This window comes from Brassica napus, chromosome C2, assembly GCF_020379485.1.
Source record: "Brassica napus cultivar Da-Ae chromosome C2, Da-Ae, whole genome shotgun sequence".
Taxonomy (NCBI): Eukaryota; Viridiplantae; Streptophyta; class Magnoliopsida; order Brassicales; family Brassicaceae; genus Brassica; species Brassica napus.
The window spans coordinates 45,486,484-45,558,572 of NC_063445.1; the positions used below are offsets into that span (position 1 = coordinate 45,486,484).

General features: G+C 35.6%; 4 protein-coding genes and 2 long non-coding RNA genes across 8 annotated transcripts; 4 read left to right on the forward strand and 2 right to left on the reverse strand.

Moving 5' to 3' along the window:
- Window positions 1-5,030: 5,030 nt before the first annotated feature.
- Window positions 5,031-7,659, forward strand: LOC125582076. The gene is made up of 2 exons (XR_007319929.1): window positions 5,031-6,860; window positions 7,098-7,659. It is a non-coding gene; the product is annotated as an uncharacterized LOC125582076 (long non-coding RNA).
- Window positions 7,660-9,296: 1,637 nt separating this feature from the next.
- LOC106381891 (lysine-specific demethylase JMJ706) lies at window positions 9,297-14,172 on the forward strand. 3 transcript variants are annotated; one of them, XM_048747222.1, is made up of 12 exons: window positions 9,297-9,948; window positions 10,492-10,861; window positions 11,104-11,260; window positions 11,337-11,556; window positions 11,671-11,724; window positions 11,810-11,889; window positions 11,959-12,236; window positions 12,335-12,730; window positions 12,811-13,118; window positions 13,198-13,434; window positions 13,527-13,695; window positions 13,807-14,172. In XM_048747222.1, the coding sequence occupies exons 1-12, from the start codon at window positions 9,946-9,948 to the stop codon at window positions 13,845-13,847; spliced, it is 2,313 nt and encodes a 770-aa protein (XP_048603179.1). In that variant the 5' UTR covers window positions 9,297-9,945; the 3' UTR covers window positions 13,848-14,172. The 3 variants fall into 3 exon arrangements, with proteins under 3 accessions (XP_048603179.1, XP_013677287.2, XP_013677288.2); XM_013821833.3 differs by having other exon boundaries at window positions 9,299-9,948; window positions 13,527-14,172; XM_013821834.3 differs by having other exon boundaries at window positions 9,305-9,948; window positions 13,201-13,434; window positions 13,527-14,172.
- Window positions 14,173-31,753: 17,581 nt separating this feature from the next.
- Window positions 31,754-32,347, reverse strand: LOC106381890 (pectinesterase inhibitor 12). Its single transcript, XM_013821831.3, has one exon. The coding sequence runs from the start codon at window positions 32,345-32,347 to the stop codon at window positions 31,811-31,813; it is 537 nt and encodes a 178-aa protein (XP_013677285.1). The 3' UTR covers window positions 31,754-31,810.
- An 11,517-nt stretch (window positions 32,348-43,864) lies between these two features.
- Window positions 43,865-45,213, forward strand: LOC106380377 (14.7 kDa heat shock protein-like). The gene is made up of 2 exons (XM_022695530.2): window positions 43,865-44,585; window positions 44,682-45,213. The coding sequence occupies exons 1-2, from the start codon at window positions 44,510-44,512 to the stop codon at window positions 45,050-45,052; spliced, it is 447 nt and encodes a 148-aa protein (XP_022551251.1). The 5' UTR covers window positions 43,865-44,509; the 3' UTR covers window positions 45,053-45,213.
- A 2,728-nt stretch (window positions 45,214-47,941) lies between these two features.
- Window positions 47,942-49,509, reverse strand: LOC106379707. The gene is made up of 2 exons (XR_001276151.3): window positions 48,453-49,509; window positions 47,942-48,337 (listed from the first exon to the last, which is right to left on the reverse strand). It is a non-coding gene; the product is annotated as an uncharacterized LOC106379707 (long non-coding RNA).
- Window positions 49,510-59,647: 10,138 nt separating this feature from the next.
- On the forward strand, window positions 59,648-69,393 carry LOC106378498 (putative 57 kDa heat shock protein). The gene is made up of 2 exons (XM_048749148.1): window positions 59,648-59,765; window positions 68,963-69,393. The coding sequence occupies exons 1-2, from the start codon at window positions 59,648-59,650 to the stop codon at window positions 69,391-69,393; spliced, it is 549 nt and encodes a 182-aa protein (XP_048605105.1).
- Window positions 69,394-72,089: the final 2,696 nt, after the last annotated feature.

Genomic DNA, 72,089 nt, shown 5'->3' on the forward strand with positions numbered 1-72,089 from the left:
TTTTTTGAAACAAGAAAAGAAAATGGAATCAATCTTTGCACAAAACATAGATTCAAATCAGGGATAACTTATTTTAATCACTTTTATCATTTTTAGTGTTAAGCTTTTGATCTGTTGGAAAATTGGCGAATGAAATATTTGCTAGTTATATCCACTTTAAAGAGTTAATCAAGTATTAAAACCTAGACTATCTTCTAGTTAATAAGAAAAAGTTAGTCAAACAAATGGTTCTAAGGAGAAAAGTCGGTCAACTAAAATTGTGAAAAGATATGCTGGTGTCTTGTAAAATTTTGAAAGCAACAGACAAAAATGCGGAAAGACACAAACACTTGTAATTACCATGTTTTCCCTTTTTAGTAAGAGATTTGACCCATAATTTTTCTAATTCAAAGTTTCAAACACATTAAAGAACATCAAACTTCTTCATGTCGTTCATAAGTTTTTTCGTCCGATTTATGATTGGATTGGAAGCAGGTTGAACCTGAGTTCAAAGCATGTTAAATTGCGTTCAATAATAAGCCATCTTCTTCTAACCATTGAACAATATTTTTTGATTTTATAAAAAATATTGTGCATGTTCAGTTAATATTTTTGATATTTATTTTGTAGAGTAATAACTGATATGCTATTTTCCATACTATATATTTTATTTTACCACCATAACGTGTCATTTTAATATACTACTATTTTTCTATCCCCACTTTTTTTTTTGAACATTTTCTATCACCACTTGAAGACAATCATATGACCATTTCAAATCATTCAGAAATTATGATTTTTTAATATACTATATTATATCATCACTGGGATTATTATATATTTTAAGCTGCAAGAACTTAAAATTGTTAAGAGCATCAATTCATATAGCATCCTAGTTTTTGCAAAAGTGATATTGGAATAGGATATATCATTCATATATCATGTTGTACACCCAGAACAATAGCACGATGCTAATTTATTAATCGTATTACATTTATGGAAATTATAATACTTAGCATATTATAATACTTAGCATACACATTATACCATACCAGATTATTATAATGTTGATGATGATGATAAGACTATCAATAATAAAAGTAATATAAGAGTAAAAGTACCAAAGATATGAAATATACTTTTGTACTTATAGATGTATCATATCTTCTTTTTTTGTTTGATCATCTGAAATTTCATTTAGCTTAAAAGATTACAAGATTACATATATATATATATCCATCAAAAAATTGGTCGTCACTATCACTATGTGTGTGTTGGTCCAGTCGTACGTCTTAGGAATACGATATACCCCCATTTAAAATTAACGTAAATGTCAAGTACTTGCATGTAATTGTTAGACATGACATGAGTAACTGTTTAAACGCATATACATAGTGGTAGCAACTACCGACGAGGCGACAACCAGTGTTTTAAAATGAGTTGATAACAGTTTGGGACACTTTTTTATCTTTTTTAACACATTCAGACACAACTTGCTGGAGGGACACTTTCTCTCATGACTCATCACATTATGGACTATGCTGCCCTTCGCTGGCTGAACCGAAACATGACCATCGTTAGAGTTTTATTAATTTTTAATTCTAACTAGTTTGTGGGGACCAAACATAATATAAATTAGTTTCCTGGTGTGTGTAGAAAAGAGGAACCGTTGAGAGCCGTTGGATGTCAATAGATCTAAGGATGATGAGCTTTTGTGTGTAAAAGAAGTAGGTTTTGATAATAAATTCATGGTTTAGCTGCTTTTTTCAAACTGGAACGAGCTACAGCTAGGAGGAGAAATGTAAAATTTTGTGGACGGGTTTTCGAAAGAACATATTCATTTTCTTCTAAAATTTTAAAATAATGTTTCATATTCTTTTTTTTTGGACGAGTTCATATCAAACATTTTAAGAGTTTTATCAATCCATTTATTTTTTTAGCCTTTTCCAAACCTACAATTTATATGTATGAAGTTTTTTTTGTGTACAAGGAGTTTGATCCAAAAAAAAGTTTTGTGGACGAGGTTCCATGGACAAGTACATTTACTTGTGGACAGAAAAATACATGTTTGATTTGTGGATACAATAGAAAATACAACTACAAACACAATGGAGTCGCTAGAACTTGAAGATTATCCAAAAGTTGTACCTTTCGAAGCATTTAAATGGTTTTTGGGAGTTCACTTTTCAATATCTTTATTCCTAGAGAGTGCTTTCAAAGCATTTGAAGATAAAGAGCAGGGAGTTCACGTCTTCGAACGAGCAAAGCCTTCCAAGTTCACTCGGGTTTGGATGAAAGGAGCCATGTCCGTCTAGACACCAAGACAACTCCAGCCACCAGTAACCAACCGCCCATGTTCTCTTCATAACAGAAAAAGTCGTTCCACCACTCTAACCTCCAAACAAAAACCCAGAAGAGATGAAAAGATGTTTAGACCAAAGTTTTAATCTTTTAGTTCTAAACCTAAAATTCTCCGACGAAGACTCAAACTTTAACACATTAAACATCAAGCGTACTTTGCACCTGAACAACCTTTATCTACCTAGGTTGTTGAATTTTAGAATGATCCAGGAAAAAAAAAAAATTAATCGATTAAGTGTTTATTGACAGAGTAAAAATGTGGACATGGATGTATATAAAACGTGGACATGGACACAATTGATCAAACCAAAATTTTACAGATAAAAGCTCCAAATCAAGAGCTAGAGGGCCAATATGGGTTTTTTATGAAATCTTAACTTTACTAAGTGTATCCCTGCAACATAAGTAAAGAATACCAACATACAAAAATATACCAGTGAACACAAAAGGAATAGATTACCAATAACAATCTCACAGAACTAGTTTTGACACTATAGAAGAGGTCACAAAGACCATGCCTTTTGGAGCATATTCAAAGAGATGAAGCAAATAAAACATCTTGAATTTTCTTACAGTTTTTGGACATCGGTGGCGAAACCAGAAACGCCTACGAAGACACGATCGTGGATCTTGGAGATTCTCTGGAAATCAGTGGCGATTGTCTATAGCTGCAAACTAAGCCTATGGATCACTGGCGATGACATGGATTGATCAAACCGATATACAAAACCATGCTTTCGGAAAAAAAAAGAAACTGAGGAAGAACAAAACCTCCTGCTGCGGTTTGCGATGGGTTGGTTCCTCAGAAGTCTTGGATTTATTCTCTTTCTTATTTGGCTTCGATTTCGTCATGGTTTGTTGAAGATATTAAAAGGGTTTTCTAATAATTATTAGGAAGCGGAGGAAGATGGCCTGGGTAGAAAGCTGGAGAGGGAATCATGGAAACAAAACAAGCATCGAAAAATCTGGGTTCATGGTGTGCTTCGACGAACGATGAAGGAAGAATGGGAGAGATTCGAAATTAGGGTTGGGAATTTGGGAAAGAGAAAGTGGATCTGAGTTTTGAAATCGAGAATGGAGAGAGAATATGTGACTCGTGATTTTTCATTAATAAGAAATAGTCTTTTAATTAATTAGATGAGATAGTTGGTCTAGTTTGAGGACATGAAGGATAATACACATCCATAAAGTGTCTTACCAGCGGAATGTGTCTATATGTGTAATTCATAAGTCATAATGTGTCTTATAAGTAAAAATTTCTTTTAAAATCATCTGAAACATTGGCAAGGGTGCGATTAGTCAGAGCCTAAGAGGGTTGACTTGAGGCCAGAATATGCATGTATGATGTATCGCGCATCGTCTTCCTTATTAGTTATTAACCAACTGTTATCTGAATATCTCTTTCTTAAAAATCATTATTAGTTTCACCATCACATCCGTTAATTATCATATAAACATTAGTACATGACACATAGGTACATCTGTAAATCTATCGAAAACTATATGATATATAGTTGACGGTCCACCTAATGGTCGATTGACTAAGTCACAACTTATTTACATATTATATATACGAAATGCATATACATGTCACAACCCATATCACAAAGATCTAAAAACAAAAATACTTTATTCTTATTAATAATATTATCTAAAATACCACATCCTAACTGGATAATGCATATAATATATTTATGATTTGCTTCTTAACTGGATAATAGCCTATATAGTATAATATGCATATGTATTTCATAAAATAATTATATAAAGCAATTGCGAGGAAACACACAGACACATAAAATATGTATAAGCTTAGCAATACAAAATAGTAGGTAACTTATTTAGTTTTTTTTTTTTTTGAAGAAAAATTTATTCAGTTATTCCTCGGTGGATTTGAAAAAACAAATATTGACATAGGCTTAGTCCAATTTTAACTACAAATACACATGTACACTATGACACTTGATAATTGATACATTAGTGTTGAATTTTTGTTCACCATTTCTACTTTATTAATTTAGATGTCAGATTTATATATAATTATGACTATGGATGTTCAATCCAGATATCGGTTCGGTTTCAGTTTGATTTTTTTTTGGGTTTTTAATATTTTGATATATAAAAAATAGCTACCATATTAAAATCATATTTACTTTGGTTTAGTTCGGTTTATATACCGTCAGTTTTTGGTTTATTCGGTTTAAAAAAAAAATCATAAACTTACTTATCTTACTTTATGAATTTTACTAGATGTCGGTTTTTATATAACATGAAGATATTTCGGTTTTAAATAAATTTTTTCTTTACTATTTAAAATAATTAGTAAACATATTAAGTTAATAATATAATAGTTTTTATAGAACAAAAATAATAAAACTTAGTAATCCATAATATTATAAATAACTAAATATTAACATACATATTTGTTAACAAAAAGGTAAAAGTTTTGTTTTATTTAATTTGATAAAAACGAAACATAACTTCTAACTTGAAATAAAATATTAAATTACGAAAATAAACATTTTAGATATGAAGATCATATCAATAAAATAAATTATTGTATATATATTCTTAATTATCTTATACAATTTACATATAATTATACTACTATATTTTAATTTAGTTTATTCGGTTTATTCGATTTGATCGATTTATATACCAAATCATATCTATATACAACGGTTTCTTAAAAATGACATTTATTCGGTATATTCGTTACTACTAAATTCAAAACAGTTTTTTTTTTCGGTTCGGTTTTACCGGATTGAACACCCCTAATTATGACATACATATTAATTTATGTTGAACATTATCAAATGCACACCTGTAATTTGTAAATCTATAAATTACATACATTTTTTCAACTCTCAATCTATAAATTTTATTTTTGCTTGTTTAAAGCATGTGCGCTTTAAGAAAATGTAGAAAGAAAATCATAAGGGAAAATTAGGAAAAATAAACCATAGCAAAATAGGAATATTTGAAATAATTAATTTAAAATAACATGAAACATAATTAGGATAAGAGATTAAACTAAATGATTAACCGTACATAATTAATTTGGTATACAAAAAAAAAAGAGGAAATTTCATGTTTACCACTTTCATGGTACCATTATTCATTTTTACCACCACTAAAGAGACATTTTCAAAAATACATTCTTCATTTAGTGGAAAAGAGTCTTATACTCTTGTTCACTATATATATATAATAAATAATTATTTTTTTAAAAAAAATTAATTTTTTATGTTTTTGAATTATACTTTTTAAAATTTGAATTTTTTTATAATTTTTCTTTTGAATTTTTCTTTTTCAAAATTTCTTTTTGAAAATCGAAAATTATGTTTGAAACTATTTTTAATTTTTTTTATATATTTTTAAATATTTATTTATATATTTATTAGAATAATAAATTTCACATTTCAAAAACCCTATCTTACCATTAGACTCTAAGCCCTAAGTTTATATTAGTTAACCTTAGAGATATAAAATATTTTTTACCTTTCATTAAAAGTGAAAATAAAAGTGATTAGTTTAAACATGCAAAATAGTATTACGAACGTGGTATTTGTGACAATTTTTCAATAAATAGGGAAAAGTTTACAACTCAAATGGGTTTCTCTAAGTTAATTATACAATTTTCTTAAAAACCTCACAACAAGTGTTTTGTTTATTATAATTATTTTTGGAGTGGTCCACTCGAATTTCGAATATACTACTACAGAGATTTTGAAAACTAAAAAGTAAAAACCAAGCAGAACCGGTCAAAGTCGGTTATCCTCTATATAACAAAGCACAAATCACCTATCCAATCAAAATTTGACATGTAATAATCTATTTTTTCCAAAGAAAAGTACAAAAAAACAGTTGAAAAAGATTTCACGTCAATCCCATTTTTTTCGGCAATTCCAAATACCTAACTACTTAATTGATCAAATTATCTTATTCTTACGTTCGTAATTAACTGTCTGGATTTCAAATTCTTTTTTTTCTCTATAATTTTTGATCTATATATTTATTTATCGGAGTAATCAACATGGAAAATATATCATTTGCTTTAAAGTACCAATCAGATAATTAATAAAACAATTGTTAGCAAGATTTGGCCCTAACAAAAAAACTCATTCGATCTTTTAGTTTTTAAATCCCTCGAATTTCTCTGATTACCACTATCACGTTCATGTCATCATCTATAACTTCCAAATCATGGCATGGTTTCAAACAGTTTCATTTTATATATATAATTTTCAATCAACTAATTTTTTTCTTTATTTGCTTTTCATCTTTCTTCATCTCCATCGTTTCAATCTCCTTCACCAACATTTTTTTTACAGTACGTCTGTGGACAAAAATACATACATATTTGTGAGTCTTCTACTCATATTCTATTTTATATTTTCTTTATATTAATATCCTTTAATTTTTTAGTGTGATTTAGACTGTTGATGTCACTTGAGTATACTGATGTCTAAGAACATCATTCTTCAAAAATGGAAAATAAGAGCATGTCTGCAAATGAGGTAATAATAAGTACATTCCACTCTATTATATAAAGAATTTGCTATTTACAACTCAGTTTTTAACGGCTTATCCTTAGATAGATAAATAAGTTAATAAAAAATTTCTAATTACTGGAAGCTAAAAGACTCTTTGCATGTTTTGGTGATGATTCCAAAGAAAAATGAGTAAAATGGAGCAGCAATACAAATTTTATGGAAAAGGTATTTGATTTTAGAACGACGTTTAACCTTATGCAGAATGAGAATGTGACTAGACTTCCCAAGAATATGAAGTTCGATGACGTTACCAAATTATTATTTTGTTGGAGACATAACAAAAGAAATGATGTCTAGACTCTCGATGGGAAAGGTAACTGATTTTGTAAAACCAGCAGTTCCATTCTTACTTGCTTTTCACTACCACGATTCAAATTTGTATTATAAACTAGCTTTAAGTTGGATTACCTACAAGCATTGATCTTCATTGTAAGAAATTATGGTATTATTTATAGTTTTTAACGATGAATTTGTGATCTATGATTACCAAGTTTCTTTTTTCAGTGTTCATAATTTTCTTGACCAAAGGTTTTCAAAAATTAAATTGGTGACTTTTTGAGTTTTTTTTACATGACATCAATAATTTTACCATAATAGTCTGTGAACAAAGTTTTTTGTTTTTATCAAACTATAACAAATAATTAGAGTGAACTGGATCCCAAGGCACACGGGTTCGACTCCTCCGGGGTTCCAGAGAGCGCCCAGTGACAAAAAAAAAAAAAAAAAAAAAAAAAAAACAAATAATTAATTTTTGGGCCTAATTGGTTTATGTGGCCGACGTTTCTTGATTCAATGGATTATTTTTTTCTTCCAATATTAGTTTCGATTTCCCTATTTTTACACACTGTAGATTCAAAGATGAATATTGTGTTTAACATTATTACCCTTAAACATGTAGAACTGATTGTTTGCAAAAAAAACATGTAGAGCTGATACATGTTAAAATTAGATTTTAGTTTTTATGTAGATAAAAAGGAATTCTTTGCCCGTACGCATTAGGGGACTGAATACTAGTAGAGTAGATAAACCGGAACTAAACTTTAACAGGTTTTAAGAATTATTGAAACCGAGCCACATTGGTACAACTTTCGTTTTCGCTGACTTCACAAAACTAATCATTGTACCCAACCTAACTCTTCCCACTTATTTAAAACAAAAAGTGAAATTAACAATGGACCAATGGGTTTCTGTTGGGATAATAGCTTTAACCGGGAACCGAAAAACCCGGTGACTTCACCATCCCACAGTAACCAATAAAAACAATTGTCTTCCCGATGCACCTGCCACGTGTATTGACAGAACAGAAGTGTCACCACGTTTCAACTTTCAGCTGTATAAATGACTTTACTTCCTTTTCCCGTAATTACACACTAGTTACTGTTCAAGATAACACACACGTTATGAATGAAACGCCGTTTCAAGGGGGTTGGCAGCGTTTGGTTGAACCACCTAACAACCACCACTTTCCTTCACACTTATTATAGTTATCTTTTTTTTTGTTGGGAATCTTATATCTTTAGTTTATTAGTGATTTTGTTTTTAAATAATATAAACATAAAGCTGATGGTACTGTTTACATGTCGACGAGATTTCTACTGTGATTACTTACAGTGAAAGTAAAATAAAAGCAACATAATTAATTTAAAATAACTACAATGAACTCTGAAAAATGAAAACAAATAAATAAAGAGAACTATTTTCTTGTCAACTTTTTTTTGTCAACAAATAAATAGAGCTATTTAATATAATATCTGAAAAGATTTAAAGTGATTTTGTTTTCAACGAGTTATAAATTATTTTAGATTGATTAATAAAAAGGTTATGATATTAATTAAACTAATCTAAAATTCCATTTAAAAATGATATCTACAACTATGTGATTTTGATTTTTTTATATTTGTAAGCAAAAATCTTCTAAAATAAATTTTAATATTAAAAGTTTGATAAAACTGAATTTGAAAGAACATTTTTGAATAAATGTTTGAATAGAATGTAATTTGTTATTTTAATAAAAAAATCACTTCAAATTATAAATTGTATATATTTCACTTAAAGAGAAAATAAAATTTAAATTATAGCTCTAAATAACTAACATTGGAAGAAAGAAATCCTATCAAAATATAATAAAAATAAAAACAAAATATATAAACAAAATATTTCACTCATTAGTTTGCCTTATATAGTAAAAATGGAGATTTTTGTTCTAATTGTTATCTGTTTTGATGGATTGAGTAAAATCTAATTATATTCAATGTAAATATTAATGCATTACTAATAAATGCTCCTAGTCCACCATACTTGAGCTTCTTAAACTAAAGAACAAGTTGCACTCTATAAATTAATCACATATCTCTCTCTCTCTTGAATAATAATACTCTCCAGTATATTTTGTGAGCTGGCCACCAAAGAAAAAGAATTCCAACCGCAACAATTACGTAAAACGTTACGAGCGTTTATCAAAATACCTAATGGGTTGATAAGTATATCGGAACCTTCCGGATCCACCTATCTTTATTGAATTTTATTTTAATTACGAACAGCTTTTATTTAAAATTACGGTGGCCACTAAAGTATACACGTTTCGACTTTAGAGTATAAAACTATACATTATTCTTTCCTAACAATTTTTTTCCGGTTTTCCAAGTTTCATCCCCTCTCTCTCTCTCTCTCTCTCTCGGTCCTCTTTTAGCATCTACAGTTTCTCTTTCCTCGACGCCGGAGAAAAACGATAACCTCCGGCCGTTAAACGGTGAACAGATCCCGTTTCACGTCGAGAACACCTCGATATACATTTATCTTCATCTCGTGGATAGTGAATGTGGTGATTTTTGATGTTTGTTTGACGGCGATTCGGATCTCCGCGTTTGACTCGGCCCTGACTCGTTGCGCGGCGTTTTCGTAGAATGTGGCTCGCCGTGTTTGCATGCCAGGCTTCGTATTGAATTCGCTGCTCGAGATCGTGATCTAGGGTTTTCGTGTCTGTTCCTTGTTCGTTGCGGTTGGTTTGTGTAATCCGTTGAGAGGAAACGGAGGCAGATTACGGAATGCTATGGTGAGATGATTTCCCCTCTCTTGTTTGGTAGCTTTATATCAATTTTTCTCCGGTCGCATATCTGTTCTATCCAGCTTGTTTAGCTTGAGCCTCTCGTGAATTTCGTTAGATCAGATCTGTTACATTGCTCGAATTTCATCGTCAAGGGAGGATAGTCTCCCACACGTTTCTTTATATCTTAGTCACACGTGTGAAACTCAGATTTGATGAGCTCTGTTGAAATTGCGACGAATCTATATCTCTTTTTTGGTCAAACAATTGGGTGTTCTCTTAGACGGTGTTGAAAGTTGACTTTGTAGGGTATTTGGTCAAATAGATGAGGCGTTATGTGGTAGTGAAAATGTTTATGCCTTTTTCAAACTTCTAGGTGTTGACTGTTTCTAACTTCTGTGTTCACTTTTATGTGTCTTAGCTTTTGTGGAGTTTAATATTTTTTTGTTTCTATTAGTGTGAATGGTGGACCTGTTGTACATCCATGACTCGCTGTTTATGTCTATGTGTATCTTGGGTAGTACTAGGCTGACACTTGTTTTTTTTTGGCAGGCGGAAAGGAGGAGTTGCTTGTCCAAAGAGGCTAAAGATGGGTTAGAATATCTGAAACGTAAAAGGCTTCAGAAAATGAGATCAGACTCTGTCAATGAAACAGTAGACTTCAGCACAATGGCTAGAAGTGGTGGTGATGCTTTGAGACCCTCTTTAGCGTCACGTGGAATCAGATTACGTGTAACTTCTAGTGGCGCAGTACCTACTGCTAAGGGTGCCTTTTTGAAGGAAAAAGTGGACAAGTTTGAGACGGATGATCTAAAATGGACCGAGAGGGTTCCGGAATGTCCTGTCTACAGACCAACAAAGGATGAGTTTGAGGATCCTTTGACTTATCTGCAGAAGATCTTCCCAGAAGCTTCAAAATATGGTAAAATTGACATCAAACTATGAAAGGATTAGTGCTGTAGGAGTAGCTCGTTGCTATATTGGCAGCATCTGTTAGCTGAAGTGATTGATTAGTTTTCTGTTTAGTAAAAGCTAACAAATGTTAAAATGGAATAAATATGTGCAGTAGGCAATATATTAGTCTCAGCCCTTCATGGGGGTTCAACTGTAAACAATCTCATTATGTTTTTTTTGTCCAGTTTCTGATTCTGCCTGTTTTTGCAGGTATTTGCAAGATCGTATCTCCTTTGACAGCAACAGTTCCTGCAGGCGCTGTGTTGATGAAAGAGAAATCAAATTTTAAGTTCACTACCAGAGTGCAACCCCTTCGACTTGCTGAGTGGGATTCTGATGATAAAGTTACATTCTTCATGAGTGGGAGGTTTGTAATTAGCCCGGAATCATTTTGCTCTACACCATTTTATAGTTTTGTATTTGACTATTTGTTAACTTCTCAGGAATTATACATTTCGCGATTATGAGAAAATGGCCAACAAGGTATTTGCACGTAGATATTGCAGTGGTGGCTCTCTGCCCGACTCATTCCTGGAGAAAGAATTCTGGAACGAAATCTTGTGTGGCAAGACTGAATCAGTTGAGTATGCGTGTGATGTAGATGGTAGCGCATTTTCATCTGCACCAGGTGACCCGTTAGGAAGCAGCAACTGGAACTTGAATGTATTGATTTACCTCAACTTTACCTTTTGTGTTTTTTTTGTTATGCATCAAAGAAAACATTTGCCTGGTTATTTGAGTTTGGTAGTTATATTTCTTTTCTGTCTCTACTTTCAGAAAGTTTCAACGCTGCCGAAGTCTATCCTGCGTCTTCTTGAAACATCCATTCCGGTATGTGCGAAGTAGTGCAGTTACTTTAAGGTAACCTAAGAAGTTTCTGCTTATCCTCTTTTAACTTTGGATTTACTTGTTTCAGGGAGTCACTGAGCCGATGCTTTACATCGGAATGCTATTTAGTATGTTTGCCTGGCATGTTGAGGACCATTATTTGTACAGGTAAGTTAAACAAAATCTTGGCTCAAGTATACGGTTAATCTACTCCCTTAACCCTTTTTCTTTAAACAGCATCAATTATCAGCATTGTGGAGCATCGAAAACCTGGTATGGAGTTCCAGGATCTGCAGCTCTAAAATTTGAAAAGGTGGTCAGAGAGTGTGTGTACAATGATGATATTCTATCAACATGTGGAGAGGATGGAGCTTTTGATGTTCTTCTAGGAAAGACTACTATATTCCCACCTAAGATTCTCTTGGATCATGGTGTGCCAGTGTACAAGGCTGTACAGAAACCTGGAGAGTTCGTTGTTACATTCCCTAGGGCTTATCATGCTGGTTTCAGCCACGGTACACCATATATTTTCTGAGTTTACTTTTTGTATTGGTCAGAGAGTTGATATCATATTCATCTGATTTCACGGTTGTGTTTGAAAATATATTTGTAGGTTTTAATTGTGGTGAGGCAGTGAACTTTGCAATGGGTGATTGGTTTCCTTTTGGAGCTATTGCTAGTTGCCGGTATGCTCACCTTAACAGATTGCCATTGCTTCCTCATGAAGAATTGATTTGTAAGGAAGCCATGCTGTTAAACTCAAGTTCCAAACTCGAGAGTTTGGACTTTACACCTACGGAGTTGTCAGGGCAAAGAAACATCAAGACTGCGTTTGTGCACCTGATTCGTTTTCTTCATCTGGCTCGATGGTCTCTAATGAAGTCAGGATTATGCACAGGCCTTATCTCAAATACATATGGAACCATCGTATGTAGTATGTGTAAACGGGATTGCTACTTGGCGTTTCTAAACTGCCACTGCTACTCCCATCCCGTCTGTCTCCGTCATGGTAAAGCTTTTTCTCTTTGTCTTCATCAGTATCTGTCACTACTGTTGTTTTATTGACGTTCTTATTGTATGATTGTCTAGATGTTAAAAAGCTTGACCTTCCATGCGGGACAACACGAACTCTTTTCTTGAGGGATAACATTGAAGCCCTGGAAGCTGCTGCAAAGAAGTTTGAGAAAGAAGAGGGAGTTTCAGATATGTTTACTACTGATGAAGAGTTATACACATATCCATCGTCAATCACACTTGCAGCTGCAAAAGAAGATGGATATTCACCGTATTCCACTATATACTTTGACTTCAATACCGAGTTAGAGATGACATCTGGAAACCCTGTCATGAGCTACGAAGCAAGTGCTCCTTGTATCTCCTCAGTTACTGATGATTACGTATGTTTCTGACCAACAAAACAAACACTCTTTAACTGTCCCTTTTCTAAACATTCGTTTTCTGTTTTGGTTACAAAAGCAGGTAAATAGACGAGCTCCTAACTGTAGTAGCAGTAGTGATTCTAAGATCTTGGAAGAAGTAGCAAGCAGCAGTAACAAGAAAACTCGGTTCTTCACTGCGGTTAAAGATGAACCCACAGTTACGGATAATGAAAGTGACGGTTCTGATTCTGAGAGCTTCAGAGTTAAACGCCGTTCATTTAAATTGGAAAACCGAACAGTAGTTCTGGAGACGAGAGACTCTGAAAAGCATCAGGTACTGAAAATCACATAATATTTACTGTTTTCTTTTACAGTCATGATGAATTAAACTAACCCTGAAGTTTATATTTGTGTAAATGAGAATAGGATCTTAAAAGATTGAAGAGAACGCAGAACTACCATGAAGGAAGATGTAGTGCTAGTATCAATAGTATTATTAAGCAAGAAGAAGAAGTGGCGTTAGTAATATCAAACAGTAAAGAAACGGATGAGCAGCAAAGTGACGTGATGATGATGAAGGATGAGAGTCATTTTGGTGGGTTTAAACGTTTGAAAGTGAAAGGGTTGATAAAGCCGTAACGTGACAGCTTCAATTTCCTCCTCCTAACTACAATTATTTTAATTCTGCTGATCTCTAACAATACAGGAAAGAGAAAGGGAATCAAAAGCAAAATATTCAGTATCTGATTTTTAATATTTTTCTATTATGGGAGAAAGAAGAAGAAGAAGAAGAAGAAAGAAGCAACAGACAAAGCCAACCAACAACCAAACACTATTGGGTTTCTTTTTTAGGATTTACCAAATCTTTGATTCTTTGTGTACATCTGTCTGTACACCTTTAGTCTCTTTCATGTTCCTTCTTCTTATGATGTAAATCTCTTCTCTTTTTTTTTTTTCGTTATTACAGAAAGGTTTAATTTTCTTTTTCGTTTCCTGACGATGGCTTTTGTTATTGTTTGATGATGCGTAGAGCCTCATCATCTCCTAGGAAATGCAAAGATTCGTTTCTCTTTTCCGAGATTCCAAGCTTCCTACCATGTGATAATGAAATCTTCTAAATTTCTCAACAATTTCTGCAAAATATTCAGGAAATATAAACTCCATCTCTAATCTAAAACTCTATTTTTTCCTCTAAAATGGAGTAAAAGTGAAAATAGAATAAAATTGCTCTAATCCTATTTCATTTCCCACTTCATATAATTGAGTGATTGAACAAAAAAAAATAGATTAATCCATTTATGGAGTAAATTTTATTATGGAGTGAGATATGAAGTTGGGTTAAAGCATTACTTACTCTATATTCACTTTTACTCCATTTTAGAGCAAAAAATTGAGTAGGGACCAATCACACTCTATTTTCTACACTAAACTCTATTATAGAGTAAAATCATCTCCAACCCCACTTTATATCCCATTCTAAAATAGTGCAACTCTATTTTTAATCTATATTTGGAGTAACTCTATTTTTTACTCTATTATAGAGTGAAACTTTTTTATTTATACTTTAGTCCTTTTATTCTTCAATCTTTTCATTTTGTAACTATTTATTTAATTTAATTATGCAAACAACACATAATTATGTTTAACACAATATATATATATATATATATATATATATATATATAAACATTTAAAATTTATTATTATTAGCCAAAGAAAACAAGCATTAAAATTAAAAATAATTTTTTTAAGATTAGCAAAAAAAAAAACAAATACTAAAATTAAAAATAAGTAACTCAAAATTAAATTAAAACCATAGATATATTGCTTCCAGATCGAGCAAGATTGTTAAAATATTGTCCAAATGAGGTAAATAAAGGAGTAGTTTCTTGTTCATGTTGCTGACCACGTCTTTTTTTTTGTTTGTCAAATTTGGGTTTGTTCCTCTTGAAAATATTCACGAACATCTGGATCTTGCGCTGAATTCAAGTCACAAACTAAATAGTTTTTGATGCATGTATGTAACTAAAATATATAAAAATATATTGGTGACCAATGCATATAGACTACATGTATAATTCTATACAACATGATATGAGGATGAATGTGATTTTAGCGCACCAACTAAAGTGGGAAGAGAAGTTCCACCTCCAGAGATTCAGACACGAAATAATGATAATATTCGATTTGAAGATTTTTTTGGTCGATTTAGAAAAAATCAAAAAAAAAAAAATCATTTCACAATCGGAAATTCGTTAATTGATCACATGTGGGAAAGATTTACTAATGAAGATGTTTACGTTAAAATGTATTATGTTATTAGTAAAATGTAATGTAAGTTTTAATATAATAAATGTTTGATATAAATATATAATTTATGAAAAATTTGTGAAAAGTAAAATATAAAGAGTCAATTTGTATATTTTGTAAGTAAAAGATATTAGTTATAAAATATAAAAAAATATATTTAAGAATATTTTTTTTTAGAGTCAAATGTAGAGTAAACCATTGGAGAAAAACTCAACTCTATTTTAGAGTAACACTATTTTAGAGTGAAAGCTACTCTAAAATAGAGTAAACCATTGGAGATGGTCTTAATAGTCGAATTTAAATTTGGGAAAATTCCCAAAACGCAACAAAAATTTAGGATAATTATTTTTTTTTGGTATAAAACCATTTTTGTCTTTTTTGTTTCCTTTTTATCCTTTCTAATTCTGAAACTTAATGAAATAACTAGTTGGAATCAAAACAAATATTAAAAATATAAACAATTAATAAAACATCTATACACACAAACACATATATTTTTTTGTTGAAAAAATTTTTAAATAAAATTTGTAAATTACATTGTACTAAAAGTAGAATTTGTCTTATATGGAAAATGTGTTAGTAGAAAACGAATTCCAGAATAAACAAGTCCATCCGTCTTTTTTAAAACGAACAATCTACTTTTAATTAAAATTCTAAATATAGATAATGCGAATTCTACTAATTGTAAAGATATCTACTTTTCTCTCTAATGCAGCTTCTACTTTTATGAAATATTCTAAAATTTCGGGAATGTGAAATCTAAAGAAAACACGTACGGCTACATGCTTCTACTTTTATGAAATATTCTAAAATTTCGGGAATGTGAAATCTAAAGAAAACACGTACGGCTACATGAAGTACAAATTGCATTCATGATTTTTGTCATGTTTCTACACATTGTAGAAGGTGCCTTCTACGGATAAGAAAACATGTTTTCAAAAATTAATGAAGTTTCAGCTAAGAAAATATTCAAAAAATATTCTAACTTCCTAAAATTTGTTTTGATCGATTTGCTTTGCCAAAATATTTTTTTAAAAATGATTTTTGTCTTTTCTTCTTCATCAATCTATGATTTCTACATAGTTTGTTTTGTGATTTTCACAAACTCTTGGTCTATGATGCATATCTATACAACATGTGGTGTTTGAGGATTTGGTGCAACCACGGGATGAGTTTTTTCGGCTGATGACAAATGGGGTAGCAAATGGTAAGAGTCGGCTTACATAGCCAGTCGATTTATGTGTGTTTCAAGCTCGATTTATATGTGTTTCATGTATGGTTCTTTGTGTCACAGGTTGCTATGTTCAAGTATGCAAGTGGTGGTAATGGCAAGCTTATTTCAAAGTGCATTCTTATCATTGTTTTGTATGGTTTTAGCTTCTAAAAACAAACAACTCTGTTTTCATCTTGATTGTTATACTTTGGATAATTTTCGTATGTTTTTTCCTCAGTTTCATTGTTATACATTGGCATCATTTTCGTATGGATTTTTTCAGCTTATTGGTTCTCGATTTATATGTGTTTCATGTATGATTCTTTGTGTTTTCATTTGCGTAGACAACATAGTATGAAAAAAAACTTGAGGAACAAAAAATTGTCTTAGTCATAATAAGAACCATAAAATCGCCATATCCATTGTAAGAACAAAACATTAAAACTAAATACTAAGAACCAGTAGACTGATTTCATTCATTCTTGGCTTCTTAATTTTCTGAGAAACCATAGAATGCTTCCTAAACAACTTAATTCAAGGGAAATTTTCTGCTTCCTGACTTTTTCTTCCACTATCTTTTTCATATTCCTTTCCAGATCTTCAATTTCTTCTACAATTCTTCTTTTCTCAGCCTCTACCCTTCGAATCTCATCAAGCAAAACTTTATCAACCCACTTAAATAAATGGTTTTCCTTCTTTCGCTACATAGAAACAAAATCAAGTCAAGACATTATCATAAATGAAAACATAAACAAAACAAATAAATGGTTGTCCTTCTTAATCGAAAATCAAACCAGACCAAAAAACATCAAAGCCATGAACGAAACCATAACAAAACAAATAGAAGATATGAACACAAAACAAATCGGTATTTGAATCCAAAAAAAACCGAAACTATGAACCTGTGACCCTATTTCACATCTATAAAACCAGTAGACACAGAATCGCGTCCTGTTCCTCTCTCTCGAGAGAGAGAGGCGGAGAAACCAAATGAAATTAGGGTTACAAAATATTTGGTTTTGTGTCTTTTGTTCCCTTTTTAATTGTTTTTACATTTTTTGCCTTTCTAAAACATTTTATTTTTATCTTTTTCATTAAACTTAAAAAAATGTTTTTAATTTGTGTTTAATTTGATTAATGAAAGGTTAGTTTTGGGATTATGAAAAATATTAAACTATAGGGACAACTTAGTGATGGTATTATACTAAAGGGCAACCATCCTAAATTTTTGTTATGTTTTGACAATTTTCCCTTTAAATTTTTGGTCTTATACAACATTAGTTGTTAACTAACATGAAGAGCCAAGAATCATAACAAGTTGTTTTCACTAAGAGCATCTTCAACCCTATGCTATTTTTGACTCTATATGCTATAATAGAGTAAAATCTACTCAAACCTACCTTTATTTCTTTCTCTAAAATAGAGATTGCTATTTTTGTCTCTATATTTAGAGGAAAAAATAGCAATCCTATATAATAGAGGCATATATATATATATATTTTATTTACAAAGTAGTCCTTTCACTTTTTGAGATTATATGTAAAATACATATTTATGTAGAAATACAGTTTTTAACATATAAAACACACAGTTTTTTGTTTACATAATAAATTTTAATTTTTACAATTATACTTAAAATAAAAAATATTATTATTTTACTGAAATTCAAACTTTTTATTAAACAAATGATATTTTAAATTTTTATATTTAAAACAAAATTATTAATTATAAATTAATTTTTAAAAGTTGCAATTAGATTTTACATCTAGATAACAAATTAAAGTCGAACATAATATTAATTAATACAACATATTGTAACAACTTAGTAATCCGGTAAATTACTTTTGGATCCACAAAGATCATTAAAATATTGTCCAAACGAAGTGGATGGAGGAGGAGTTTGTTGATTTTGTTGCTGGTGACCGCGCTTTTGTAAAATCTGTGCTTTTACTGCCTCGAAATACTCACGAACATTCGGATCTTCTATGGAATTTAGGTCACAAAATAAAATTTTGTTTTTTTTCTTTCATCTCTTTCAAAGCAATTTTTTTACTTTGAATCTCCAAATCATGTTGTCTTTGTTCACTTGACTTCTTTAATTGCTCCAAAAAGTGCTTATTTCCTTCTTCTAATGTATTGATAACCGATGTGGTTTGATCAACAATCTTTCGTTTTATTTTGGATTTCTTAACTCCAAGTGGTCGTGAAGACGGAGATCCACTATTATTATTATTATCATCATTTAAGTTGAGTGAAGAAAAAGATAACCTTGGTGATGCTTGCCCTGAAGAATCAAGATTGAGATTATCTGATTCTAAAGAAGTGTATTCAACACCTGATCCTGATGATGAGCCTAAACCTGATACTTACTGGTTAAAGATTTCTTCTGTTTCTCCTGAAGAAGCGATCTCCGGACTGGGGACATTGTGGGATTCTTAGTCCTCTTCTTGTTTATCTATGTTTCGACGAGCTTGATCGTTATATGGAAGCAAAAGTGAAAGACTTTTACCGTCCTTACCGATGTTATATGGAATACATTTCTTGGCCAGAGTTTGTTCCCTACTAGTGGTCCTCACAAGACTAGGAAAATGGATTACGTTAGATACAGTGGTCATACTGATAGTTGTCCGTGAACCTCGTGCTGATGCTTCAACTTTATGGAAAACTGATTTAGTTTGTTGATGAGAAGTATATGATTAGGCTAGACAATGAGAGTCTCCCTACTGAAAATATAACCAAAGGTATAATGTTTTTCTATCATGTTCTGTGTTGTCGAGTTGTGTATCTGAGGTATACTGCAACTGGTGGGAAGATTATAAGTGACAAAGGCGTAGGGAAGCTTTCTATCCGTTTCAGCGAGTTTGAAACAATGCATCAAACAGTTTAGGAAGCTGAACTTTATCAAAGGAGATAGAGATCTGTTACGGTTTAGAGTAACGAACTTGTAAAAGAACACGAATAATAGAAAGATATGGTATTTTTATTGATCAAAAGCGATAAGTACAAGAGTTTTTCTTGGGAGTACACCTCTCGTTCATGAACTACTGATCAATACAATTGATACCCTCTAACAATGTCATACTCTCTCTCTTACACTACTGGCTGCTCGCGATCATACGTCCCCCGTGACCTACCCATCACGTGCCATGTCTGGTGACTCATCACTCCAGGCGTTATTCCTTATCTTTCTAGAACTACTGCCCTCAAGCTCCAACACTCAATGGGCCAAACAAATATCTTCTGCTTTATTACTTTTGGGCCCTGCGCTTGTAGTGGAACAGGATAGGAGGGCGTAAGGCCTCGTACGTATCAATACCATCCCCAACGAAATTGACCTTGTCCTCAAGGTTAAAGTTCAGAAATTTCTTTTTGATGGCCGCAACCCACTCCCAAGAACACTCATGATCCGGTAGTCCTTGCCACTTAATAAAAACCTCCTTCTGTCCCGTTCCAGCGTGTACATGAGTGGCTATCACCCCCTCAGGAACAACCAATAGTTCGCCTTCACGGTTCAGTTGTGGTGGTAATGGTAGACTCTCCCTCGTTTCACCTACTGCTTTCTTCAACTGTGAGACATGGAATGTAGGATGGATTTTGGCCTCTTCCGGTAATTTCAACTTATACGCTACCATTCCAATCCTTTCCTCAATTTCAAACGGTCTATAGAAGCGAGCTGATAGCTTCTCATTCAATCTCCTCGCTAGTGTCTTCTGTCTGTAAGGACGAAGCTTCACCTGCACCCATTCTCCCACCTTGAATTCAACCTCCCTGCCGTGTTTGTCAGCACACTGCTTCATCAGCTGATGAGCGCGATGCAAATTCTATTTTAAAAATGTGACGCAGCATCCCTTTCTCGTAGCTGAGCTTCCAGCTCAACGTTGGAGGTAGACCCGTTCTCGTACTTGTTCAGCGTTGGTGGATTCCTTTCATACAGAGCACGAAACATCGTCATCTTTAGCGTCGAGTGATACGCGGAGTTGTAGCTCATTTCTGCCCACGCAAGGTAAGTCACCCACGTTTTAGGTTTCTCACTAGCAAAGCAGCGAAGATAGGTCTCCATGCTGCGGTTCGTGACCTCAGTCTGCCCATCAGATTGAGAATGATACGCGATGCTGAAGCAAAAATTCGTTCCAGACAGACGAAAAAGCTCCTTCCAAAACGAACTGGTGAAAAACCTTATCTCTGTCTGACACAATGGTGCGAGGAAACCCGTGCAACTTAAAAATCTCTTGAATGGAAACCATTGCGACATCAGTAGCAGAAAACGGGTGACTGAGTCCCACAAAGTGGCTAAACTTTGTTAAACGTTCGACAACTACCATCACCGTATCCAACCCCCGAGATCGAGGCAGTCTGTAATGACCTGCTCACGGAGTATTTTTATTTATAAAATCATGGGTCCACAAAAGGGGTTTCTTTATAAGGAAGTGAAATTTATTCTAAGTGTGCTTCAGCACCGCGTATCATTCTCAATCTGATGTGAGGATGTGATTCGTGACAGTCCAATAAGAACTAATTGTCTGGTTTTGATTCAATATGATTGTGTTTATGCTTGGATAGAATTGTTTATGGAAAGTTTGCTCATCGTGTTCATAGGAAAATGTATGATAGAATTCGTTTATGGAATGTTCGTTCATTGTGATCTCAAGAAATGCATGCTAAATTTGATGGATAGATAATCGAGATATGTTAGGATGTTTAAGTGAGAAATGAACGTTTGATCTTGAGAACATAGGACATGAAGTAATAACGCGTATAAGGAAAGTATAATCGAACTGAGTTAATTAAGGGAACTGGTTAAGAGGATGTAATGGACCTTCGGATCGCAGGTTTGGCTATTAGCCGTAAGGGACCGACGGGTCGCATGTTTGGCTTCGGCCGCAGGTTTTGGCTTCGGCCGCAGGAATATGGGCCTTCGGGTCGAAAGGTTAAGAAAGGCTAAAGTAATGAAAATGATTTAACTAGATAAAATAAAGAAATGATAGAACCGGATGCTAGGGTGTTAGTATTGCTTGCATGTTTGATTATTGGACTGTAGTGGGCGGTTTTGAGCGTCCTCACTGAGTATTTTTGTATGCTCATTCCTCCTTTTGTAATGCAGGTGATGAGTAGTTGATTGGACCGGAGTGCGGGACGATGAAGACCATCAGGACGGGTTAATCTTAGACTTGGGATTTTATTTGGGAGTTTTATGAATCTTATTTCCATTATTCTACATTATTACTCGTATTTATTAATAAAGCTGCAGATTTTGTTTAAGTTTAATTATTGAATTTTTACTTAGAAAATTTTAAGGTTTTTTAAAATATTTCCGGGTTGGGGTGTTTCAATTTGGTATCAGAGTGGGGTAGACCAGCCAGCCCCGTCCTGGCTGGTCGATCTTCGAAATTGGGATTTGTGGGAACAGGTGGACGTATCGACGGTTTTAAGTCTCGCGCAAAGGATAAGTGTTTGTGATTATGTAAATGTGTTATGTTTGAATTCTTAGTGTAATGGCTATGAGAGTTACGGAATGAACATATGTTAGTGTGAGCTAACTTAAGTATCGACGCAGATGGCTAACACTAGGAGGAACGTAAGGGATGGGCAGGAAGAGAATGTGAATGCGACGATCGTGGATAACACGGGGGCCAACATAAGAGAGGATGCTGGTGGCATCGATGGTGCTGCGAGGGGTGCACGTGAAAACGAGATGCCACCCCCACCCCCACCACTGGTTGTCCCTCCCATGGATGAGGCAATGGCCAACATGATGCCGATGATGCAAGCATTCTTTACGCAGATGTTCCAGTGTCTCCAGCTTTCGGTTGCAGCCGTGGTTCAAGAGGGGGAAAGGGGAAATGAGATGCAACAGGCACCATGGGCGCCCAACTATTTGGACATGATGAATCAGATCACGAAACTCAAGACAGGAAAGGTCAGTGGTGGGTGCCGATGGAAGCAGACGAGTTGAAGACTCGTTTGGAGCGGAAATTTCTGTCTCTGCATTGCGTGGAAGAGCATAAGAAGGACCTTGCGGTCTTTTTCCTTGAGGGTGATGCATACCAGTGGTGGCAGGGGGTCCTTCGTAGAGACCCAACGGAGGTGCACCTTTGGGACTCATTCAAAGAGGAGTTCACGAGGAAGTACTTTCCAACCGAGGCTCGTATCAAGTTGGAGACTGTGTTCCTTGAACTTCGGCAGGGGGCAAGATCCGTAAGAGACTATGAGCATGAGTTTAACCGACTCAAAAAATATGCCGGACGAGAAATGGACGTTGAGCAGCGTCAGGTTGAAAGGTTCATGCGCGGGATGAAGCCTGAGCTTGTGACCATGATGGTGAGTAGAGATTACAACACAGTAGAGTTGGTTAAGAAAGCATCATTGGTGGAAAGTGGGCTGGAAGAGGTGGCTAAACACGAACGTTCACGAAGGAACCAAGTGTCATCGAGGCCGAAGAGAGTTGAGAACCAGGCGGTTGGTGTGGTTATGACTGCGTGTGGAACGTGTGGCAAGATGCATCGTGGGGTGTGTCATCAATGTATCGGTGGATGCTTTAAGTGTGGCAGCATGGACCACCAAATTCGGGACTGTCCGGATGCAGGCGAAGGGAAGTGTTACCTTTGCGGTGATACTGGACATTTGGCTCGGGACTGCAGAGCACCTAGGAATGCGCAAGCGGCTCGTACGCGTGGTGAACGTCCAGAAGGTGATCAGCAACAACCAGCTAAGAGGCAAAACGTGGCACCAAGGGTGCATATGCTGGGCGTTGAGGATGGAGCAAACCCGATAGATGGTAACTCTCTTACCTTTCACTCTCTAAGTTAATGTTCGAATTTTATACTTAGCATAGGAGTGCATGAATGGTTGTGTAGGAACTGTTTCCATTGGTGGAATTGAAACCCACACCTTGTTCGACTCCGGGGCGTCGCATTCCTTTGTGCGTCCTGAAGTCGTGGCACTTTAGGAATCTAAGAGTGGCTTTGAGGGCGGCATTAGAATGGTTCAGGCAGCGGGTGGCGGGATGCTGAAGTCGCATGCTATCTATAGAGACGTGTTAATCGTGGTGGGCGGTGAGAACATGCCAGGCGATCTGATTGTGCTTGAGACTATGGGTTATGAAGCAATCCTTGGAATGGACTGGTTGACCCATTATCGAGCTAACTTGTGCTGTAAGAAATGTCAGGTGACCTTTACTCGGAAAGAAGGGAAGCTGGTGTTTCATGGGAAGAAGAAGGAGAGTGGAATCCTGGTAATATCAGCTCTAAGGGCACAGATGGTCGAGAAAGGGTGTGAGTCGTTCCTAGCAACGATCACAACTGTGGGTGCGGACCAAGAAGTGTTGTTGGGCGAAATTCCAGTGGTGCAAGAATTCGAAGATGTATTCCAAAAGCTTATCGGGTTGCCGCCATCACGGGAAGAGCCATTCACGATAGAGTTGGAACCTGGAACTGCTCCTATTTCCAAGGCCCCTTACCGCATGGCTCCAACAGAGATGGCTGAGTTAAAAAAGCAATTGGAGGAAATGATCAAGAAAGGGTTCATCCGACCTAGCAGCTCACCGTGGGGTGCACCAGTGTTGTTTGTCAAAAAGAAGGACGGTAGTTTTCGCTTGTGCATTGATTATCGGGGGCTGAACCAAGTAGCAATCAAGAATAAGTACCTGTTGCCTCGGATTGATGAGTTACTGGATCAGCTCAAGGGATCATCGTAGTCTTCAAAAATCGATTTGGCATCGGGTTACCATCAAATCCCTATTGCAGAAGGAGATGTTAGGAAGACCGCATTCGGGACAAGTTACGGCCATTTCGAGTTTGTGGTCATGCCCTTTGGGTTGACGAATGCTCCAGCGGCGTTTATGAAACTGATGAATGGGGTGTTCCACGAGTTCCTTGACGAATTCGTAATCATCTTTATCGACGACATCTTGGTGTTCTCAAAAAGTTCAGAGGAACACGAGAGGCATCTAAGGGTGGTCATGGAGAAACTAAGGGAGCATGAGTTGTTTGCTAAGTTAAGCAAGTGCAGTTTTTGGCAAAGACAGATTGGATTCTTGGGCCATGTTGTGTTCGAAGCAGGAGTTACGGCGGATCCCGAAAAGGTAGCAGCCATTGCAAACTAGACGAGGCCGGGAATGCCCACAGAAATCAGAAGCTTCTTGGGGTTAGCATGTTATTATCGTCGGTTTGTGAAGAGCTTTGCAAGCTTGGCTAAGCCACTAATCCGGTTGACGGGGAAGGACGTGAACTACGAGTGGACGGCGGAATGTGAAAAGAGCTTCGCAAGCCTGAAGGAGCGATTGATGAGTATACCAGTTCTAGTACTGCCGCAGCATGGAGTGGCATATGCTGTGTTCACGGACGCATCAAAGATGGGGCTCGGTTGCGTCTTGATGCAAGAGGAACATGTGATCTCTTATGCATCTCGACAGCTGAGGAAACACGATGAGAATTATCCCACCCACGATTTGGAGATAGCAGCTGTTGTGTTTGCACTTAAGGTTTGGCGGTCATACCTTTATGGGGAGAAGGTTCAAGTGTTTACAGATCATAAGACCCTTAAGTACATCTTCACCCAGCCGGAGTTGAATCTAAGGCAAAGAAGATGGATGGAGCTGGTGGCAGACTATGATTTGGAGATAGCTTATCACCAAGGGAAGGCTAATGTAGTGGCTGATGCACTGAGTCGTCGGAAGGCGAGTGTCTCTGCAGAGAAGGAATTGGGAGGGTTGATATCGATGTTGGGAATGTTGCGGGTTGACGTGTTAGTGGACGAGTCAGTTCATCTAGGCGAGGAAGCAGCGAATCGAGCTGACCTTCTGACTCAAATAAGGTTGGCCCAAGGGGACGATGAAGCATTGGTTAAAATGGTTGAGGATGGTGTCTTGGGAAACTGGAAGACCAACAATGAGACGATCATCTTCCATGGACGAGTATGTGTCCCAAATGATAAGGAGTTGAGGGAGAAGGTGCTAAAGGAAGCACACCAATCTAAGTTTTCCATACACCCAGGTGCGGCGAAGATGTACCATGACCTTAAGCAATACTATCATTGGTCGGGGATGAAAAGATATGTGGCCGAATGGGTGGCAAGGTGTCCGACATATCAGTTAGTGAAAGCAGAGCATCAGGTTCCGAGTGACTTGCGCTGCAGAGTTTACCCATTCCCGAGTGGAAATGGGATATGATCACGATGGACTTTGTATGCGGGTTTCCAAAGACGAAGGGCTGCAAGGATTCAATATGGGTGATAGTGGACCGCTTAACTAATTCCGCACATTTCCTTCCTTTACAAATGTCAGATGGCGTTGATAAGTGTGTGGAACTCTACATGAGGGAAATTGTGAAACTCCATGGTGTTCATGTTAGTATTGTGTCTGATCGAGATCCACGATTTGCTTCAAATTTCTGGATGGCATTCCAGAGAGCTTTGGAAAATAAGGTGCACATGAGCACAATGTATCATCCGCAAACGGATGGACAATCAGAACGGAAGATTCAATCATTGGAGGATTTATTGCGGGCTTGTGTGGTGGACTGGGATAAACTTTGGGAGAAGCATTTACCACTAGCTGAGTTTGCATACAACAACAGCTATCACTCGAGTATTGGGATGTCACCGTACGAAGCCTTGTATGGACGTCCGTGTCGCACTCCCTTGTGTTGGATTTAAGTAGGAGAGGGCCGAGATCTTTCACCATGGGTGATAAAAGAAACGACAGACAAGATCAAGTTTGTCAAGGAGAAAATGAAAGAGGCCCAAGATCGGCAGAAAAGCTATGCAGACAAGAGGAGGAAGGAAATAGAGTTCCAAGTGGGGGATATGGTTTACTTAAAAAGGGTGACGTTTAAGGGAAAGGATAGGACGGCTAAGATGGGGAAACTGCAACCGAGGTATATGGGACCGTTTAGGATTGTTGAGCGAATTGGACCAGTGGCATATCATTTGGAATTGTCTGACGAGCTCCATCCATTTCACGATGTCTTTCATGTGTCTCAATTGAGGAAGGTGGTAAGGGATCCGTCATTGATTGTTCCACAACCACCTGAAGATTTGTGTTCTGGTCTATCGACTCATGGGAAGCCAATACAAGTGACCAGTCTCCCAGACTAGCAAATCAGAAGGAAGAGAGTTCCTATGGTCGAAGTAGTATGGGAGCGTGATGGGATACGTAAGACTACGAAGGAGCGTGCAAGCATGATGAGGGCTGAGTATCCAGAGTTATTTGAGAATCAAGTGGATGAGCAGATGGCTGATGCGGATTCGAGGATGAATTCCTAATAAGTGGGGGAGAGTTGTAACGACCCGCTCCCGGAGTATTTTTATTTATAAAAACATGGGTCCACAAAAGGGGTTTTTTTATAAGGAAGTGAAATTTATTCTAAGTGTCAAACTTTTGTTTCGTTATGAATGGAATAAGAACAACAGTTTTCTCTAAGTATCGAAGGCCATTCTTACTATTAAAGCATCGATAACATAGAACAAACGGGGATAAACCGACCGTAGAAAGTTTGAGGAAGTGGTCGGCGGACCGGAGAGCCAACTGAGGAAAATTCGGACGTTCGGGAATGCGGGTTCCAAGTAAGTCAAGTTCGATAAAGTCATCTTTGACGGGATGTTCGAAAGGAAGGTCGGGTCTGCGGGAGTCGTTTAAAGAAAGAATTGTAGAGATTCAGTTAAGACTTTGTGGGCAAGGTTTGGCCAAGCCAAATAAGGAAACAGCAATAAATTTCCGGCTTGGTGAGCAAGTCCAAGAGTAATATAAAAAGGTACCTTCAGCTCTCATTCTAGACAGAACTCAAAAACCAAGTCTTAGAGAGAGGCAAGAGCAAGAACACAGTCCTAGAGAGAGAGTTTGGGAAGGGAGGATCGGGCAAGGAGGATCGCAGGATTCTTCGCCGGAAAAACGCAGCTAAGGTCAGAGTCTTCGATCTTTTAAGATCAATCCAGGTGAGGATGTGATTCGTGACAGTCCAATAAGAACTAATTGTCTGGTTTTTATTCAATATGATTGTGTTTATGCTTGGATATAATTGTTTATGGAAAGTTTGCTCATCATGTTCATAGGAAAATGTATGATAGAATTCGTTTATGGAATGTTCGTTCATTGTGATCTCAAGAAATGCATGCTAAATTTGATGGATAGATAATCGAGATATGTTAGGATGTTTAAGTGAGAAATGAACGTTTGATATTGAGAACATAGGAAATGAAGTAATAACGCGTGTAAGGAAACTATAATCGAGCTGAATTAATTAAGGGAACTGGTTAAGAGGATGTAATGGACCTTTGGGTCGCAGGTTTGGCTATGAGCCATAAGGGACCGACGGGTCGCAGGTTTGGCTTCGACCGCAGGTTCTGGCTTCGGCTGCAGGTTAGGCTTCGGCCGCAGGTTTTGGCTTCGGCCGCAGGAATATGGGCCATGAGGTCGAAAGGTTAAGAAAGGCTAAAGTAATGAAAATTATTTAACTAGATAAAATAAAGAAATGATAGAACCGGATGTTAGGGTGTTAGTATTGCTTGCGTGTTTGATTAATTGACTGTAGTGGGCGGTTTTGAGCGTCCTCACTGAGTATTTTTGTACGCTCATGCCTCCTTTTGTGATGCAGGTGATGAGTAGTTGGTTGGACCGAAGTGCGGGACGATGAAGACCATCGGGACGGGTTAATCTTAGACTTGGGATTTTATTTGGAAGTTTTACAAATCAAATTTCCATTAGTCTACATTATTACTCGGATTTATTAATAAAGCTGCAGATTTTGCTTAAGTTTAATTATTGAATTTTTACTTAATTTTTTAAGGTTTTTTTAAAATATTTCTGGGTTGGGGTGTTTCACAGTCACTCCGCGAAATCCATAGACACATCCTCCCAAACCTTCTCCGGGACCGGTAGAGGTTGTAGTAAGCCGCCGGGTGACAGCGTGGAGTATTTCTGACGCTAGCAAACCTGACAAGCCAGAACTCGTAATGGCCATCGTGAGTCCGGAATGCAGTTTTCGGAACATCCTCCTTCACCAATATTTGATGATACCCTGACTTTCGATCCAGCTTAGAAAAGACTCGAGCCCGTGTAATTCGTCCAACAGTTGGTCGATCATAGGGATATGGAACTTGTCAGGAACCGTCACCCTGTTGAGAGCCCTATAATCGACACAAAATCTCCAACTGCCATCCTTCTTTGGAACCAAACGCACTGGACTAGAGAATGGACTGCCACTCTCCTGGATTATTCCCGCAGCTAACATTGAGGCGATCTGTCTCTCTATCTCTGCTTTTTGTATCTGCAGGTAACGAAAGGACGGACACTTACTGGTTTTGCTCCTTCTTCCAGTGTGATTTGGTGCTCTTTACCTCTGGATGGAGGCAGCTTCGTGGGCTCTTCAAAGACCCTAGCGTACTGCTGCAATAGCCACTCCCATCAGAATGTTCCACACTACTCAAGCTCATACCAACGCACAGATGATTAAGTTTTTGACTACAGTTGCTGAGTGGTATCGGTTTGCGGATTTGTGAATTTCTGCTCTTACATTGTCCGTGGCTCGCTTGCTTGCTTTACGCTGCAAAGTATAAAGCTAAGATCACGAGCCAAAGTGTATAAAGGAGCTTCTAGGAACTTGAGCCGTCCTTTAAAGGAGAAGAAAGGTTTGTCACCTGAGTATAACAATCTTTTGAGAATGGGTCTTCCTGAGTCTATTGATGGGCTTGTTTTACACAAGAATGTCTCTTGTTCCGGAGACTGATTACTCGCCGGCTAACCGGAGACCTGAGCATGAGAAGTTTCTGATGGTGTACTTGACGCTTGATGAGCCAAAAATGTTAGAAGAGCAGAAGAGATTTATCAGAGACAGTAGACTGGTGTCGCCTCAGGATTACACATCTATGTTGGTTTGGAACTATAAAAGAAATGCTAATTCACATGGATCAGGTTTCGATTCTAAAGGATCAACCTTTCTGTAACGACCCGGTTTACTATAAACCGGTATTGAAGTTATTTTGATTATTTAATTGGGCTGGAGAACCAAAGCGTTATATAAACCGTATACACCTCCATCTCCATTAAACCTAGCCGCATACCTTCACGCCTTATGATCTCCTTACCATCTCTCTCGCTCATCACATGTTTCACTTCTTCTCCATTTCTATAACAGAAGTCGAGACGTGACGCACCCATTGTTCACCTCCAAAATCTGATGCACCGCGATGCCACCACCGGCTCTTCCCGTCGTCTTGGAGCCATCACGACATGTCAGAGAGAGAGCCTCGCCATCACTGGTCAAACGCCTCACGTGTTGTTGTCTTGCATCAAACTCGAGAGATGTATATATGACGTGAGGAGGAGGCGCACAAAAACGGAGCCACCGTCTCACCACCGCCGCACCGATCGGATCCATACTGTTGTTAGCCGCAAGCCATTGGAGGAGCCAGTCATGTCACCGGAGAGTCGTGATATCCGGAGATCGTACCCGCCACCGTCATCAACCGTTATCCAAGCTGTATTAGCTAAGTGTTGCCTCCTTTGTTACTTGTGCCACAAGTAACGTATATACCACAAACCTATAATGTGTCCTTGCATGTGTGTAGTTTAATCTTGTGCCAACCTAGACTTGGAGTTGCTCGTGCATCACTTAGAAGGATGGCGTATGAAGATATTATTGGAACACGTGCATTCAACACCATTAATAATAGGAAGACACCTTTTAGTGTGTTGTTAGTCGAGACAAATCCACTCCTTCCCGGGCGTTTCGTGATCCATTTCCAATATTGGCTAAGGTGAGGGTCTATTCCGTAAATCCCGTACCAGTGTAGAATTCTCTCTATCGTAGTTTAGATTTCGAATCATGATCCGTCTGTTTGAATTGAGTCTGTTTGAGTCTTGATTGTTAGTTAGTTCATTCATTGTAAACTAGAACTAGGGGTCTAGAGGATTCAACCGTTGATTTGATTGCGTGATGTTAAGAGATGCGATATATATATGTATGTATACATAGTTATGGGTAGGGACTATGTGAGTGGGCGGGGGTCCAGAGATGTCTGGACTAGCGACACAGCTTTGGTGGGCGGGGGGCTCAGAGACGTCTGGGCTAGCGACGCAGATTGTGTGGGGCGTGGGTGCAGAGACGTTTGCATTCGACGCAGCTTTGGAGGGCGGGGGTACAGAGACAGACTGTACTAGCGACGCAGCGTATGTATATATATATCCGTATGAGGAGCGGGGTGTATGGACTAGCTATATGCTATCATCACATTGTTTTTGTTGTGTTTGTGTGATGCTTTAGGCGTCTTGTTTGTTCATGTTAGAGCTAAACTTCCATAGTGGGAGTTCTATTACTCAAGTCGGTGGTTTGGGTGTTTAGCATCTCATACCTCACGGAGTAACTCCCCTGTTACTCACCCCTCATTTCCTTCCCCTTTCAGATGAGACTGACGAGCAGGAATGATTGCTATCGGACTGGTGCTTTGGGAGTTTTATTTCTGTCTTTTTCAGACTTGCGAATTTTATGCTTTTATCGATATTTTCGGAATTTATTATGTTATTTGGATTTACGACTTTGGAGTTGACTTTTGAGAAGTAATAAATGGAGATTTCAGACTTTTTATTTATTTAAGTTATTTCGGAAAATACGGGTGTTACACTTTCTTGTTGGCTTCATCGTCTAGTTACTGCAACCGCAATGAGGAGGGGAAGATTCAAGAAGAAGAAGATCGAAGATAATGACGATGGGCTTCACATTGCACACATGTAAGAAAATATAACTATTACCATTTTTAACTCCTTTGTGAACCTTCTAACTTGATAGATCTCTAAACCGGTTTGTTTGTGGTTTGTGAAATAGTATTGTTCGCTGTGGTTACATATGGTTTTAGTATTAGTTTTGGATTCATTCTGCTAACAAAACTAATAAATTGTTAAAAATGATTTTGCAAGAAATTGAGTTTGCTATGCTTTTTTTGGGTTTGGTTTGGATTAGTCAACCGGATTGAACACACTTAGATACCGGACAGTATTGTAAAAAGCACCAAATATTTCAACATTGGTATTCAATCTCAGAAGATTTTGATTTATTTAAAGGCTTCTCTGATCTTTAATATATGCAGATAACTCTCTATTGAAGAGGTTATGAACACTGCTTCTACGATTCCTCTTGAGGTAAATTATCAAATATTATTTTTCCTTAATCCATGTTTTGATTACACTTTTAGTATATTTTCATTTCAACATTGTTGTAAGAGCTAAACAAATAGAAATAGTCTGAGTCAACACATCGTTGTCTTTCGTAAACGGAGACTTCTGAGGCGTTTTTCTTTCTTTGAAACCAGTTTCGCAAGTGCTAGGCGCATCCATTGCAGCACTCATACCCACCTTGGCAGTTTTGTTTTTACGCGATTTAACGCTCGTCATAGCTTCGTTCAAGGAAGCAGTAGCGTCTGTATAAAGCTCAAGGCAGTCGCGTAACGGCATCTCACTGTCCTTTGCGAACTTCTTCCCCTTGAGAATCTTGTCAGCCATTGCTTTCAAGCTGGTCGTTTTGGTGGCAGCGTTCTTGGTCGAGGCCATGACCAAGTCGGCGAGGCTTTTTGCGGCCTTGCTCTGTGGGTTACCTTCAAGGGTCTTGATGCAGAAATCAAGTTTGATTTTGGGGTTTGAAGCTGCAGCTTTCTTGCAAGAATCTTGAATGAGATTTTGTGCGGTCGCAAAACCGTTGACGAGGAGAAAGAACATTACTAGGCAAAGCAAAATTTTCATCTTTTATTTATTTTGGCTTAGAAGAGAACCAGATGATTAATAAGAATTGATTTTTTTTTTTAAAAATTTGAACTTTGTGATCTAATTTATACTTGAAGGGAAAAATCTTTATGGGTTTTGTTTTGATGATATAAGATTGGTAACTAACATAACGGAATTTTTGTAGGGGGCTCATGTCACGCTTTACCACTCCGCTTACGTGGTTGGCCTAATTGCTCGTTTTGTCACTCTTTTACTTTTTTTCCTTTTTTGAAGAGTCTCTTTTCTGAATTACTAGGAAGTTCAGGCTTAAAATCTATTCTCCCCAAACCCGAAATTACATTATGTGATATTAGTTTCGTTCCAGCGATAATTCGAATTAAAAACCTCTGACATACTTTGAATTAATGACCTCTAGTCTATTTTACCTTTTCAATCCATAGTTCTTTGCCTTTACTTATAAGGATATCTTTTAAGAAATAGATAAATCTTATTTGAATTAAGGGAAATTTTTGACATTAATTCGTTTTGACAACTAGATAAAAAAAATTTTCTAAAAAATGTAATGAATTGTTTTAGATGCATATAATATTTTCAAATTTTTAATGGGCTTTTTGCAAAATTGACCTAAAACTCAAAGTCAAATAGATAACTAACCTCTTTTTTTTTTCGAAAATGAGTTTTGCCCTATTCATCGCACAAGTTCATATAATTCACGAAAATGCCATCAATTGTTTTTTTCTTTTCGAAATGACATTTTTACTCTCTCAACCTCCTCATCTTCAAGTAATTACAAAATTGTCATTGTCATCAATACCCCAACCACCATGAACAACCAATTTGAAGCTCTTAATGCTCCCAAAATCGATTTGCCCTTCTTCTTTCTCCATTCTTAGGAACTAAACACAACATCTCTCTCACTTTCTCTCCACATTCAGCTAAAAAAACCCAAGATTTTGATTCTACATTTTTTATGGTTCATAGAGCCATAGAAGCTAACGATTCTGGGTGGGTCACTTTCGTTTGAGATTCTGTGTGCTTGGAGAAGCCTTATGTGTGCTAAGGAAGTTATCTCACCAATTTAAGGTATGAAATCGAGTTTTTTTCCAGATCTGTTCGTCCAGACGACTTCCCAGGTAAGTCAATGCAGATGTTATTTTTGGAATTGACTTTGAAATCTGTTTTCTGAGACGACTGAAATATAAGTCGTCTGCTTTTGTTTGGTTACAAAAAAATCTCCAAAGAACCTAGACGACTTACTTGTAAGTCGTCATAGGTTAGTTTTGCATTTGACTAGATTTTGTCGGAATTTTGACTTTCCTGGAAGACTTATTTTTCAGTCGTCTGGTGGAAAATTAAAATATCAATATTTTATTAAAACCCGACGACTTACATGTTAGTCGTCGTAGGTTAGTATTGCCATTGAAAATAAAAATTCAATATTTTAATTATACCCAGACAACTTACAATTCAGTCGTCCGCCCGCCGACTTACATGTAAGTCGCCCAGGATTTTATTCCGAGATTCTGGTCAAACCTGTAAATCCTGGACGACTTACATGTAAGTAGTCGGACGGACGACTGAATTGTAAGTCGTCTATATATAATTAAATATTGAAGTTTTATTTTTCAATTGCAAAACTAACATATGACGACTTAATTGTAAGTCGTCGAGTTTTAATAAAATATTAATATTTCAATTTTTCACCTGACGACTGAAATGTAAGTCGTCCAAGAAAGTCAAACTTCTGAAATAATCCAATCAAATGCAAAACTAACCTATGACGGCTGAAATGTAAGGCGTCTAGCTTTTTTGGAGTTTTTTTAACCAAAGAAAAATAGACGACTTATTTTTCAGTCGTCTCAGATAACAGATTTCAAAGTCAATTGCAAAAATAACCTCTGCATTGACCAGATGACTTATATTTTAGTCGTCTGGAAGACTTAGATTGAAGTCGTCCGCGTTGATCTTTAATAAACTTTCGTCTTCTTTGTTCTATGTTTGCTAATGTGTTTTATTTTGACTTTTTCAGATGATGCGTCATTTACATGCAGTGTATGGATAAAGATTGTTGAAAGATGGATTTTGGAATTTTGTGGTTGATCATTTCAAAGGAGCGAGAATGTTATTTTTGAGTGAAGGTTCGACACATGCTGATCTTGTTGCAATGGCTCAAGAAGATTATAACCTGGACATGAACACAGAGTCTGTGGAGTTAACCTACTCATTACAACAGAAGGCTCCAGACCTTCCTCCTATTCATGTTACAAGTGATAGACAAGTTCAGAACTTGCTCAAGATAACTAAAACGCATGAAGTAAGTCTGGCTGTAGACGACTTACATGGAAGTCTTCTGGTCAATGCAGAGACTTACATGGAAGTAGTCTCGAATTGTTATATGCTTTGACTAGTTATTATTGTTTGTTTCCATCTCTTAAGTATTATTGTTATAGACACATATGATAATTATTGTTATGAGTTGGAAGAAGGGTTAAAATGCTTCTTAAAATATTGTATCAATATGAAGCTACCAACATTCTTGTTTATTAAGATGAGAGAAAGGCCATTGGAGTGGGAGATCCAAAGATAAGAGAAGGGCTATTGAAGTCTATTATTTCATTGATTCGTAAATGTGTAAACACATTGTTAACACATGCATTACATCTTGGGAAACATTATTACTGATTTTACAAAAAATTCACAACTAAAAGAATATACATGCAAATCACAAAACATACCACAAACAAAACTATTATAGATCATTCATCTACAAAGACAAGCATTGACTCCACTTGATATGGAAGAAGACTTCGTCAGAAGACTTCCAGGAAGTCCAGACGACTTCCTGGAAGTCGTCTAGCGCATTATATTTTAGACGACTAACAGGTAAGTCGTCCTAGAAGTCTTCCAGATCTCAAAAACCTGCATATAAAAAAACGTTCAAATGGCTTAAAAACAGAGAAAATGAGTGGAAGATTAGATAAATCTACCTTTATAGAACACACAAAAATACATATCTAAAATTAATAGATCTACTTTTAAATGAGTGGAAGATGAGAACCATCTGATTAAAAACCTGCAAAAAAAAAAAGATAGATTAGTGAGAAAGGCATGATACAAAACTGAAAAATTCATATAAAGTTTGGTGTTTTCAAGTCAAAGAGGTTAGGGTGGGTCTGGAGAGTTTTAGTTTGGGAAAAAAGTATGACCTTTATACAACAGGAAGCTACCAAATGAAGAAAAATCAGACATAAAAACTTACCAAAACGCTCAGATCTGTTATGAAAGGGAGACTTCGTTCAAATGGCTTAAAAACAGAAAAAATGAGTGGAAGATTAGATAAATCTACCTTTATAGTACACACAAAAATACATATATAAAATTGATAGATCTACCTTTAAATGAGTGGAAGATGAGAATCATGTGATGAAAAACCTGCAAAAACAAGATAAATTAGTGAGAAAGACATGAGACAAAAACAATAAATTGATATAAAGCTTAGTGTTTATAAGTTCAAAGAGATTAGAGGGAGGTTGAAGAGTTTTAGAATGATGAACATTACATTTTTGTTGCAGCCGTTTGAGAGGAGGAGAGAGAATGTGTAAATTTTTCTTTATATAGGGAGACAAAAAATCCAATTAGGTTAAAATATTTTTGATTCAGACGACTTCCTAGACGACTTACTTGTAAGTCGCCCAGAAGACTTTAATATTTTTAGTGGGAAATGAAAATATTTTTAGCGGGAAACTAAAATAGAAGACTTTAATTTTCTAGTTTAAATTATTTAAGCGGGAAAATAATTTTTTTAAACATTTTAAGCGGGAATATTTGGACAACTTACATGTAAGTCGTCCAGCTAAAATTATTCACCAGACTTACATGGAAGTCGTCTAGACCCTAAATATAACCTCCAAACTTAATTAACTAACTAAACACTTCATAAAATCAAATTAAACTTCAAAAGTGTTCACTATACGCAAAAATAAACACTTACAGGTAAAAATTTGATTTTAAAAAAAAACATTCAAGCTTTCCAAAATCTAACCCTAAGAATACACACAACACTACAACATATGTTGCAAAACCCTAGACCAAAGAATACCATGATTCACTACCTACACTCATCTATGTTGAAAACAATTCAGTTTTGTTATATTTTAATTTATATCACTTAAAACTGTTTATAATTACATGATTTTAATTTTTCGCTTATCAAAATATTTTTTAAAAAATTTATAATTTATTTTTAAGATCAGCTACACCAGAAGACTTACTTGGAAGTCGTCTAGAAGACTTCTAGCATCTCAGACGACTTACTGGGGCTATATTCGTAAAAATGGCTTCTGTTTTTTTGTTTGGTCAAAAGGGGCTGGCCGTATTTTCACAAGGCTTTTAGGTTAGTTTTGCATTTGATTCAAGTTTGAGTATATGTTTGTATTTAAAATCAAGTTGTGAGTCATATTTGACAAATTCCCCATTTTTAATTATCAAAAACCGTAAGTTATAAAATAGTATTATTATAAATTTTAACTCGGATATTAAAAATTACAATATTTCCCTAAGATAAAAGGTCACACGACGCCACAAATTTTTTATCGATAATTTTTTTTATTTTGATTACAAATTTATTTAATTTTGATAGATTTAATAAAAAATGAGAGATTTACTTAATCCGGACATATATAACTAAAATCTGACAAACTTTGTCAGAAATATTTATAATTTTGGTAGACATATACAGTTTATTTCAATTTTGTTTCTTATTAACCACAACTTTACTTAATAATAAGGATTTTTTTTAGTTTTCTACATATATAAAACCACATATTTACTTAATTTATTAATAATAGGAATCTCAATTAATATGAAAGGTTGTGCTTATTTATTATAAAAAGTGATTAGTTTAAATAATTCAATTAATGTAAAAGATAGTGTTTTTCATTGTAACAAAATAATTAGTTTAAAGAATTGTCAAATTATAAAATGATGTGTGTTTTCTATATTGATGGTCTTTTTCATATGCAATGGTGTTAAAAAGTTATTGAAAATGTGTAAGAATTTTTCTTATGATCCTAAGAATGTGTCTTTGTGGAATCCAAAATAAATGTTTTAGGATGTGTTTTTTAATCCTAACAATTACATTAGTTTTTTTTTAAAGTTGCTAAAATGTTTAAGGATGTATTTTCTATAGGGAAAATTCCATAAAAATACCCCAACTAAAATTTGTTAAACTTTTTTAACACCCAAACTCTTTTGTTACCCAGTTTAATACTCCAACTAATTATTTTTTTCATTTTAATATAAAATATTTTAAAATTATGCCCATTTTGATATCCAAACTTTTTATATTTTAGTTAAATTATTTATAGATTTCAAAAAAATAAAATAAAAAATCTATAAAGTTTACAAAACAAATCTCAGAAAATTCTAATTTTGTTTTCTGTTTGAGAAATTCAAGTAACTAAATTGTGTATAACCTTAAAATTTGTACTAAAATTTTTAAGTTTCAAATATTGAATTTAGTTTGTTTTCTGAAATAGAAAACACATTTTTTTTATTTTCAGTCAAAATTAAATTTAAAATTTTCTCACTAATTTCTTTACCTTCTTTTCTAAATCTTAAAAAAATTAGAAAATTGTAATATTTTCTTAGATTTTAGAGATTTTTTAAGTTTTGTTTGAAACTTATTAGTATTTTCAATTAAAATAAAAAAGTTTGGGTATTAAAAGGGGTACAATTTTAAAAGTTTTCGTATTAAAATGAACAAAATAATTAGTTGGGGTATTAAACTCGGTAATGAAAAATTTTGAGTATTAAAAAGCTTAGTAAAATTTAGTTGGAGTATTCTTATGAAATTTTCCCTTTTCTATATTAATGTGTCTTTTCATCATGGAATGTTTGGATACTATTAATATAACCATTCTTTTTGTTTTGCCATCAGCATTAGACTCGATTAAGACTGCTAACCAGAAGGAGGACTCAATGTCTATGAAGACAAAATACGTTGGTTGACATCTAGCTCTTCGTGCAAGATTATCTGCCTTTGTGTTTCGAATTCTGGGTACATGAGTGATCGTGAAAGTTGTGAGACTTTCCTTTTTCCGTCGTACTTATTCGAGATAAGATACAAATGCAAGTCATTTTTTAGGTTCTGAAACAATCTTCACCACTTGAGAAGAATCTCTTGCAAACGTCACATTGGAATTGCCGTAATCTTCTCATGCATTCCATTGCCTAAATAAGAGATGTAAATTCCTCGTGTAGAAGTAATATAACCATTCTTTTGTTGCATAATGAAGCAATTATTGGGTCTATTAACAGTAAATATATCCATAAATTGAACATGATTTTGTTGAAAGAAACATTCTATTAGTTGTTGATTTTAAAATTTCTGTCCATACACATCTCTATATGAACAAATGGTTTGTTGGTCTGATTTGGATATCATATGACCTCGTCTATAAAATTCAAACAAATACAGTAAAAAATTAGATAACAAAAGCAAAACAAAAGCAAAACACAAGCAAAAAATAGAATTTTAAGAAGAAAAATATCGTAGAATAACAGTAAAATTTTTTATCGTAAATATAGCACAGAATGTCCAAACTGACCAAAATAGTTTTCAATAGAGATGTTAATGACACGTATATCCCTAAATTTAACTAATCTAGATTTAGGGTTTAAGTTTAAGTAATGAAGTTTTGAAAATAATATTTTTTTTATTATTTTTAGATATTTTTTTATATTTATATATCTATAAAGTAAGGGTATAAATGATATATATCTTTTTAATGAAACATTTTTTTGTCATTTTATTCTTTGGGTGTTCTTTTAGTCAAAACCCATTTTATTTTATTTGGTAGATTTTCCTTTTTAAGAATCAAATACTAAAAATAAATTGAATTCTAAAATAATATTTATCAACAAAAAACCATATATATTATCTCATGATTTTGTGAAATTCATCTAGTTATAATAAAGGTTTAATCAATTTTTCACAGACTTATTTTCTTTTCCACAAATATACTTGACAAACCTGTTTGGTGTACCAGTAGATTTGTTTCTTTGTGACCACATATTTATTTTCTTCTGATCACATATTGGCGTGTAGGCTGCTGTGGTTTTGTGGTATATCATACAGTTTTCATATTTCATTTTAAGCCAATCAGACTTTTGGTTCCTTTCTCTAAGCCTTTTAAAGTCATCAAATATTAATTGTTAGATCTTTACTTTTTAAATAACTGTTTATAGATGATAATCCGTGCGCATGCGGGGAATGAATTTTTTTATACTAATGCTTTGTCATTAAATGGTTTTAACATTTTGCAACACTACACTCTTTATCGATTGTATAATGACGAATATAAATGTTGGTCTATTAAATGTATCATCGTTATTAAAGATTGAACGTATTACAGTTCATTTTAATTATTTTTAAGACTTTATATGCACAAAATGAAATTAAGTTTTGCGGCTGACACACATCACCAAAATCAGATAGGCAACATCAATTGTAAAATGACGAAATGAGATTATGTTTTCTGCTCTTGATTTGTTTACTATCGAGTCTCCATAAGTGATTTCATTTTCTATATCTATAAAATTGTGCTTTCGTTCTCGTTTCTATTTTACTGATATCAGTTATGTTTTTTTTTTTTTAACTTCTTCTATGAATTCAGTGATAAGTGTCAATTTAAAAAGATGGACTTATGTAACAATTAGTTCCACTCTAGATACATATCTAAGAATTAAATTTTTTTGAAGAAAATCACTGGCAAACTCTATTCACATGTTAGTGTTCAAATCTAATATCAAAGTGTTATAGAATATAAGTGCAGACTCGAAATATAAATGTATGTCTAGTATATATTCGCCAGTTCGGTCTAAAAATCGTCTACTTCTAAAACAACAAAAAAGTACTTACTTTATTAACTTACGGTTTTGAGGTTTAGTTACTTAAGAATATACCGATAAAATATATATAATACTTTATCATTCTAGTATATGTAAACTATATATAAACTAAGAACTGTTTAATTTATTAAATGATAAACCAAAAAACTTATAATAAATAATTCAAATCTTTCATTTTTACAACTATAATACCTAGGTAGAATGTTAGGGAAAAACAAATATTTGACAAATGATCAAATCTCTCATTCTTCAAACAAACTCAAAAGGAGGTGATTGGAATCTTGTCATAATATTTCATTAATTTTTTTTTAAGAATAAAAACCAACACTAAATTATTTAATCTGAATGAAATAATACATATATATATATATATATATATATATATATATATAGTGCTTCTAATATTAAAAATCAGTTCGATTTGAAGACGCGTATTTCTAGGATTGTCAAGATCAAATAACATATTAGAAACCACCTATTTAAAAAATAATTTGTATATATAAAAGTATATACATTAGAGTAAGCACATAAATCATAACCAATACCTTTTGCTTAATTTAGAATCATGTTTTTGGTAAATAAATCAAAACATTCATTTTTTATTTACTTTATATGGTATATAATTAAACTTTAGTGATATTGACATATATATATATATATATAGTATATTTTAATATAAATATTTTTTTTTGATGACTCTGGTGTCCGGATGACCCGTAGGACTCCGACTAGCGCCCAAAGACCGTCCGGTGAACCCCCGTAGGAGCCGCCGGAGCCCGCCGAGGATCATCCAGAGGTGCTGGCCAGCCACATGTAATTGGACCAGTGGCCGCGCTCGTGTGAAGTGTCCGTATTGGGCCCGAAGACCCTCAAGAGCAACATCTGCCAGCGGTGGCCCTCGAACCCTTGACCTCCCGAAGAAGGGGCAGAGAGCGAGATAGTTCAACCACCACTGGACTACTAAAGCGCGGTTTTTAATATAAATATTTATTGTTGACACTTCCTACTCCTATGATTTTATTCTCATTTGTATATTTGTTGTAACAAAAATTTAAACCGTTAATCACAAAAATTTTAATGTGATATTTTTCAATACAAATTTCAAAATTAAAATATTAAGATCTCAATAATATTTTACTGAAAATTTTGAAACTAATTATTTATATATTTTAATATGCTATTAATTTAATTTAATTTATAATATATATATATATATATATATATATATATATATATATATATGATCATTGATAAAAGAAACCATCGATAACGAAATTTTCAGTGTGAGACTTTTACCATTTTAGTAATTTATAGCTGTTTTAAAAAATTCAAAATATAACATATAAGTAAGAATCTAATTTTTATTATATGCTTACTGTGATTTTTAATTTATTTTAATAATATAAATTTAAACAAAAGAGAGATGATACAAAAATTGTTATCAAATATGTATTATTCATAATAATTAATTGTAATACATATGTTAATCATATTAGGTAATTCTGTTGCTTTTATTTAAGGAAATAATTGAGAATATTTTTTTGTACACGACTAATCAGTTTGATAGTTAGTTTAATAAAAAGTATAATATATATTTATATGGACCAACTTATTTTTTTCTAAAGATTCTACGAATCATCTCAGTGATGACACGTGGCTAGAAAAACATGTTGTAATGCTCCATGCTTTAGACAAATACTGTTTATTTCTTCCATTTTTTATAGTCTACTCTTTTTAAAGAAACTAAACAACTAAAAGATAATTAAATATCTAACACAATTACAATCAAATTGGACTATGCTGTAAGAAAATGAATTATTAATTTTTAATAATCACTAGTTGTTTTGCCCGCACATGCGGGTGGACATAATTCTTCTTAATAGATATTTATTAACAAATTTACTATTTAATTTAAAGATCAAAATTTTGAAGTCAAACATTAAATTTATAATATTTTTATGAATCTTTTAATTTCTTAATTTTTTATCTTTTATTAATTTTAAAATATTATTTTTCGATAACAAGGTCAATATCTTATTATTTTAAAATAGATTATTATCTTTAAACAATTTTTATTATATTAATTTATAAGCATTTAGATAATTAAATAAAAATATATATAACTGCTAATACAAAGTGATGTTATTAAACCAAATCGTTGAAATTACCAAAACCTTCAAAATCTTAAAATAAATCAAAAGCAAAAAAATTGTTCAACCTAACCCAACTTTACATATTATATTAATCAAAGTAAATAAAATGATTGAATTTTATAATTATATTGTGAAATACCTCCCATAATAACTGAATATACACTCAAACAAGTTAACAAATAAATCATTAATATATAATGTATAAGATAAGAACATTTGTTAGCTATTCTTATATTCAATTCTAAATGATATAATAGAGAGAAAAATATGCTATAGTCAATCTCTATTTTTCATTTAAAATAAAGACATGCTATTTTCTTCTAAATATATAATATTTTTTAGTGTAAAAAAATATTTTTTTTGATTTTCAAAATGGTCTTTTAACTTTCAAACTTTAGTAAATATAACTAAAAAAAGTGATTTAGAAAATACTTTTTTCTATAAAAATATAATCACATTTTTCTTTACATAATAGTCTTTTGAATAAATTGTAATTTAAATAAAGTTATAATTCTCTGAAATTCTTGAAAAAAATAAAAGTAAGTAGAGTTAATTTTAAATTAAGATTTTGAAAATATTCTCTTTTGGCGACAAACATTTTGAAAATATTTAAAAAATATAATTCCATTCCCAATAAAAAACATTTAGAAAATCACGAATAGCAAACTAAATAAAATTTATTGTTATTAATTATATACATATTTTTAGCATTTTAATACTAAAATAAATTTAATAATTTAGAAAACATATTCCATGACATATCACACTTACAAAAAAATATAAATCAATTTTTGATATTTTTTATAAGCCTATTTTAATTATTTTAGTATAATAATAAATCTAATTATTATATGTATATATATACTACTAATTATAAAAATTAGTGTATAAGAAAGAAAGATGTAGATAAACACAAAATAAATAAATGAAATTATTTTATCTTTTTTTTAAAAAAATTTTCCATTTATTGTTTCGAGATAATTTTATAATATTAATTTGTAATCAGATAAATAATGAATTATATTTTAATTATAGTTTAAGTAAAATTATTTATTAAAATTAATGACTCAGCCCTAAAATCATGGAGAATGTGACAAATAAGAAAATTCACTTTTCAAATAATAGTATAGATATACACTGTTTATATTTTTACTAATAAATAAACTAAAGCCTACCTATTAGTTAGATAATTTTAATTATGTTTATGCGTATTAAAAATCAGTCTTATTTTCATCTATTAATTAAATAACTAGACTTAATATATTACTAAAAACTTCAAAACGTCAACAACAAGCTTAGAACAAATTTGTGTTAAAACGAAAAAATAAATTTTGATGATCTAAAGATGAATTATACTATAAGAATCGGAAACTCAAAATTTCTGCAATTTGTTTTTATGATATTCTATTTCCTAATGTAGATTTTTGTTATCAAACAGATAATTAAAATAATAAAAATGATTTTTTTTCTTAATTCTGAAAGTTTCTTTCCTATTTTATTTTAAGATTTTGCATTCTTACTGATTTTATATTAGTTTTTAAACATAATTTATAAATATCAATGTATTTTCCTATAATAGTCACAGCTTCTACAAGTTTTGATATCAATACATGCTTTTTAATTTTTTTAGATAGTAGCTACAATCTTTATCAAAATCTCTTCAATCAAAAATTTAAAATCAAAACCTAAAGTGGAAGTCGTTATCAACCGGAGCTATTTTGACTAAACCAACCCAATCCGTTTAATGGCCGAACCAAAGAACTGTATAACTGATTTGATGCTCTGGGAGAGCTTGGGATCACGTGCAATTGAGGACGTGTGTCGTGATTTCATTGATTGCACTCTATAACAAAACTAAAGTTTTGTAACCGTTATCCTTAAATTAAAGATTCAATATAAGTTGCCTTCTTCAATCTTATTAAGGCTCATTAAATATAACATAAATGGGCCACTTATAAGGCCCATAACAAGTTAAAGCTTTTTCCAAAACTGACAAGTTATTGTCCCCCATCCGCTATTGCGCAGTATATATCCTTAAACGCCTTTTACTTTCTCAAGTTTTAATCAAACTGCACTTTCCAGTTTCCAAATCAGCAAAACAGCGTCGTTCTCAGCCATGAGCAAAGTAGGCGGCTCCGGCAAAGGGTTATCATATTCCGGCAGACAGCGGCCGAAGAATTTGCCACCTATACGTACGTTTTCTTCGTTACATATTTTTCGTACAAAAGTGTTTTCTCTGTTAACAAATATCTTTATTCTCTTACTGATCTGTCGTGTGTGTGTTGTAGCGAGTAACCGGTTCCAGAAAAGTGGGAACAAAGAGGTGTACGAGACGAAGAACATGGAGAACGCGTTTGTGATGAGGGTAGACATGCCTGGGTGTTCCGCGTCAAGCTTCGTCTACAGGGTCGAGGAGGGTAAGAACGTCCACTTCTCCGCCCACGAACCCGACATGCCCGAGTACAGCCACGACGGACGCAAATACGAAGGCACATTAGTTTGCAATCCAGCGGTTTTCGAGGTGAAGGAAGCTAAGGCTGAACTTGTCGATGGAGTGATGTGGCTCACCGTTCCCAAGATTCCTAGAAAAGAGGAGCCCGAGCATTATGTCCTTCAGAAGATGCTGAAGCTCAAGATTACAAGCGACATGTTTCGATGAGAGCCTGTACGTCTTGTCTAGACTCGTGATGGTGTCTAGGGTTTACGGTCGGTCTTCTCTTTATCTGTAACTTTTATTTTCTCTTTGATGGTTTTGAATAATAGGGCATGTATGACGTGGCATTCGTTGCAGTTTGTGTTTATCTATATGTTTTATGGTTAAGTGAATTTAAATATTTTCTACGTGTATCATCTCATGAATGTCATCATAACCGGTTATAAAGAATCTATAACACGATATTTTAGGGCTGTTTCAGAAAGTAACGGACTTTAAATTGTAGTTCAAACAATCCATGAATGTAAGGGGGGGGGGGGGGGGGGGGGGGGGGGGGGGGGGGGGGGGTGGTTTGGTTAAAGAATTATAAAATTTTAAAAATCCATGGTTATTGGTTTATGGATTTTAAAAGTCTTTCTAAAATCCATTGTTAATGGTTTAAAAACTTTTAAATTCTATTCAAATCCTTTGTTATTCAAAAAGTTTAGTTTTTATTGATTTTGCTATTCTATTAAATTCTATGGTTATGGGAACTAAATTCTTTATATTTTTATTCATAAGCCAGACTTTGAAAATAGCATGCATACTCATAAGATTTCTGAAATCTGTGTACTAATAAATACATTCTTACACTTTATGATATATTTTTCTTGTTTGACATGTGATTTTTAGAAGATCTCTTTGTCGGTAAGTTTCGTATTTGGTGTGTTCTAACATAATTTTCCGTTTGTATGAGTGGTGTTTCAAAAAAAATGTCAATTAAAACAAGACTGTTAAAAATATGTCATGTAGTATGAAGATAAAAAATGATTATTTTCACAACATAACTAAGAACAAACCATGCGGTGACCCTGAGGAAACAATACTCTTAAAAATATGTCATCTAGGACAGCTCCTATACATGGTATGGGTACGCGTGGAACTTTACAAAGTCGGGCGTTTACTCAGTAAAATCAGGATATCAACATTTACAGAAGACTAAATTGTGTGATGACGAAGCCCATATTGTACAACCGAGTATCAGTGGTTTACAGAGCCATGTGTGGAGTATCCCCGGCCTGGGAAGATGAAACACTTTATGTGGCAAGCTTTGACAGGATGTATTGCTACAGCCGAAAGACTTGCCTATAGACACTTGGGCACTGATAGGAGCTGTCCTAGATGCGGTGACCCTGAGGAAACCATTAATCACCTCCTCTTTGAATGCCCCCCGGCTCTCCAGGTGTGGGCTTTATCAAACTATTTGTCCCTTCCGGGTTACTTCCCGAGTACTTCTGTTTATCAAAACATGAACTTCCTTTTTTGGAAGAAGAGAAACGTGGCCTCTATGGAACCACTTATTGAGACTTTTCCATGGATCTTATGGTACATTTGGAAGGCTCGCAATGATAAATTTTTCAATGGTAAGGATATCTCACCATTGGATACCCTCCAGCTAGCTTCCCTTGAAGCTGAATGTTGGAGGAAAGCGAATTTACTTGAGGAGGGAGGAGAAGAGGAGAAACATCCTGCTCCGTTGCTGGTTTTGACTCTCCCTGTGGACCCCCAACGTCCGACCTGCCAGATCGATGCATCATGGATCGATAATAGCACGGTTAGTGGCTTAGGGTGGTTCTACAAGGATCAAATAGGAGTCGAAAGATTTGGACTACAAGGTTGCAGGAAAAGCCTATCAGCCCTTCATGTAGAGATGGAAGGACTCATATGGGCGATGTCCTGTTTTACAAGAGTTGCAGTACACTGTGATTCATATCGAGACAGACTGTTCCGACCTGGTGGACATGATTGCTAACCCTACTGACTGGCCGACCTTTGCCTCCGAGTTAGTTTCCTTCCGACTTCTTCCCATATAGATCAGACCCAGCCGGACAGAGCATCTCTTCGGAACGACTCAAACCCGACTACCACTTGATCTTAGAAGATGGGCGTCGACAAAAAAAAAAACCTAAGAACAAACAATGCATAACACAAATAACCAATACCATAAAACACATTTGTCTATGTAAACACACCAAACGATAATATAATAGTGTCTCATCGAAATTCATTGTTGAAAATTTCAACAACTTTTTTTGTACCTTAGAAGAAAAAGCTTTTTGAAAAAACTATATTGTGCAAATTCTTAATAATCAATAATAATCTATAGAAATCAATACAAAATATTAGATAGAAATTCGGAAACATTTGTGAAATCTTCTAAACTTTAAAAATCTGTCAACTTCTAAAATCACTCAACTCTTTCCAAATTCTGGTTCCAATAACCTCCCCTAAAAAGTTATAATAAAACCATGAAAAATAAGTTGAAAGGAATTGGATCAACAAAACGGCTGTAAATCTGTTCAGAAGAGTGGAGTAATATTGCTTCAAAGTAAAAAGGACACGTTGCATTGCTATGTAGATCTTTTTTTCTGTCGTATATATGTGAAAACTTGAAGGGAAAGTACAAAGAAGATTGACAGCTCACAGTTTTAAAGTTAAACGAAGAGAATTATTGACGTCAGCTACTCAGCGTCACTGCAAGAAATATCGGCATTAGTAGCATCGAGAATTTGCTACCATATTGTTTTCGTAATGTTTCGAAGAACGCCGTGATAGCCGCAGCTATAATAGAACCCCCTCCTATCGTAGCGTTTTTCCATGTGCTATAAATATTTGAGATGTTGTAGCGTTAATCTTTAGCTATACAATAGTCATTTATAGCATTTGATATGTGTTATTATGTAATTTTTGATGGCTTTTTTTTTAACGCTGTAAAATATTTTATAATGACATATATATAATGCTACAATTTAAAATAAAATAGTTAAATTTAATTAATCAATAGTGATTAATTAATCTAATTTGATTAGTTTAAAATAAGATAATTTAACATTAAATCCGAAAACTAATTTGTAATTAAAAATAAAAAAATTTATTTATTAATTAAGCTTAGATTACAAATAAATGTAACACTAAACCAGAATTAAAAAATCAAATACACCAGAACACATTAAACCAAAAATTAATTAAAACACATTATACCAAACCTAATTAACCAAAACCTAATTAACAAAACCTAAACATAAACCGCAGCATATCAGTTGCGCCTCCGTCGTCTCCATCACCACAACGCTCCAACGTCACCATCTTTCAGTCACACACCACTTCTTCTACACCGACGCCTCAAATGGCTCTAGAAGCTATTGCTGAAGCAAGGATTCAATCTGGTGCTAGAGCCACCGTTCGATCTGCTCGTCGCGTCTCCTACTCCTCTGCCAAATCTTCTGTCTCCTTGTTAAAATCTCATGTTTCCTTCACATTCCAAAAAAACAAATCAGTATGTAAATACATATAAAATAAATGTTATCAACAGATTTAAGGATAGAAGCAACGATGAATAGAGAGACGCTAAACAAAAACAACTTACACAAATTCGGAAATAGAGGAGACAGATTTCGTTTGAGCTGATGGGTTAAGACAGATTCGTATATGTTGATGGTGAGAAGATGAGAGATAGAGACAGAGAGTGAAAGAGAAGAATCAGAGGTCGAGAAGAGAAAGTGAGAGATCTGTGAGAGAGAAAGAGAAGAAAAAAAAATGAGAAGGGAAGAATCAGAGGCCGAGAAGAGAAAGAGAGATCTGTGAGAGAAAAAGAGAAAAAAAGAAAAGAAGAAAAGAAAAAAAAAAATATCATCCACTGATTTAATTGAATCCTACGGTTCAAAAGGTGATCCGCGTGATGAGAAGTTATTGGTCTATAGTTTTCTTTTTTTAAATAGTTACCCAATAGATTTTTCTTTTTTCCTTTTTATTTATTTATTATCTTTTGTATTTTCAATATTTTGATGACTTTGGTTTGTAATTTAAAAAAAATTGATGTTTGATATAAGTATTAAGATTTTATAATCAATATTTTAAATTTTAATTTTTAAAATCTGTTAATTAATACTACTATTGTTGACTATAATTAGTTTATATAGTTGTAGTTGCCCTAAGTTTAAAGTATATGGTTTGAGGTTTGTGAAATATAATTGTGGTTAAGATAAATATTTAATAATAAAATTAATAAAGTTATTGTTTATATAAGGAATAGGTTTTAGTTTAGTAATTATATTATTTGTAGTAATTATATTTATGATTTTGTATGTAGGGTTTGAATTTGGGGTTTAGGGCATTATATTTAGGGTGTAGCTTTAAGATTTAGATTTTAAATTTGATATAAGATTTTTAAAAATAATTAAACTTTGAGTTTAAATTAAAGATTGAAATTATATTATGAAAAGATTGAAGTTATATTATTAATTAAATATGGAGTATATGGTTTGGAGTAATATGTGTATCTTATAGATTTTTGACTTTATATGTAGGGTTTAAATTATAGATTTAGGGTATTAGATTTATGGTGCAGATTTAAAATTTAGTGTTTATAGTTTTGATTTTAAATTTGAGATTAGATTTTTAAAATGATTAAATTTTGAGTTTAAGATTAAAATTATATTATGAAAAGATTGTAATTTTTTAATTCTGTTTAGAATTTTAAAACATGTTTAGGGTTTAGGATTTTGTTTTTTTTTTAATTATAAAATTCAAATAAGCAAAAAAGTTCTTATTAACTTTTAAAATGATTAAATTTTGAATTTAAGTTTAAGATTCAAGCTGTTATGAAAATATTGAAATTTTTTAATTTATGTTTACAGATTTAAAACATGTTTAGGGTTTAGGTTTTTTTTTTTTCAAATCACAAAATACAAACAAACAAGTTTTTTATAGATCGAAATTTGTTTACAAAATTACAACTGGTTTATCGAACTAAACAAGATATAAACCTAATCTAACTCAGAAACTAATCTAAACCCAATCTTCATGGTCGCCTCTCTTCACTGAACTTGTAGATTCAACTACCACTTTTGGGATTCTCCAGTCTTCAAAGTCTGTATCTTTAAAAATAAAAGCATACGGAGAAATCAGAAATTCAAAATATGAACACATAATGCAGAGCAAGGGTAAGCTCTATCACAGACTTTTGGGTCTTCCGTAACACAGAAAGAAGCTCAGTACGGATTTCATCAGCTAATACCTTCAACTTCTACGAGAAAGAAACCATCTTCATCGCTTAAGTGTATCAACCCCCAAAAATGCATGCATCATGGTTCCAAGCTCCCTCTCCACTGTCATAACAATCAAAGCACCATACTTTAATCAAGAAACGGAGGGAGTATTATACAATAATATTCGAATTTGCAATATCTGCTCATTAAATGGTTATCTACGGATTTTATCTATGATGGCAATAAACATATTTCATATATTTTGCGTGATAGATAATGTTGCTTGCGCTGGAAGTACTCGAAAAATTAACTGCTTACAGAAATAGAAATGGAAAATCAGACAATATGCCCAATCATATATTAAATATGCAATAAATATGCTAATAAAGTTTCTAAATGCAACATAAAGTGAAATTAAATGTATTTTCCTTATAATGAATATATAAATATTATGATAGATATGTATATTCTTCATTAGACATTTACAAATAGGCATGGGCATTCGGGGTCCTAATCGGGTTTCGGTTTTATCAATTCGGGTTTTGGTTTTTCGGGTTTATCAAAATCAACCCCATTCGGGTTATATAAAAGTTCGGTTCGGGACCGGTTCGGGTTCTATCGGGTTCGGATCGGGGTTAGTAAATCTTCAAAAAACTGGTATAACCCATTGTACTTTCGGGTTCGGGTCCCAATCGGTTCTTCGGTTTAAAAATACCTGATTTGAACCTGTTTTGTAACTAAAACATAAATGAAATCGGTTCTTCGGATTTAAAATACATGATTTGTACATATTTTAATAGCCAAAACATAACTAAAATCGATTCAAAAATAAGAAAAAACATCAAACGTGATCATTCAAAATCAAGCGAAAGATAAACATAGTTAGTGATAGAAAAAAAACCAGATAAATAAAATCATAAAACAAAAACTAAGTTCTCATGAAATGAGAAACATTATTCAATGAAAACAAAACCAAAATCTAAAAACTTCAGGCTTTAACCGCCACATTCCACCATCAACATTCGTGTAACAGATAATTATTTTAGAAGTTCAATAATATCTTAAAGTATTTTGGATACATATTAAGAATTAAGATCATATTTGGTAGAAGTTATTTTTTGTGATTTTAAATGTTTCGGGTTCTATCGGATATCCATTTAGGTCCGGGTTCGGTTCAGATAATACCCATAACCCAAAATACCAAAAAACAGGATCCATTCGGTATTTATGTCGGGTTCGGATCGGTTCGGATTCATTTTTATCGGATCGGGTTCGGTTCGGATTTTCGGGTTCGGTTTATTTGCCCAGCCCTATTTACAAACTTGAATAACACTTCATTTCCATTTTTTGCGGGCATTAGCGATTTAGATATTTTAATTAGATATTTAGGTATTTTTACTCCTCTCGTATTATTTTCTTTTAGAGTACTAACAATATCGACGATTCAATTGATGGTACGATTCAATTGATAAACCGACACAATATTAACGTAAATGACATTCTCCATGTTTTAATTGTTTTGTAGGACATGCATCTATAGGACATGCATCTACACAAACGAAATTGTATGATCCATAATACATTCATAGATGCCTATTGTAATCCACTGAAACAACAAACGTATAAATTGTATGATCCATAATAGATCCCTTCATTTGAATCTGTAATGCACTCCAATAAAACATCGAGATGAGATGACTGCTAAACACCAAGAAATTCTGATCCAAAATAGATCCCTTCATTTGATTAAAATCAACCTATATTTCGAACCCACCATCATACACTTTAGTATAACAAATTGAATCTCAGTGAAGTAACGTGATTATCACATTGTGTAAACCACAGCCCATACCTGTTTTTAAAATGTTCGGTTACAATGGGTTTAATTACATTGGGTTTAATACAAACCGTAAAAAAAACATCAATGAACCAATATTAATTACAGATTTCGTCGACTTATATGTATACATTAAAACACTAATACACTAATGGTTTTTAATGGCATTCTTTATATTTCTCTAGTCATGTTGGTCCACTTAAAAAAAAGTCGTGTGAGAAGAGCTGCGGTGACGACACATCAGCACTAAAACTTAAGTTACAACTTAAAAATGTTTTACAAATAATATATAGGAGATATTCATAACAAACAAACTTCAACCTACTTTCATACCTTTTGAGGAAGAACCAAATCAACTTCAAAGGAAACAATAAAGCTTAAGCCTTTACCTATTAAGAAGAGAGGAAAAAACCTTCCAGAACAGTAGCAAGAGTGTGAGGTAAGACCGTAAGAGTAAGCAAGAGTGTTGTAGTCGCATCCAGGAAGCAGAGGGTTGCGTTTTCCAGTAAGGCAGATACCGGTGGAGAGTGTAGGGAAGCGTTCTAAGAATTTGTCAGTAACCACCATCCTCTTCAAGCCACGGGTAAGACTCAGACAAGAACGACCTCTAGAGTTTAGCAGAGATGAGAAAGCTCCACTGGAACTGAAAAGAAGAAAAGAAGAAGATGAAGCGAGAGAAGGCAAAGGTGATGGTGGTGAAGAGCGACAGAGGAAGGCTGAGGAGCAAATTTCCCGTGGCTTGACGTGAGAATGTTCCGTCGCAGTTTCTCCGGTGTGGGCAAAGTTACAAAAGAGGGATTAGGGTTCTTAAGTTTTGATTTTGAACTCGATTCGAGTGGAATTGATCGAGAAGAACCCGATTCACTCATCTTTTCCCACAAAGAATATTCTGATGTTTATGATTGAAGAAGATGAAGGAAGAAAATAAATAGATTGCAGTAAGAAAAAAGTGAAAAAAAACAAAAAATCATCGCTGGAGAAAGAGAAAGGGGAGTCGGAAAAAAGAGAAAAAGAGATGAATGACTTTTTTTTCCTCAGTGTTTGGCGGACAAAACTAAAATTTTCTCGCAAAAGTGTTACCTTAACGGAGACACAATCAACCTTTGTGGCTAGACGACTTATCTCGGACAATATACTGGTCGCCCAAGAGATCTTTCACGCTATGAGAACAAACCCGATTTGCAAATCGAAGTTTGTGGCCATCAAGACGGATATGAGCAAGGCGTATGTCCGTGTTGAATGGAATTTCTTTGAAGCTCTAATGCTCAAGATGGATTTCACAGAGAAATGGGTTGCATGGATCAAATGGTGTATATCTTCTGTATCTTATCAGGTTCTACTAAACGGCGAAGCAAAGGGCAACATCATACCCTCTAGAGGACTCCGGCAGGGAGACCCATTGTCGCCGTTTCTCTTCATTATCCTGACAGGAGCTCTTATTTCTCAGATCAAAGGCGCAGAAGCTGAAGGAAGATTAACGGGGCTTAAAATTGCTCAAGCAAGTCCAGCAGTCTCGCACCTTCTCTTAACAGATGATAGTTTGTTCTTTTGCAAAGCCGATGTCCAGAAATGTGCTGAGCTGATGAAGATCATAAATAACTATGGTCTAGTGTCTGGACAACAACTGAATACGTCCAAATCATCTATACTTTTCGGCAGCAAAGTCCCAGCAGAGGTGAAACAGGTGATCAAAAATACCTTGGCCTCCCTGAGAAAATATGTGGATCAAAAAGACAGGTCTTTGCGTTTATTAGAGATCGATTAAACAATCGTATAAACTCTTGGACTGCAAAGTTCTTGACAAAAGGAGGTAAAGAGATCTTTATAAAGTCAGTCGCACAAGCACTACCCACATACGTTATGTCATGCTTCCTACTGCCCCAAGATATCCTAAACAAGCTTAAAAGTTCTATAGCCAATTTTTGGTGGAGTACTAAAGAGAATAACAAAGGGCTACACTGGATGGCGTGGGACAAAATTTGTAAACCAGCTGAGAAAGGTGGTTTAGGGTTCAGAGATTTGAAGAACTTTAATCTCGCACTACTTGCGAAGCAACTTTGGCGCTTACTACATTATCCAAATTCCCTCCTGGCCCGTGTACTCAAGGGTAGATACTTCAGACACACAAACCCGCTGGAGATAAGCAGTTCGAATAATCCTTCGTATGGATGGAAAAGTATGCTTGCAGCCAGAAATCTTTTAAATAAGGGTCTGAGACATACAATTGGATCCGGCTACAATACACGAGTGTGGTTTGATCAATGGATCCCGACACAGTCACCTAGATTGCTAAGAGATAATGACGCATGGAGAGATCCTAAACTGTATGTCAATCACCTCATCGATCACAGCACGGGAGAGTGGAAGATGGACCTGATACAAAACATATGTGACCCAAGCCCTGTTCGTAAGTAAGACGCTGTGCATCAGCGTCCAAATGACCAGAAATAGACACAGATTACGGCAAAACAACAAAAAGATGAGAGAGAAATCGACGCCGGATTTCTGAAAATATAGACGCCGTGCCAGATTTCCAAAAATTATTGACGCCATTAATTCCGGCGTCTGAAGTCGACGTATATCAACGACGTTAAATGATCGCTGCGTTTAAATCCATCTAATATATTTCTAGATACACGTCTTAAATATTGGTCGCTGACGCTAGTTTCAGCGTCTTACAAACGAACAGAGCTCTTGATGAGGTAAAGCTTATCCAGAGCATTCATCCTAGCCGTCATATCAAACCCGATGGCTTCTGCTGGACACATACCATATCAGGCTTATATACTGTTAAATCGGGGTATGAGCTTGCATCTTTGGCACAAGAAGAGAATGTAGAGCAACAAGTTCTGGAGCCAAGTATAAATCCCTTATTATCTAAGGTGTGGAACCTAAAAGCACCCAGGAAAATTAAACATTTTCTCTGGCAATGCTTAACTGGTTGCGTTGCGGTCTGCAGCCGTTTAGCGGACCAACATTGTGGAACCGAGCGGTCGTGCCCTAGGTGTGGAGGTGACGATGAAACTATAAACCATCTGCTCTTCGAATGTCCTCCTTCGGTACAGACGTGGGCCCTGTCGGACCTCCCCACAGTTCCGGGACAATTCCCGTGTACGTCACTTGTTGAAAATTTCGACTTCCTTGTGATCCGAGCCGCTGCAAAGGGGGTCCCGTTACAAAGGTTAGCCAAGTTCCCATGGATCATATGGTACTTATGGAAAGCAAGGAATGATAAATTGTTTAACGGAAAAGAGATTTCGCCTTTGGATTCTCTTCACAAGGCGAGTCAAGAATGTGAAGAGTGGTATGTCGCGCAAGAAGTTACAGAGGAAGGAAAGGCGAGAGAGCGAGCATCACCAACGGAGGAGACGATGGGGTTGCACAAACCGAGATGTCAAGTGGATGCATCTTGGGCGACACCCCATACTACTTTCGGTGGGGGGTTTTGTTATGGATCAGGAAGATGAGAGCTCGATCTCGGGTTCTTTTGGGAGAAACCAGGTCCTTTATCCACTCCACGCAGAGTTCCAGGCCTTGCTTTCGGCAATGGGTAATTCTCTCCGTATGGGGCATGAATCAATGCATTTCGAATCAGATAGCCTGCAAATTGTTAAGCTGATCGAAGAAGAAGAATTTTGGCCAGCTTTGGCTTCAGAATTGGATGAATTCTTTCATCTCCGTTCTTTCTTTACTTTATTTTCCCTATCTTTTATTTATCGTGATTTCAATTCTCGTGCTGATCTCCTTGCTAAAGGAGCTCGTGCGAAAGGTTATGAATTCTCCCATGTACGTAAATGAAATTCCCAATTTTTGTTTTCTCGCTTAATGAAATTTTATCTTACCACGAATTTAATGCTACGATAGAGTTGTGATCTGATTTTGACACTTTTAGTAGCAGTTGGTAAATTTGTGATACCGCAAACTGCTACCAATACTCATATTTCTTGTAGTGTGTCTTGCACGCTTTAACCATCTTCTGTTTAAAGACTCTAAGAGCATGATTAATGGGAGTTCTTAGACCATGATTAACCCCAGTCTCTTAACTGGGTTCTTAGCTTCGGTTAAGAGACGGTTCTAGCTTTTCTTAGTTAAAATCTAAGAAAAACTAAGAACCGTCTCTTAAATAAGAGATATAAGAGCCGTCTCTTAGCCGAAAAGTGTAAAAAAAAAACAAAAAGTGTCAAATCACGAGTTAAAAACCTCGGCTAAGAGACCGGGGTTAATCATGCCCTTAGGATGAGGTTCTTAGCGGTATATAAGAAACCGTCTCTTAACGTTTAACTAAAAAAGCTAAGAACCGGCTCTTAAATAAGCCCGTTCTTAGCTTTTTTAGTTAAAAGTTACTAAACGGTTTCTTATATTATGCTAAGAACTCCATCCTAAGAACCCCCATTAATCATGCTCTAATGGTAAGAACCTCATTAAGTATCTTACTAATATAATATTGATAATTTAAGTAAAATTTAAGATAAGAGCAGAATTATCGCTGACTCTTAACCCAACTCTTAACCCAAATCCAATTATAAAAAATTAAGAAAAGACAGAAGCCCAAGACTCGCCTCTTGCGTAAGGCCTGGAAGGCCCGCCTCTTAGTGACAGGTGTCAACCTATGAGAGGATGAAGCTTTCGGTTACGCGTCTCTCTCGATCATCTCTCTCTCTCTCTCTCTCTCTCTCTCTCTCTCTCTCTCTCTCTCTCTCTCTCTCTCTCTCTCTCTCTCTATCTCTCGCGAAAGCTCTCTTCGAGGAAAGGGGATTCGACGTCTTCAGTGGATCTGGTCGGCGGCATCTCCTTCGGTGTCTCTCATCGGCAACGTCTCCTCCGGTGGCTCTTGTCGGCGACCTCTCCCTCGGTGGTTCTCCTCGAGGCGACGGAGTTCTCTCTCGGTGGCTCTCTTGAAATCAAAAGGTAAGCGGTTGTTGTGTTCTTGACTATGCATGTCTTCGATTAGGTCTGGTCTGTTGTTTTTCTATGTAGTTTGTTGGTTCTGTCTCTCGGTGGGTCTTCTCCGCCACGCTTTCCCTCGGTGGCTCAAATCGAAGCTTTCACCTCAAATCGAAAGGTAAACCGGTTGTTCTGTTGTTTCATTATGCATGTGATTGATTATTGTAGTTTATTGTTTCTGTTTGTTTCACCTCAAATCAAAATTTTGATGTGTTTCATCTCTAGATATGTTGAGTTTGTTCTTAGGTTTTAATTTTGTTTCAATTAATACGGATGAATCAAAGTTGATATGCTATGTTTCAATCCTTGCTATGTTTCTGTTCTTTGATTTGATTTCGCTTTTGATTATGTCTTTCTGTTGGATTATGGTCTGAATCATTATTTGTTTATGTCTTTCTGTTGACAGATAGAAGGATCAAAGTTGATCGAGGCAAGGTTCATCTCATCCACGAGTTCACTGCAAAATAAGGTTAGTGTTACTCTTAACTGGTTCTGCAAACTAGAATTGGTTTAGGTTGTGGTTAGAATTGAATCGACTGCAATTAATGATTTGGTTATAGTTAGAATATGGTTGTGTGATAAATAGAAGTAATGGCTAGCTAGAATTGATTAAGGCTTAATGTGATGAAACTTCTAGATAAATGTCAACACGTTTTTGTTTGTTGGTTGTCATGAATGCATCTTCTCTTCCTTCTCTGCCATCTATAAACACACTTTCATCCTTCTCTTTCTTATCATTTCCTTCATCTTTCTTCTCAACTTCTTATATGTATGGATTCTCAACAAAGCCAGCCCTCTAGTTTTTTACATTTACTAAACTCGCAAGTACCTAACAATGAATACCCAACTCAATTTCTGAGTTTTTCACCTAGTCCAGACGTTGGAGGATCTGCTTCACGTGCACAAAGTGGTGAGGACCGTAAGCAAATGTGCAAGTGGTCAACAGCTGAAGACATGGTCCTCATCAGTGCATGGTTGAACACCTCCAAGGATCCAGTAGTTGGAAATGAGCAAAAGGCAAGAACCTTTTGGAAGAGGATTGCGTCGTATTATAATGCAAGTCCCAAGGTGGTTGTTTTGGCTAAGAGAGAGCAAAGCCACTGTAAGCAAAGGTGGGGAAAGATAAATGTTGGTGTCTGCAAGTTTGTGGGGTCATATGACGCTGCAACAAAACAGAGGACCAGTGGCCAGAGTGAAGATGATGTTTTGAAGGCGGCACACGAAATATTCCTCAACGATTACAAGGTAAAGTTCTCATTGGAGCATGCGTGGAGGGAGCTTAGGAATGATCATAAATGGTGTGGGACTTATGGAAGTAGTCAACAAAGCTCTGGTTCAAAGAGAAAGAGGGTGGGGGAAGAACAATCTTTTCAGTCATCAGCATCGATGCCAAGTGTCAATGGAGAGGATGAAGCAACGGCTAGGCCTATTGGTGTGAAGGCATCCAAGGCGAAGGCTAAAAGGTCAGTGGGAGAAGAAGGCAAGAATCTGCAAGATTTTCAGCAAATGTGGGAGTTAAAGGCGAAGCACATAGCAGCAAAGGAAAAGCTTAGCCAGACCAAATTGCTTGACAAACTCCTTGCAAAAACAGAGCCACTTAGTGAATTAGAATTGTCGCTTAAAAACAAACTGATTAAGGATATGTGATCTATGTAATCTTTTAAACTGTCAATGTTATAAGTAATGAATCTTGTTTGTGGGGCTTAAGACTGATGTGTAATATAAGTAAATATTGCTTTGAAATGAAAATTAGTAGTTTGATGTGTTCTTCTCAGTTCTAAACTTGTTTGATGTGGCGCTTAAGACTGATGTGTTTTATTTTCTGCTTTTCAGGGGAACAAGTCACACACAGCCAGAAATGGAACCAAGAAAATGGATTGTTTGTGGCCTCTCAGCAAGAGGAATCATACCACCTCTCCCACAAGAAGATACAGATGATGATGTTGTTGATATCCCACAAGAAGATACAGTCGAAGTGGTGGAGATATCAGATGAAGAAGAAGAAGATATGGTGGAGTTATCAAGCGAAGAATACAGGACCAATATGGGCTACTTGATTAGGGTGGAGGCATCAGAAGGTGACATTGAACCTGAGTTCAGAAGGATGCTTCAAAGGATGCATGAGGAAGAGAATAAGCTGCAAGAGGAGAAGTTCAAGGGGTTGAAGTCGGGAATCAAGCTAGAAGAAGGACAATCCTCTAAGGGTGATGGTAACAAGAGGAAGAGAAGAAGCTGAGTGACTTGTCTTGTCTTGTAGTCACAGACAAGGTCAGTGTGTTGTTGTGTCTTGTAGTGTCACGGATTCTATGTGTCTTGTAATCTTGTGTTTTGTACTCTTGCATCATGTGACTTGTTCTCTTGCATCATGTGTACTCTTGTGTTTTGTAATCTTGCATCATGTGACTTGTCTTGCATCATGTGTAATCTTGTGTTTCTGTCTACCAAACGAAGCAACAACTCATCTTTCTATAGCTTTCTGTAAACCAAACGAAGCAACAACTGAACTATCTCTCTATATCACTCTCTATAGCTTTCTGTCTAAACCAAACAAAAGCAACAACTCATCTTTCTCTCTATATCATTCGCTTTCTCTCTAAACCAAACCAAAGCAACAACTCATCTTTCTCTCTATATCATTCTTTTTATACCAACTCATCGAAATCTCTTCCCTCTCTATTTATAATAAAATCTTCTTATCTCTATTTTCTCTCTTTTATTACTAGTTTATAAAATCTTCTTTTCTCTATTTTCTCGAAATCTCTTTCCTCTTTATTTATAATAAAATCACCATATATGGCTTCTTCTTCTCAAAACTATTTAGATGAAGCTTTTGATGATGCTTTTGATGATGCATTTGATGAGCTCTTTGATCAACATTTTGATCAAGCCTTTGACAATTTTACCGTTCAAGGTGATCAAGAAGAACAAAGAAAGAAAAGAAAAAAACTAGCTTATATCGAAAGACATCGTGAAGAAGGGCATTTTCGTTTATGGAATGATTATTTCAGTTAAACTCCAACGTATCTTGAAAATTTGTTCCGACGATGTTTTAGAATGAACAAGCGATTGTTCATGCACATTGTTGATCGACTCTCCAACGAAGTTCAATACTTTCGGGAAAAGAAAGATGGTCTCGGAAGAGTCTCTCTCCTCTTCAAAAGTGTACCGCAACTATTCGTGTCTTGGCGTATGGTTCTGCATCTGATATGGTCGACGAATACCTCCGGCTCGGTGAAACAACAGTTCGGTTATGTGTGGAACATTTTGTGGAAGGTATAATAAAATTTTTTGGCGATGAGTACTTAAGAAGACCAACACCAGCTGATCTTCAATGTCTACTTGATGTTGGAGAGCGTCGTTGGTTTCCTAGGATGATAGGAAGCATCGATTGTATGCATTGGGAGTGGAAAAATTGTCTCACCGCTTGGAAAGGGCAATATTCTCGTGGTTCGGGTAAACCAATAATCTTTTTAGAGGCGGTTGCTTCATACGATCTCTGGATATGTCATGCGTTTTTTGGACATCCAGGTACATTAAATGATATCAATGTTCTTAATAGTTCACCTGTTTTTGATGACATAATAAACGGTCAAGCTCCGAATGTCACTTTCTTTGTCAATGAACGCGAGTATCATAGGCTTACTATCTCACCGATGGTATTTATCCGAAATGGGCAACTTTTATCCAATCTATTTCTGTGCCACAAGGGCCGCAAACAGTTTTATTTGCTCAACGTCAAGAAGCTGTCCGAAAAGATGTCGAGCGTGCTTTTGGAGTCTTGCAAGCTCGCTTTGCCATTGTTAAAAATCCGGCGCTGTTTTGGGATAAAGTCAAAATTGAGAAGATTATGAGAACATGTATCATACTCCATAATATGATAGTAGAAGGCGAACGATATGGATACAGTCTCGTTGATGTTTCAGAGTTCCAACAAGGAGAAGACCACGGAAATTCACATGTTGATTTCACGTATTCTACAGATATCCCTTCGAACATCACAAATATGATTGATGCTCGTACAAGAATTCGAAATAACAACTAAAAGATGATTTAGTTGAACATATATGGCGTAGATTTGGACATGATGACGACAACAACTGATCTCAGATGCTTCTTTCAAATAATTCTCGTTTATTTTAATAATGTTTTTATTTACAAATCTATGTTTAAAATATAATCTTTTATTATGTTTTATTTAATAAAGAAAAAATTAATAAAAAATGAATAATATTAATTTATTTTTAAGAACCCCAAAATAAGAAACTTGCAAAGGAGACATAAAAGTCTCAAAGTTCTTATCTTAATCTCTTAAACACCTTTATCCCTTAAATATTATTAAAAAACAATTAAGAGTCCCCTAATGAGGTTTTAGGATAAAGATGCTCTAAGAAACTATACTTAATTTGTTAGCTCCAATGGTAAATACCCATTAAGTTTCTTATCATTACAATAATAATATTATTTAATTTAATTTTAATGTAATTTAGTTTAGGACAAATATTTTAAAAATTTATCTTAAACTAAAATATAATAAAAGAGTTACAATATTTTAAATAAAACAAACAAACATAAATTACATAACGACGTAACTTATAAAAACAAACCTAAAAATATAATACAAAATATCATACGACAAGCCAAATTATAATTAACTAAGCCTTAATCTTCACTTGATAATGTGCCAAATTTTTGCCATATATGCTCAACAAAATCAGATTTTAACTGGTGATGCACATTTCGATCACGAAGTCGAGTCCGATTGCCAAGAATGTTGGCCATATTGGTAGACATATTTGTAGAGTATGTAAGATCCACTTGTGCACTCCCGCCTGTTTCTATTTGTTGGGATTGAAATATATCATACTGAGTGTAATTATCTCGTTCGTCTTCCACTATCATATTGTGCAATATGATGCATGCTCTCATGATCTTTCCTATTTTATTTTTATCCCAGAAAAGAGCTGGATTTTTTATAATGGCAAATCGAGCTTGTAAGACTCCAACAGCACGCTCAACATCTTTTCTGATGGCTTCTTGACGTTGAGCAAATAACGATGATTTCAGATCTTGGGGAAGTCGAATTGATTGGATAAATATAGCCCACTTTGGATATATACCATCTATGAGATACTATCCCATATGATACTGATGTCCAATGACAAAGTAATTTACTTTTGGAGCTTGGGCTTGTAAAATATTATCAAAAATAGGTGAACGGTCAAGAATATTGATATCATTTAAGGTATCTGGAGGTCCAAAAAATGCATGACAAATCCATAAGTCATGTGAAGCAACAACTTCTAAAACGATTGTGAGCTTTCCACTTCCACGGGAATATTTCCCTTTCCAAGCGGTAGGACAATTCTTCCATTCCCGATGCATACAATCAATGTTTCCTATCATATCTGGAAATCTCCGCATCTCTCCAATATCTAGTAGTCGTTGGAGATCCTCCGCAGTAGGCCTTCTTAGATAATATTCTCCAAATAAAGATATAAGTCTGTCAACAAAATTTTCCAAAATGAACTCGCCGTGGTTTCACCCATCCGGAGGCATTCATCCACTGCATCACTTGCACAACCATATGCCATAATACATATAGCTGTTGTACACTTTTGTAGTGTAGAAATACCTAACCTCCCCGTAGCATCTCGTCTTTGTTGAAAAAATTCTTCTTCATTTGAGAGTCGATCAACGATACGTACAAACAATGATTTGTTCATTCTAAACCGGCATCGAAATATAGCATCTGGGTAGAATGTATCATCTTAGCAATAGCATATTACAATATAATATAACTTAAACAACAAGCATTAGAAGCATAAAATTACAACATCTCATCAATGATTTTGTTCTTCAAAGTTTCTTCTTTCTCTGAAAGTTGTTCTGTTTTTTTCCAGAAGACTTTTAAGGAGCTCCGTCTTTATTAGTTTCTTTATCTCAGCTATGTCTTTCTCCTTCGGAGCCCACAAGTTCTCAAGCCTTGATCGAGAGCTGGACTTCCTTTCTTCATGTGTTGTTTTAGTAACAACCTTCTTTCCTTTGCGCTTTGATGACTTCACACCAAGGGGACGGACGAGCCATAAATTGTTCCTCTACGTTACTTTCTGTGTTAGAGCTTGAAGAAAATGTGCCAGCTTCATCCAGTTTTGTTCCTTTTTGAATTTCCACCACTCTTAGAATTTTGAGAGCTGTAAGAACTACACCATTTTTGGTCATGACGGAGCTCCTTCCATGCATGTTCCAGCGCGAATTTAGTGTTGTAATCGTTGAAGTAGAATTGGTATGCAACTTGGACAACATCTTCTTCAGACTGGCCACTAGTTCTTTGACTCACAGCTTGATCATAGCATCCAACAAACTTGTTGATACTATCATTTATTTTCTGCCATCTTTTCTTGCAATTACTAGATTCTCGTTTTGGTAGACTTGATACTGCAGGACTTGATGAAAAATATGCACCAATTCTTTTCTAAAAAGCAGAAGCAGAAGCTTTTTGTTCATTACCAATAAACGGATCATTGCTCGTGTTTAACCATGCCTTAATAAGAACAACATCTTCAATTGGACTCCACTTGCATTTTGTTTCCTTACAAGCATTGGTTGTGCACTGAGTTTGATTTGGATCATTGCTTTCTCCACCCATATTATCATATTTAGTATTATATTGTGATCAGATGAACTTATTTGGGTAGAAGGTGAAATAGGATTAAAAGAATACGTAGTGTTTCTTTCTTGTTGGCTATCGAGAAGATCAATAAAATTTGTAGAGAAAGTGAATGGATTGTTTGAAATCATAATGAAAAGAAAGAGATACAAAATGTTATGAGATTTGATAAGGTTAAATATGAAGGCTATATATAGAGAAAAAATAATTATTTGTATATTTCAAATCTTAGTAAATATTTTTTTTAATTTCTAAATTTATAGTTTTCAGTACATTATATTAATTAAAAACCCAATATACTATTATTGTATTAAGTTTTAATCATTTCAATTTAAATTAGTATTAATATATAATTTTAATCTATGAACAATGGATCTTGTTACGTAGATAATTTTATTTTAAGATTTATAAAAAAATGTAAAAGTATTTTTAATATCATAAAAAGTATATAATTGAACTTTAAAGTGTATGTGTTTTTATTTTGTTAATAGTAATCTTGGTTAATAACAAAATGACATGTGTCATGTTTATCAATGAATCCAAACAAAAACAATACTAAAATATTTTATAGTTTGCATAATATTTTGAACATAGTGGAATATGTTAAAACAATAGAAATAATAATGGATATATAATCATAATATATTTCTGAACACTCCCAATAAAGTTTGTATTTTTAAGGAATAACCTATGAAGTTGAATTGTATATACTAATTACTAAGGAGTAAACAATAAAATAGAGCTTGCACAAAATAAACAGGATAAACATTTAAAAACAGTTTTCATCAATAACATAAAAAGATAAGTATTTTACAAACTGTTAAAACTTTTTTAAAAAATAATACTTTGAACCTTTTTAAAATTGGTCTTTGTCGTTATGTGAAACCAAAGAGAGGGATAGTAGAAAAATTGACAGCTCATAATATGTTTTACCATAGATAATCACCGCAACAGTACTACGTCACCGGTACTTTAATAGCATTATTATCGGACAAAACTTTAATGGGTTTCTTATTTTTTTTTATTTTTTTTTGTTTTTGTTTGATTAAAAAAATTAAAAGAACCAATCGCGAGCCGCCACGTGTCAGCGGGGCACGCAAACAGTTGAAAAAACCCACCGAAAACTTCTCTTATTTGACGACTTGGGCATACGGTATTTGGCGACTTGGGCAAACAATAGTGGATCCCCCCACATAAGAAACGCGCGATGAAGATGCTCTAATGGTTTTAACTCAGTAAAAAACATTTACACAAAGTTAAGTTTTTTATTTTTTTTTATTTTTATTTTTGTAACATCACACAAAGGTAAGTAAATCACATAAGCAAGCGAAGACCATAGTGTTCTTTTTCTTTTTTAAAGGGCCTGAAGACCATAGTGTGTTCATTTAAACAAAAATCTATCAAAAACTCCATTCTTTAAAGCGAACGAGAGAGAGAGAGGGAGAGATAACACATAGAAAGAAAAAGAAGAAGAAGAAGAAGAGATGGCTGAGCCAAGAGTCCTTGACATGTCGTAGAGGGAGCATGATGTGCGTTTGCGGATTGTGTATTGATGCATGAGGATCAGGTCATTCTATATACATTGCATCAGTTGAGACCTCACGAGACCCACTACCCTATTCATGATTCGTAGTGGCTGCAGTGGTATTTGCGTTATAGTTTTGGAGATTGTAATTGTACATGAAAGAAATTCAGATTCTCTGGGATCATTGGAGTCTGAAATCTATCTTCATTCATTAAAACTTGTACTTGGACAGTGCAGTTGGATTGAGTTGGTAGCAGGCTACGATTTGGATATTGCATACCATCTGGTAAAGACAACCAGGTGACAAATGCCTTGGTTAGGCACATGAGCGACGTATCAAGAACCAAAGAGGTTCATGAGTTTACTGTGACATTTACTAGTCTCAGATTGTGTGCCATTACTGTCGATGGAGAGACAGATGTCCTTGGGACTTTGGAGCAGGCAGTCTTGCTATGGAGGATACACCAAGCGCATGTTAGAGTTATGGCCTTGTAAGACGATCGAAATTGAGAGTATTGGATATCATAAGTGTTAAGTGGGATGGTTTTGAGCGGGATGTACCTGTACCAAAATCGAGTTGTGTGTTGGACGATAAGCTGTTAAGAAAAGGGATCTTACAGCAAATACATCACTCGTGTTTCTCTACCCATCGGGAACACCAAGGGGTACAAAGATATGAAGTGTTTGTTAACTATAATTGGTCTAGTATGAAGAGTTGTAGCTTCATTGCGTCACATTGTCAGACATGTCAGATGGCTATGTCAGAGGATCAATTATCTATCATGTTATTTTTGAGCTTGCTTTTGCCGGAGTGGAAATGATGCATGGTGATTATGGACATTATTATTGGATTTTAAATCACCATATGTGAAAAGGATGCCACATGGGTAGTCATGGATAGATTTACCAAGTCAGCCCATTTCCTAAGTAATTAAGAAGACAGTCAGAGCTAATCAGTTGGAGCAGACCTACATTATTGAGTTTGAGAGGTTTCATGGATGTCAACATTGTATCGGATTGGGATTCGAAGTTCACGTCTACATTTTTGGAGTCATTCAGAAGGAACTTGGGACAAAGATCCACAGGAATACAACTTATTATCAGCACACAGATGGTTAGTCAAAGAGAACTATTCAGACTTAGAGGACATGCTCAGGGATTGCATCTTACAGTGGGATGGAAGATCGGAAAGCATTACATCTAGCAGAGTTTGCCAACATCGACAACTATCGTTCGAGCATTGAGATGACACCGTATGAGGCTATTTATCGTAGGCCTTATCGTATACCACTTTGTTGGACCAAAGTGAGGGAGTGACATGAGTTAGAACTATTAATGGTTCAAGAGATGGTATAGCAAATGGACATGCTCAAGGATTTGTAATTACATATGAGTGATCTAGTGTACCCGAAAATAATGACATTTCAGGGAGGACTTAAGACTCATAAGCTGAAGCAACTAAAACCGAGGTACATTGGACTGTATCCTCTGGTGGAGCGAATTGGACTAGTTGATTGCAGTTATTTTATCAGCAGTGTATCGGACTTCCATAGTGGTCCATGTGTCAGTTTTGAGGAAGGTCGGGAGAGGGCCAAAGCTCATTTTGCAGCAGCCGTTAAGTGCTCATGGCAAAAAAAAAAAAAATTGTATGCACCTTGTCAGCCAATAGATTTTATAAATCGGAAAGTAAAAGAGGTTCAGGAGATGATGACCATGTTGTTCAAATGTTGTTGAGAAAGAAAGACAAGATCCACGAGGAAACCTAAAAGACCGAAACTCAGATGATGATTGATTATCCAGAGCTTTTTCAGGATGGTATTGGGAATCGTATCACGTGGTGTCACAAGTGGTTCAGGATCCGAATTCAAGGACGAATTCCATATAAGTGAGGGAGAATTGTAACGACCCCATCACTCTATTAAACTGGTTTAGTCTATTAAACCAGATTGGTCTGCTGTAATTAATAATCTTGGACCAAGTCAAGATTGATTCCTCCTTTTTGTTAAACTCAGCCTTAGTACATGAATCATATAAGTTCCCATCTACAAAAAGAAAACCTAGTACTTGCGCCGTCAAACAAACATCTCTTTTACCATGTGTTTATGTGAGCAAAGCCGCAAGGGAGAGAAGACAACAAAATGGTTCAACCGTCCCACCACCATTGGCACAGATCCACAACGTTGTTAGCCGGGAGCCATTGGAGGAGCAAGTCATGCCACCGGGGACGTCATGACATGGTGGAGATCACCAACTGTTACCATCAGATCCATGGCTGAGGAGTGGTTTTGAGGGAGGATCCTAGATCGATTCAGGAGACTTTAGGCTGCGAATCATAGATATTTGGATAGGTCTCGTTTCTAGGAATCTGTAGCAACAAACGGAATCGAGATCGGAGTTGTACAGAAAAAGTTATTGGCGTTACTTCTTGGTCAAGAACAAGCTTAAGCTGTTGCGATGCAGAGACAGTTCCGACCAGTCTCAGCGTAAAGGCAAAACGGTCAAGCTAATCAATATCTTACAGTATGGAATTTTTTCAGTAAGTAACTAACTCTTTTATCTATCATCTCCAAGAAGCGGATCGTTATTCCGAGTTATATTCTGAAAGTTATGCTTGTTTTCGCGAGGGGATCTGCTGCAGTCTTTGTTTACGACCAGCCTGGAACTGAAGCCAGTTTGGCTGATCAAATGATGTCCGATCAGCGTAAACTATGTGGCTACGGACAGAGAACATATAGGACTATATACTGACCGGAGGGATTGAAATGTTAACGGTCAGTTCTTTAGTTATTCATCTGCTTTCTATATGGTTCAGTTTTGCCAGAGTCATCATATTTATTTATTTTCAGAGAGTTCTGGAGTTGCGCTATTTTAGAGCCGTCAAGGTATTATCTTCAGAACCCGTGGCAAGGTGAGGGTCTATTCCGTAAATCTCGTACCAGTGTAGAATTCTCTCTATCGTAGTTTAGATTTCGAATCATGATCCGTCTGTTTGAATTGAGTCTTGATTGTTAGATAGTTCATTCACTGTAAACTGGAACTAGGGGTCTAGAGGATTCAACCGTTGATTGATTGCGTGATGTTAAGAGATGTGATATATATATGTATGTACACATAGCTATGAGTAGGGACTATGTGCGCGGGCGGGGGCTCAGAGATGTCTGGGCTAGCGACGCTACTTGATTGTGCGGGCAGGGGTTCAGAGACGTCTGGACTTGCGATGCTACTTGTGCGGGCGTGTGGTGCGGAGACGTTTGTACCATGGATGCTACTTGAGAGGGCGGGGGTACAGAGACAGACTGTACTAGCGACGCTACGTATTATATATCCATATGAGGAGATGCGGGGTGTATGGACTAGCTATATGCTATCATCGCATTGTTTGTGTGTTGTGTGATGCGCTAGGCGTCGTGTGTATTCATGTTAGAGCTAAACTTCCATGGTGGGAGTTCTATTTACTCAAGTCAGTGGTTTGCGTGTTTAGCATCTCATACCTCACGGAGTAACTCCCCTGTTGCTCACCCCTCCTATTCCTTCCTTTTTCAGATGAGACTGACGAGCTGGACTGATTGCTAGCGGGCTTGTGCTTTGGGAGTTTTATTTCCTTTTTTTTCAGACTTGCGGTTTTATGCTTTTACCGATATTTTCGAGATTTATTATGTTATTTGGATTTATGGCTATTTATTAGATTTACGACTTTGGAATTGACTTTTAAAAAATAAAAAATGGAGATTTCAGACTTTTTTATTTATTTAAGTTATTTTAGAAAATATGGCCCAGGTCTCTTCTATCTTACTCTCGCTTACCTTACTTGGTGCAGAAAAAAACAATAAAGTTTCCATCTTTATGAGTTTGCTGCTTTGTTAATCGTTGCTTGTCTCTTCTTTCGTGGTTCTGTTTGCGTTATAATCGAACACAGGGAGGATACACGCGACTAACAACGAGTTCCAGAGATACGGTCCGAAGGGTTTCATGGAGATCAAGATCCTCGAAAACGACAACCTTTACGTCCGTGTCGACTTGCCCGGTGTTCCAGACGACGGTGTCCGCCACAGAGTCGACTCCGTGAGACAAAAGGTTGTCTTTTTCTCCTGTGAAGAGACTCTCAGCGACGGAGACGACAAGAAAAACGCCCGTGAGTACGCTGGAACCGCCGGTTTAGGGTGTGACTGCTGCGAGATAACAGGGGTGGATGCGAAGATGAAAGATGGAATGTTGAGGATGATTGTGTCAAGAGGACAACAAGTGTACTCTCTTTTTCCCTCTCAACAAAGGTTCGAATCCCTCCTCTCACTCAAAAAGATCCAACCTTTCTTGCATATTCCATTAAATGCTTTAGTTTGTTTATAGGTAAATCTGGGAGATACAATATGGATGAACCTGCTTTGAACATGGCTAAAGCGGTGGAGGACCATCCATTTGTGGTGAAAGGTCCTAAGCGTTCAGAAAATAGTGTACAACGAAGAGGTGATGGAAGTGTTTGGGTTTCATTCGACTTGCCAGGTGTTTGTGGTGATGATATATTGGTGCTTCCCAATGAGAATGAAGTCAAGTTCTACGGTGAGAACAAGGGGGTTTATGAGCACGACGAGAGTTGCCGTATCTTCATGGGAGCCGTCAACGGTGCTTAAGTTTGTGCTCCTGGAGTTCCACTTTTGAGCCACAGCATCGCTTGGGATGCTGAGTTTGGTGTTCTCACGGTCCGTATCCGACGGAGCGGAAGTAACTGTTAGTAACCGACGCGATAACGATAAATTCTGTGAATGCCCGTTAACTAAGCCTTCTTAAAATCTGTTGAATTCTCAAAGAATGCCTAGAAACTAAAGATCAAGAGTGGATTAAAATCAAAACTCTAAGTTTATATTAATATCAAATCAAAGGTGTCTCTCACAAATCCAAGAGATCACTATATATAGCAAAGCAAAAGTCCTAAAGCTGATAGGGATAAGGACAAACGAAACCTAATTGAAAACAGAAAAAGAAACTAACATAACTATGGAAAAGGAAACTAGAAAACGAAAGCCTTTTGGGATAGCGATGTATGCTACATCAGGTCTCCCCCCCTGAAAAGGAGTCGTCCATGAATCCCGCCAGAGTATCATCATCCGGTTCGTACTTGAACAAATGGCGAACATTAAACACGTCAGCGGTGTTGACATGGGAAGGTAAAGCAAGACGATAGGCATTAGCGTTGATCCTCTGCACAATCTCAACGGGACCTAACTTGCGATGTTTCAGTTTATTATACTGTCCCACCGGAAAACATTCCTTGGTTAGAACAACCCACACGTACTCGCCAACCCGAAAATGGACCTCTCGACGCTTTCTATTGGCATCATGTTTGTACTTGATCGTTGTACCTGCAAATTGTCCTGTGCTTTGGCATGTATGTCAGTTAGCTCGTCCACAAGCTCCATAGCTCGGCCGTGAAACTCCCCCGGTTGAGGCAGGGTTGTTAACGCCACACCATACACAACCTTGAAAGGGCTGAACCCGAGACTGCGATTGTTGGCATGAGCGAACTCCGCTTGACAAAGAAGAGAATCCCAAGAGCGAAGATTATCACCAACCAAACACCGCAACATATTACCTAAGCTGCGATTGACGACCTCTGTTTGAGCATCAGTCTGAGGATGATGCGCCGAGCTCATATTCAAACTGGTTTTGAACAACTTCCAAAGGGAACGCCAGAAGTGGCTGATGAACCTAGAGTCACGGTCGGAAACAATTGAGATAGGAAGACCATGCAACCGATATATCTCGCGAAAGAATAGCTCAGCGATTTGCACGGCATCCGTTGTCTTTCTACACGGAATAAAATGCGCCATCTTTGAGAACCTATCGACGACCACGAAGATTGAATCATTGCCACGTTGGGTTCGTGCGAGGCCAAGGAAAAATCCATACTGATGTCGCTCCACGGTTGCGTCGGCACCGGTAATGGCAAATAAAGGCCAGCGTTGGAGGCTTGCCCTTTCCCTTGTTGACATGTCGTGCAGCGAGTCACGAATCTTTCCACATCACGTCGTAATGTTGGCCAGAAGTAAGAATCGGTGACGAGTTTCAACGTCCTATCCCGACCCACATGTCCCTCACAATATAGTTCTTGTATAATCGGTAGCCGCAGACTGCAGTCAGGAACACAAAGGCGATTGTCTTTAAATACAAACCCATCCACCAGAGAGAACTCCGAACGCACACCAGCCGTAAGGTCTGCAAATATGGCCGAGAAGAACGGATCCGACGGGTAAAGGTCTGCGAAACATTCAAAGCCCGGAACAGAGACCTGCAGTGTAGAGACCAAGGCGTGCCGACAGCTTAGGGCGTCTGCAACTCTATTGAGTTTACCCGATTGATGTTTAATGACGAATGTAAACTGCTGTGGATAAGCTGTCCAAGTCGCATGTCGCGATGACATTTTGTCCTGCGTTCCTAAATATTTTAATAGACGAACTCTTTATGTGCCAGATAATGGCGCCAGTTTTTGATAGATTGAACTATCGCATAGAACTCGATATCATACGTGCTGTACCGAGCCCGCGCACCAGCCAACTTCTCACTATAGAACGCCACAGGACGTCTACCTTGACTCAAAACCGCGCCAATCCCAAGTTTCGACGCATCGCAATGTAATTCAAATGGAACGTCAAAGTTAGGCAAGACTAAGATGGGAGCCATAGTAAGTTTGTTCTTGATCAAAGTGAAAGCCGCAGAGGCTTCATCGTTCCATGAGAACGACACTTTCTTCATGCAGTCTGTTATTGGCGGCATAATGGAGCTGAAATTGTGAATGAATCGCCGATAGAAAGAGGACAAGCCGTGGAAGCTACGAACTTCAGGGATCATGGTTGGTGTTGGCCAGCTTGCGACCGCCTCGACCTTTTGTAGATCCACCCGCAAACCGTTCGCGGAGACCACGTAGCCGATAAACAAAACCTCGTTCGTACCAAACTCACACTTCTGTTTGGCGATGAACAGCTTGTCCCTGCAGAGGACGAGTAACACCTTGCAGAGATGCTCTAGATGGTCCACCATTGTGTTGTTGA

Excerpts from the sequence above, each read along its gene's own strand:
- LOC106378498 (XM_048749148.1), top strand. The coding sequence starts at position 59,648 with ATGGCTTCTTCTTCTCAAAACTATTTAGATGAAGCTTTTGATGATGCT. Across the intron at positions 59,766-68,962 it reads TGACAATTTTACCGTTCAAG|GGAGGATACACGCGACTAAC; the intron begins GTGATCAAGAAG and ends AATCGAACACAG.
- LOC106381891 (XM_013821833.3), top strand. Across the intron at positions 11,725-11,809 it reads TTCTTGAAACATCCATTCCG|GGAGTCACTGAGCCGATGCT; the intron begins GTATGTGCGAAG and ends TACTTGTTTCAG. Across the intron at positions 13,435-13,526 it reads GAGACTCTGAAAAGCATCAG|GATCTTAAAAGATTGAAGAG; the intron begins GTACTGAAAATC and ends AAATGAGAATAG.
- LOC106380377 (XM_022695530.2), top strand. The coding sequence starts at position 44,510 with ATGAGCAAAGTAGGCGGCTCCGGCAAAGGGTTATCATATTCCGGCAGA. Across the intron at positions 44,586-44,681 it reads GAAGAATTTGCCACCTATAC|CGAGTAACCGGTTCCAGAAA; the intron begins GTACGTTTTCTT and ends TGTGTGTTGTAG.
- LOC106381890 (XM_013821831.3), bottom strand. The coding sequence starts at position 32,347 with ATGAAAATTTTGCTTTGCCTAGTAATGTTCTTTCTCCTCGTCAACGGT.